We start from the raw sequence: 72089 nt of genomic DNA, 5'->3' as shown, positions 1-72089 counted from the left end.
CTCAATTAGATCCCTGTACTATTTTAAATTTTTAAATCTTATGAAATGATGTAAGTGCCTTCACTATTTTTTTTTTTTAAAAAAAAAAAAAATTGTCTCCAGAGCTCTCTATCAACATGTCACTGAAACTTTGATGAGTACTCTTTTCACGTATTAACTATTTTCTTTAGTTCTTGATTTCATTTGACTATTTTTGTTTAACCACTAACTACTTTAGCATTGCGATTAGCTATTTTCATTTTCAAAAACTTGGTGACAATTTTTGTTTAGCTATTGACTATTTTAGTTTCGCTATTTGCTACCTTTGTTTCAAAAATTCAAAAAATACATTAAGTGTTATTAGAGATCTAGTGAATATTTTTTGTTTAGTTATTTACTACTCTCGTGTTGTTAATAACTATACAAAAATAGTCATCAGAATTTTAAAAATTAAAGCAGTCAATACTTATCAGAAAGTAGTCACTCGAAGTTTAGAGAATGTTGAATTGTTGTCATTTTATACTATTTTAAAATTTTAAAATAGTATGAGGGATATGGTTTGAGATTTTGAAATTCAATCACCCTAATTTATTCTTTAGCATTTTTAAGAGTATTTGATATTTTTTTTTCTAATATTTTTCTAGTCAAAAGTTTACTCATAAATCTATGTGTGCGTGAGAGGGAGAAAATTAATCTATGTATTCTTATAAAATACGAAATTTCAGGGAGTCCTTTCTTTAAAAAAATATGGGTAATGTAGCATCCGATATCATAATGTTATTTGTAATACATCTAGCATCCTAATCTTATCTATAATGTATCCAACACCCTAAATCTTAAATAAGATTATGTTGTTATATGAAACTAAAAATATAACATCATGATGCTAAATGCACTAAAAAAATAATATTATGGTGATCAATGCACCATAAAGAAAATAAAAGTACTGAATGCACATAAAAATCAAGATAAGGACAATGGATAAGAAAAATCATAAAAAAAGACAGTTGAAATTAAAAAATTACACACAAGGACCGGTTCACAGAAGTTGTTGTCAAAACCCATATATACTGTTGTTGTCAAAACACATATTAATATTGTAACAGGTCCTTATTTGTAATTTTTTTATTTCAGTAGCTTTTTTTTAATGATTTTCCCTAACGGATACTATTTTATAACATAAGTAAGAGAATTTTTACATAATTTCTATGGTTATTATTATTGATGCGAGTAGTAATATGCGGGCCACCCGATTCAACCCATATGGGACAGGCCAAATCGCTTTCGGCCAATCCTAATCCTTTTTTTACAGTTTAAATTTGTAAGCCTAATCCATATTACCAATTTTAATTATTACTCCTCCAATCCTTAATATAAGACCTATTTAACTAATTTGATTAGATTAAGAAAGTTATGTAAATTAGTTAATTATAAGAAAAGTGACGCATTTTTCTTAAAACACTATAATCATCTTTCTTAATACCGTATTTTTCTTGAAAGAGTATCTATAAAGATAATTTAAAAAAATTAAAAATATAAAAAATAATCTTATATTTAAAATTAAACCAATTCAAAAATTAGATTCTTAGGTACAGGAGGAGTAGCATAGTATTTTAAAATCTTATCTAAAATGTTTCCCGTCAATCACTTACCTGGCGCGTAAGTTGAGCTTTTCCAAAAAGCTTGCGTGTCGCCTTGAAACGACATATACAGGGTGTGGTCCACGTGGACGTGACTCATGACTAATTTGTCGTTTGATTATATAAAAGTTCATTACAACTAATTTTGATAAAGCATCGTATTCCAAGTTCAACGTTCTCGTGTTCGTTGAGAAATTGATGCTTATTAGTTATGGGAAGAATTGATTTCCAATAAAATTTGATTTGTAAAATATTTTTTTAATTATGATTTATAACAATTAAGTGCCAAAGCTCCTTTAAATAATTTATGGTTAAATCAAAGCTTTAGCTTAAAAATGTATTTTAACATTAAATAGACACTCATTTCAAAATTAAAAATATAGTTTGGAATGATATGTTTGAAATTGTTCCCAAACCTAAGTATGGTTTAAATTGAACTTATATAACTTTGACTTTAAGGATTTACTCCCTTGTCATGACTAAGTTTCGTACATCTTATCATGGAATGGATAATGATAAAGTACATATATAAAAGAGAGAATTATAACCAAGTCCCATAGGAAAAAAATAATTATCGAAAAGTCCCAATAACAACCTTAACAGCCTATAATAATAAGTCTTATAGTGGGAATGACAACTTATGGGGCTTATTTTTTAATTTTTTTTTTACTTGGGATCTCATTGTGATTCTCCCTGTATAAAAAGTGAATCAGTATTTTTCATATTTTGTATCTTTATTTGATTTAAAGGTTAATATTATTTGTAGTCTTTGAAATTTAACCACATTTTGATTTTGATCTCTGAAATATGAAATTGGTGATTTTAGTCTCAAAATTTGAAACCAGTAGTTTTTTTCATGAAATTTGATTTCATTTTTATTTTTATTTTTATTTTAAGGACTAAAAATACTGTTTCAAAAAAAAAAAAAAAATTGAATGAACTAAAATGAAGTCAAAATTTAAGGACCAAAATCATTGGTTTTAAATCTTATGAACTAAAATTAAAATGAGATCAAATTTTGTAAACCAAAATCAAAATGTTGTCAAAATTCATGGACTATAAAAATGATACTAACCCTTTGTTTGATATACTTCTCCGGTTCTAAATATAAAACCTATTTTATAGTGTAAATTATATAACAAAATAGATTTATATTTGGAACCAAAGGGAGTAATAATTTAATAACAAGCCTGTTATAGATTTGGTATTTCCTAAAAGAGTCATTTACAATTAATATATATTTGGGGCCTGAATTTTAATATATATATATATATATATTTAAAAGAAAGATATTTTAACGATTCCGATGAAATCATTAACTCAGTCGATATGAACAAATCGAAGAGGTTGATAACTAATTGATCACTATTGACCGCGACTTCAAGATACCGACAAGGAGAAATCTAATGAATAACGGAAATCTAATTTAGCTCTCATTTTCTTTTTCTGGGTGATTTTTTTTTATAGAAAAATCCCTGACATATAAATTTTCCACCTTCCAGAAGAATGTCGTATGTTTTGTTTTTTAGAAAGGATAATTTTTCTGTGGATTTCAATTAAATTATTTTTCACTCTTAACATTATGTATTACATGCTAAATGCGTATAAAACAAACATTTCCATTATTATTGTTACTACTATTATTATTAGAAAGAAATATACATTTGATATTTTAACTTTATATAAAATTTCAGTTTATCATTTAATTTCATAATGTATTTTTCAGTTATTCAATTATAAAACATTTTTTAAAAGATGATTTTTCGTTGGAGTCATTGTTGTTTTAAAAAAAATTAATTTTAAAACTTAATATGTCAGTATTTATGAATATTTTATCAATATTTAAATTTTTAATGTCATTATTTTTTTTAGTATGGAACTTATGGTGCCAAGATCAGGAGACTAAGACAAATCTATAATTAAAGAACCATATTTGTATGAAGTTAAATGATTATAAATATACTTTTGACTTATTATTATTATTATTATTATTATTATTATTATTATTATTATTATTATTATTATTATTATTATTATTAAAATGGGTACATATACACAGTGTTATCAAACTCGTGAGTTGACTCTCCGAGTTTAAGATTTTTACGTTTTCAGCTAATAAAATCTTGTCGATTCAATCTTAAACTTGTGATAATTGTAAACTCGGTTAAACTTACGAGTTTATTTACTGATTTTATTGTTTTTATGTTTTTAGCTTATAAAATCGTGTTAACTCATTCTTAAACTCGTGCTAAATTTTTTAATTTGATTATTTTTAGTGATTTTATATATGAATTTTATAAAAAAAAATTTTGTTGAATGTGATAAATTATGAACATTGATGAATATAATTTTAATTATTTAAATTTAAAATATATTTAAATGAAATTGTTCTTATTTTTTTATATATTAATTATTTGATTATATACTTTTAATACTAGTTTATTAATAAAAATAAACTCTTACGAGTTTACGATTCGAGTTTATGATTCAAGTTTATATCATTATTATGAGTTTGTTTAAACTCGTGAATTTGACAATCTTGTATATACACAAATTCCATACCATTCATGAGTTTTTCCTTTCTACAGAAAAATTATATTGTATGTACTTATATTTTTTTTTCTCAATTTTTAATTTGGTATTTATATTTTTTTATTAAATCATTTAAATTTGCTGCGTTAACACTGTTATATTAATTCTTGTAACTTCACTCTATTAACATTGTTACCCATGTACAAGGACAATAAAACATCTCTACTAGTCTCTACCATATCAATATTGTTAAAGGACAATAACTGCACTTTTATCTTGTTATTCATAATATCATATTAAGTTAAAAGATGTAATTTAATTAAAAAAAATCAAAATACTCATTAAAGATTCTCTAATAAGAGTGAACTGAGAATTATACTATACCCACACTAAATTAGAATCCACTTTTTGTAGGTTGTGATGGTTTGGTAATATATTCTCATCCTAATGATAATGAGATGCTAATTAAATTATCCCCCACTATATATATTGCTCTTTATCTTTCTAAAATCTTCCTCTGTTAATTTTTCATGAACGCCTTCTTCCCACGGAATAAAAAATCAAATTGAGCGTTAAACCAATTGAAGTAGTGGTTTAAAGGTTAGTTGATCAGATTGAAATCAACTCGAGATCAAACCGGTAATATTAAAATAGTATAATTTAAGTAAAAATAACAAAGTACAATAACATTAATAGTCACTAAGAACAAAATACAAGGAAATATAACGATAATTTGATTGTAATAATAACAAATTGAAATACAACAACATTTAGAATTTTGACCTTTACAATTCATCAATAACTAAAATTAATAATCATTGATACCAAAATCATCATTAAAATTCATTTAAATCTATAGTGACTGAGATATTAGGAGTTAAATGAGAAAAAAATTAGGACCAACAGTAACATAATCATCCAAAATGATTTGTCATTGATTCACACTGATTTTTATCGATTCACACTAGGTTTGACCGGTTCAACATTCAAACCAAATCGGACAACCAGCTAATTTACCATTTTTTCGGTTGAACTAACCGGTTCAGTCTCTTTTTTTTTTTTTTCCTTGCTTCTTCCCAGTTATCCACATGCATCAAAAAGTTAAACCAATAAAAAAATAATTTTCCATCTTCTTCGTAACCCTTTTTATATAAAAGATTTTGGGATACGATCCTCTAACTTACAAGACACACACACACGTATATATTAAAAAAAAGTTAAGGGCAATAGAAGCACATGTAACACAATGATATAGAGAGAGAAAGAGACCCACCATGAATGAATGAAGACTTTTGGTGTGTTCTGTGTCTGTTTGCCGCGTTTCATCCATGTGGAAGCATAATGGATAAGAACCTTACCCATTTCTGTTTTGGATTTATATTATATTGTTCTTTCTGATAAGAAGGACAGTTGATTCAGAGAAAAATGCAGATGGTGATGAGGAGGAAGAGGAGGAAGAAGAAGAAAAGAACATTATCTGGTTGTTGATTAGAAAAAGAACAAGAAAGTGAAGATAAAAGCATATGGAGTTCCATCAAGACTTGTCCCTTTCATGGAGAGAGTGAGTCAATCAGATCAAGATGATTCAGTGATTCAGCTCCTACCATATACATTTCCAGCTTATCCTTTTAGCTCACTTTTACCTGCTTTGAAAAGTTTATATGGAACTTCTGGTTGGGTTAAACAGTAGTCGTAGGATGAGGGTCTAATAGATAATAATAAGCATGTGAGTCATCAACAAGAGTATGTCTAGTTAATAAGGAGTCGGCTCATAACCCACAAAATTATGAGTTTGAATTCTATTGCCAATATGAGGACCTTGTTGATGAGTAATCTATAAGTACATCTATAAATACTATTTGAGCTTGGAGTCATATCCTAACCTTGATAAGCCTTGGAACTCAACTCACTTAAACTTTTAGAATAGCAAAAAATAATAATAATAATAATAATAATAAGCGTGTGAGTTATGATTATGACCAAGAAAAAAATGAGTTTTGAATAAGTTACTACTTTTGATTATTAATATAAAAATTAGCAGGGAGTTGAATTTGATCTTAAATATAATATCCTAATTTATTTTTTTGTCTTTTAAATTTATAATTTTTTTTGTTAAGACCCTATGGATGGTAAAGGATTAGTACCAATATCAATGCAGATATAAGGGTAATTTAGCCAAAAAAAATATTAAAATGCTGAGAAAAAATAACGAAATGAGAATGTCTATATTCAAATTAGATGGTTCTAATTTAATTAACTCATCATGACTCGAGGTATGAGTTAAGTTAGGGTGGTGGTTGATAAAGAAAGTTAACCCTGACTCTTGTTTGGTTCTTGCTGAATTATTAGTGTTATTCAGCATTTATTCTAAAAGAAATTAGATGATTCTATATGTCTCCTTCATAATTCTAAAGACATAATAATGCAAGAAATTTATATTCTGCCGTACAAATAGGGAGGGATAGTGGGTGATTAGGGACTTATTTTGGATGCCATGTGGGCAACACCTTTTGCCATATGAGATGATTTATGTATGGAAATGATCGGTTTGTTAAATGAAAAAAAAATTAGGGACTGAATTTTAATTGAGTTAAAAGTTTAAAAATGGGGTCATATTGGGTCAGAATTAAAGGATTGAATTATGAATGAGTTAAAACTTGAAAAATCAAAAATTAATTTTCCCTTAAATAATATATTTAATGGTATAGGTATTAGGTAAAAAAATCACGACTAAAGTAGTAATTATTTTAATCAAACATGCATATGTCATCGATTTTCCAAGTTGCTTAATTTTAATAGTTCTTTATGTGATCAAATCGCATGATTTCACAAAGACCAAGTGTTATGGAAGTTTGGCGGATGAATATAATGTGGCAGACAATGAACATGAAAATTAGGCAAAGCATATATAGAGATGTTGGACTCCATTTCTATCTAAATATTATCTATATTCGTTAATATAATTCTACAATAATACTCCTCTGATACTTAATACAAAACTTAATTAACTAATTTGAGAAGCTTAATTATGTTAGTTAAATTAATTAGTATGATTTTTTTCTTAATTCCCTCTCTCCCCTCTTCTCTTACTTGATTAGGGAATACCAATAGGATTAATTTGAAAAAAAAATTGATAAATATATAAATAGGTCTTACATCTAGGACTAATATTAACTCCTTAATTAGATCCTACATTAAGAGTGAAGGAGTATCACCTTTGAACAAATTAATTAATATAATGCTTGTTTTACTTATTATTTTAAGAAAAAAAAGTGTTGACCCACCACTTAAAGCAACTAACAATAATTAGAAAAAGTATTGATTCCACTTAATTACATTCTCAAATTAAATAAATTTCAAAAAATAACTACTATATATTATGCCTTGAATTTTTTCACTTCTTTTGTTATGAGAAAACAAAAGTATACAAATACAAACGCCATAGCATTAATTAAATTAGTACGAGTTGGTCCTTTTTTTTTTTTTTGACTTTTAGGCATCTCTTAGGGCTAATTAATCTCTATTTACAAATATGCTTTGGGTATGTGCATGCGCTGCTTGTACTTATTGCGACTTTTGCCTAACTAAGGGGCCATAATTCATGAAAGAATCACATGTAATGACGCATATTAAAAAATTTCAGATCAAATAATTTTTCTTAATTTTATGAAAATATACAATTAACATGCTTCTCATAAAGTGTACATAATTTCAGAAATTAAACGAGTTCTATTGGTCAACACAGATTTGTTAAATTTTAATTTTAAATTACATATAAATATATAAATTATTTGAAATTACAATGTTTTGAATAGATATGTTTTAAATGCATTATAATGTTGAAACAAAATAAGTAATACAAATTGATAAAATAAAATTTTATGTTAATGTAAATTAATGTTTATGACTTTTAATATCAACATATATAATACATTTGTGGTTAGAAAAAAAACACCATCCAGGCGCTACTTATAGCCGTAAAGAACATAATTAATCTCAAATTTATGTGAAACATAATAACGCAATCGTAATTTTGATTATTTCTTTTGAATGGCCATGATTTTTTTTACATAAAATTAAATATCATTTTTTATACACAGTTAGATTTTTTTAATTAAAAGGTAGGTTCTAATCATCTAACTTTAGAAGCAAAAAATAGAACTAAATTACAAGGCATTTAATAAATATTTAAATATAAACTATTGATCTCAATTCCTGTCTCCCTTTTTTTATCACGTAGGTCTCTTTGTTCCTTGATTAATTTTAATTAATATTACTATAATACTATATCACATTTGTTTATTGAGAAAACCGGGAGGAAAACTAATTTTTCCTAAAACTATTTCGGGTATTAGTTGTTCTTTTTTTTTTGGGGGGGGGGCCAAATAGGGTATTAGTTGCTAATCAAAGTCATTTTTGCTAATAAATTAATTTGTGGTGGAAATTGAAACATGAACACACAGTTTCGTTCCTTCGCATCCAACTACACCGGCGACTTTTAGAGCTACATAGAGTCATTAATTAACTTAATTTCTTGTTTTTAGTGACGTTAATACGTCTGAATTAATTAATTAATTAATTAATTAATCAATAATCCTTTCCAAAGTCTCTCTAATGACTTTTGGTGTCTTTGTTAGGGCGTAATATGATTTCTAACTTTTGTCTTTTCTATTTCCTAATAAACAAAAAAATGTTAGTCATCAATCCCATACCTATACACGTATATATGATTAATTAAGACAATTGAATATTCGATTAGATTCTACTTGGAAGTAGTGGTTAATAACTGCACATGGAATCGATTAATTTAATTAATTAATCGTGCTTATGTTGCGTAATCAAAATAGGTTTTGGTATAAAATGATAAATGAAGCCAATAATATAAGACAAGGGATATGTTAGCTAACTGAGTACACACACAGACATTTGTTATTATTTTTAATTAAAAATTTAGAAATCAATGAGTTGTATAAATAACTCTATATGCAAATATGTTTCAATCAGATTTGCAAATAATTATGTGGTTTATTAATTATTAATTATTGAATAATTGCTTATAATATTTTACACTAGAAGATACATATACCTTCCCAAAAAAAGGGTTGATAATGGTATATGACATAATCTTTTCCCATCTCTAGAATTGTTGGCCAAACGTCCAACACTGCCACGGCACCACCACCACCACACTATCTTTTCCATATCTAATTTTTTTCTGAATTTTGTATAGCTTACATTAAACTCGATATGAATATTATATTTGTGAATAATAATATAATTTATATATTTTTTATTTACAAAATTAGTAAAATTTTATTTAATATATGTTAAATTGGTAGAAGTGCGCTGAGACTGTTGATTTTTTACACTAACCTCCCTGGCAAGGGATGTAGGAAAACACATTTTATATTAGCTAAGACAACCATTGGCTTAAAATAGTTGTTTGAATTTTAATTTTTATCATTTTCTATACTTATGTAAAAAGGTTTTTTTTTTCTTGTATTCATTGTTGTCAAACTCGCAAGTTGACTCTTCTAGTTTACGTTTTCAACTAACAAAATTATGTTGATTCGCTTTTAAACTTGTGATAACTATAAATTCGTTTAAACTTACATGTTTATTTACTGAGTTTACTAATTTTACGTCTTTAGCTTACAAAATCATGTCAATTCGCTCTTAAACTCATATTAAATTTTTGGACTTGATTATATTTAGTGACTTTATATATAAATTTTATAGAAATTTCTTTATTGAATGTGATAAATTATGAATATTGATGGATATCATTTCAATTATTTAAATTTAAAATATATTTAAATAAAATTATTCTCATTTTTATATATTAATTATTTGATTATATACTTTTAATGCTACTTTATTAATAAAAGTAAACTCTTATGAGTTTATGATCCTAGTTTATAATCCGAATTTATATTATTATTACTAGTTTGTTTAAACTCGCGAGTTTGATAACTTTGCTTATATTAATGAAAAAGCAACCGCATATTTTCCTTTTTCATTAATCTATGTACATGCCAAAGGAAATAATTGAAGTTATCAATGTTAAACGGAACTATCTTTAATTTAGTTTAACAATGTTTAAAGTTTAAACTTAATTTAATAATGTCATATATTTATCAGATTATTGTATTTAAAAAGAGAGATAGAAAAGACTCAGGTTCATCTATATAAAAAAAGTCAAAAGAGGATAAAATAAAAATAAAATTTTTAAAATTGATTATTGAAAATATTTTAAAAACTAAAAAAATCACATTTAAACCATTTGAATAATCACTACGGGGAAAAGGGCAATGACAGAGATCTATATATGACAAAACATCGAAAGAAGGAATAAGAATAAGAAGAGAATTATCGATTAGGTGGAACCAAGTGTGGGGCCATCAAAGGTGAACTTATCCAAAGAACCCGCGCGTCCAGATACTGTTATTGATGTTAAAGTTTGTGTCTTTCACAAACTCACGTATTTAAACTTATCTCTTCTTCAGCGCAAAAAAAAAAAAAAAACTTATCTCTTCTTCACTAAAATCTTATCATTGTGATCTGTGTATGCACTTTATTTTTTATTTTTTTTAATTTTGCCAGCGTGTTTGCACTTTATTATAGGGGGGAAAATTGAGTCTTTTCTCGGAAAAAAAATTATCAAGCTTATGGATGAGCAGTGAAAAAAAAACAGTAAAGCAAGAAATAAAGAAAGAAAAGGGTTATTTTATGATGTGCTCATGTGATCTTATTTATAAAACACTTTCAATATATTTCACACAGATCAAGAAAAACCTTAAATTTTATTAACTCTCATTTAAAATTTAATAACTTTCCAACTTTATCTCTATTTAATCTACATTATATCTCATGTAAATAAAGTCAACACAATAATAAATGAGGGGTAAGATTCTACATCCATATAAAAAAATTTCTCTCTCTATCCTATAAATATGACTAAAAAATATCTTCTCTCTCTGTTTTATAATATAACCAGAGAAGTATCGAGTAAGAACTTATTTGTATATGTTTTTATTAAGTATTTATAAATATTTTCATGTAAGTTGAAACAATGCCTCGTTTTGTAATACTTACCTTTTCTAATTTCTTGTTTATCATATGACTTGTTTATATATATTTATATATGCTTGAAAATTTGGCCATCTGACCTCATAATATTGTGGGAAATCCCTTAAAATAGCATTATTCCTGATATTTTTATGACCTATAAAACATTCCCATTTTCAAGTGATATCTCGGGGTTTTAAACGAGGAAAAACTTCTTCTTAAGTACTTTTTCATGTCCCGTATACAAGAAATTGTTCTTAGAAATGTCATCTTTTCATCTCTAGAGGCACCAATGGTATCTTTGAAATGCTTAGTATTATTTTTATTGTTGTTCCCATTAATTACTTGTTTGTTTCTTTCAGTGTCTTAATTATCCTATTTACTCTCCCTTACTCACTCTATCTGTAAATACCAGTGTTTTTTTTCCCCTGAAAAAATGATTATTTTTTTATATTTTTATTGGACTTAATAAATTTTAAAAAAGGCAGGAGGGGCTATGTTTTTTTTTATTTTCAATTTATTAGACTCAAGTTCAAATCCTCGCTTAAGAGTATTTCCACACGCCTATCATAATATTTCAATGTCATATCATTATATCAAATTCAAATATTGTGTATAGTAGAGAAGGGCTCTCTAAGTGTGATTTATAGTATTAATTTATAAAATTTTGAAGGGTTAATATAATCTTTGCTTTCTCAAATTTATCCTTATCCTGGTTTTAGTCCCTCAAATTTTAAACCATAGGTTTTGATCTCTTAAAAGGCAAAATGCTATAGGTTTTTATTAAGTTATAGAAATCAATGTTTTAAATAAAAAAATTTGAGAGACTACAATCTATGATATGAAACTTGAAAGACCAAAATCAAAATAAGGACCAATTTAAATGACCAAAAATTATATTAGCCCAATTTTAAATAATGCATCTTACTTAAGAGAAATTAACTTCTCTCACCCTCACTCAATTGTGCTCACTTTCATTCGTATTACATGTTATTACTCCAAGATCAAAATCGTGTGATAGACACACTAAAACACATTTACAGTAGAAAAAATTAATTTTAAAATCCTTATAGTTTTATTAAATTTTGAATTAAGTCCTTACAGTTTTTATTTATTTTATCACATCCTTGTTATTTCTTCAGTTATCAATCTTTGTCTCTGTTATAAATGCCGTTAGTGTAGGTTGATTAGGGGCTGACACGACGCTGAATAATGCCTGACTAATCACATCATCTTTCTCACAGTTGCCTCCTCCTCCATCAAATTCTCTCTCTCCCCCTCCTCCACATATTTTCTTTCAAAGTAACATCGTTGCCTCTCTCTTTCTCCACCTTTTTTAAAGTAATAATTAGATTTATTATTGATTTTTTTTGCCAGCAGATTTATTATTGATTTGTGTCTTATATATATAGCTATTTTTATTAAAAAAATTTAATTATTATAGTATTAGTACTATTGTTTGTTTTGATTGTAATTTGGTTTTAATCTTGTAGTTTCAAATTGTAGTTCTTGACCTCTAAAGTTTTACAAGAACTTGGTCTGATTTAACGCTACTAAATATATGAATCAAAAATAAAACTCGTACATTCTTCTGTGCTTTTGATGAATTCTGGTTTTTATTATTATACTTATCAACATCATCTAAAAGTTAACACCATTAAACTCACGTCAAGTTCTTATAAGAACATCTAAAACATTAACCACATTCAAAAGTTTTATCAAGAGTACAAATATGCAATAGACAAACGTTATCATCAATTTTTTGAAATTTCATCATCACTGTCATCATTATAAGTATGCTCTTCTTTGGTGGCCATAATATTAAGTTTTTGGGACATTTTCAATGAAGGACCACTGTAGCAAATTTATTTCAAACAGCCCCAAAAACAATCTGAAATTTCACTACAAGATTGAGGGATAAAAGTGAAATTAATCAGAAAAAAAAGACGCAAATGCCCCTATTAACTGTTGCTCCTGAAATTGAACAGAAGAGGACCGAAAAATAGGAGAAAGTTTTATCCTACTCTTTCTGTTCTCACTCTAAAATCTCTCTCGCATGCTCTTCCCTTTTGCATCTCAAAACTCACTATCTGTCTACTGGTTGTGACACTTTGAAAAGTCCCAAAAGTCATCCAAAAGAGATTCATTGTTGTCCATTATGCCGGTTCTCTCACTCTCAAAACTCACACATGGATCGGTTATTAGGCTTGAATAGATCTGTTATTTCTCAAATATGAAAAGTTTCTGTTCTGTGAGATACTTGATTGTTGCTTGCTATAGTAATAATGGGTATTTTGTTTGGCATATTTGTAAGTCTGAGAATCCTATTGCTTGAATGGATGATATGAAAGCTAAATATGTAAAGAAATGGTAATTTAATGTTGTCAAAATATATATTTGTACTGTAAATTTATAAATTCAAGTTGTTTAGGAAAATGGCTATTTGGTGTTTGAAAACTTGTGTTTCTGTCATCGGTTTGCAAATTCCTATTATAAACATATACAGTTAGGACATTAACAACAATTATTAGTGTATTTACAAGTAAAGTTAATAACTTTATAGTATGATGTTTTGGAATTTTGCCTGTCATAGGCAAGGATGGTGCAAGAACATAAAGTATGACAAGTGGAGAAATACTAGAACCAAGTTCTGGAATATAAAGTCAATTGCTATCGCAAAACCACTTCAATAGATAAAGACACAACAACAAAAAAAGTGATAACATAGCAAATTGTTATATTTTCTATTTGAGATGTAATGTAAGGTTCTTGGGACTATGTCAAAAGTTGTAAATAGAGAATTTGAACAATTTCCTTTTCAGGGAATATATATTATGATTATATTGCATGTTAACTAATTGTACGTAACCTTTAGTCTTTTCTTACCAATTTACAAGTATGTGATGTATTGTTCATAACTAGAATTAGACAATATGCAATAAGGATAAGTTGATTTGTTAAAGAATTATTGATTAGGTGGAACCAAGTGTCGATCCATCAAAGGTGAACTTATCCAAAGAACCCACGTGGCCAGGTATTGTTATTGTTGATAAAGTTTGTCTTCCACACACTCACATTTAAACTTGTCTCTTTTTCAATAAAATCTTCTCATTGGATCTGTGTCTGCATATTGTGGGGAAAAATTGAGTCTTCTCTCGGAAAAAAATTATTAAGCTTATGAATGGATCAGCAGTGACTAGGGGGGAAAAATAGGTAAAGCAAGAAATAAAGAAAGAAAAGGGCTTTTCATGATGTATCGAGTCAAAACTTGTTTGTATATATTCTTATTAAGTGTTTATAAATATTTTTATGTAAGTTGAAACAACATGCTACTCTTATGCCTCATTCTGTAATGCTTGTCTTTTCTAATTTCTTATCTATGACATGTTTATATATATTTATATATGCTTGAAAATTTGGCCAGTTGATCTCATAATATTGTGGGAAATCACTTAAAATAGCATTACAAAGATTCCTGATATTTTTATGACCTATAAAACATTCCCAATTTCAAGTGATATCTCGGGTTTTAAATGAGGAAAAACTTCTTCTTAAGTACTTTTTCATGTCCCGTATACAAGAAATTGTTCTTAGAAATGTCATCTTTTCATCTCTAGAGGCACCAATGGTATCTTTGAAATGTTTAGTATTATTTTTATTTTTGTTCCCATCAATTAATTATTTGTTTGTTTCAGTGTATTAATTATCCGATTTGCTCTTTCTCTTACTCACTCTATCTGTAAATATCATTGCTTTTTTCTTTTGGAAAAATGATTTCTTTTTTATATTTTTATTGTACTTAATAAATTTTAAAAAAGGCGGGAGCGGCTATGTTGTTTTTTTTTTTTCCAATTTATTAGACTCAAATTCAAATCCTTGCTTAAGAGTATTTCCATACGCCTATCATAATATTTCAATTTCATATCATTATGTCAAATTCAAATATTATGTATAATAGAGAAGGGCTCTCTAAGTGTGATTTATAGTTTTAATTTATAAAATTTTGAATAATCAATCTTACTTAAGAGAAATTAACTTCTCTCACCCTCACTCAGTTGTGCCCACCTTTATTCGTATTACATGTTATTACTCCAAGATCAAAACCGTGTGATAGGCACACTGATACACATTTATAGTAGGAAAAATTAATTTGTGGGTCCTTGTAGTTTTATTAAATCTTAAATTATGTCTTTATAGTTTTTTCCCCTATTTTATTCTATCCTTATCGTTTTCTCAGTTATCAGTCTTAGTCTTTCTGTTATAAATGATGTTAGTTTATGTTGATTAGGGGCTAACATGGCACTAAATAATGCCTCGCTAAGCACAACATATTCCTCACAGGCACCTCCTCCTCCATCGGATTCTCCCCAATATGTTGTGAGTAGTGTTGGGAATAAGGGCCAGCCCGGCTTTGTAGGCCTGGTCCTACAAGGACGTGGACTTAAACAGGCCAGCCCTACAAGGTCAAAATTTCATAAATATTCCATTTTGCTGTGCCCAACCTTTAAGTTAATGGGCTCATGACCGGGCTATGGGCTTTTGACACATTTAAAAAAAATACAATTTTTTATATACTTCCTATATGTTTTATTAAAAAAAATAAAGTAATGAAATTACTAATAGAAGGCATAGATATAAATAAAATTAAGTCACAAATAGAAAACGTCATCATATTTAAACATCTATCAACAAGACTATCACATTCAAAATTTTCATCAAGAATGCAAATATACAATAGAGAAACATTATCATCAATTTTTTGAAACTCACCATCATTGTCATCATTATGAGTATGCTCTTCTTTGGTGGCAAAAACATCAAATTATTTTTAATAGAAATTTCATTTTTGAATTTTGCATTCTAAGTATTAATTAAACAAATTATTGTCCAAAACCAAATAAATCAAACCATTTTATGAACTTTAATTTCAAAATGATAATAATAACTAAAATATTTGAAATATCATTAACAATTAAAAAAATTAATAATATTAGAATTATATAAAAAATTTAAAAAAATATACAAAAGGGCCCTTACGGGTGAGTCCTTTTAAGTCCATTACAATTTTCGGGCTTGACCTGTTTTCCTGACTCTAGTTGTAAGTGACTAGCCTTTTTGATCTAACCCTTATCCTTTTGCCTTAGGAAGTTGAAATTAACAACATTTATAGAGCCAAGAATTACAGTAAAGCAACCACCTAGATCGTCTTTAAGGAGTCAATTTATCAAACACCCTAGGTAATTAGATGCAACAAAAGGTTGAGTGAAGTTACCAAAAAAAAAATCATTTTTGGAGAATGAAATAAGACTTTGCAATGCAATGAGAGTATTTTTGGACTTCTAGGGAAAAGAAAAATAGTTTGGAATGCAATATGAGATGGATGCTCTTTTGAATTAGGGAATGTAGTGCCAAGCAATGGTCCATTCGATAGGGATTTAGGTATAATTAAACTTAGTTTTCATGACTATTACCTTAAGCTAACTCTATTTGATGGAAGATCTTCACATGAAGGAGTTAACAACTAACATATATAAATAATCAATCAAAACCCAACTACTTAAGAGAGCCATTTAGTGTGGTTTCTATAGACACTCAATATTGAGCCATTGAATCTTAACTAATCATAAATGTAACGTCCTAATTTTTTCCTATCCCTAAGACTAGAGTAAATTATAAGTAAATATTAATTAGTATCAATTTAATAGAAGTTATATAAAAATATATAAGTAATTAAAATAATTCTGATCATATATATATATATATATGTGTGTGTGTGCATATGTATAACTATATATATATGTATATGAATCGATGAATAAAATAACAAATTTAAGAAGTCCCACATCGACTAAATGATGAGAGGATGGAATTGTATAAGCCTATAAATAGGCAGTAGTAAGAAGAGTTAAGAACAAGTTAAATAATTTTTGCATATAATTAAGATAGTCTCAGTAAAGTGACATGTGCGAGTTTGTAAACTGTTAGATCAGGCTAAAATTTGGTCTATTAGTTTGAGACATCTAGCTCGTCTATTTCAACGGTTGCATCATCGATTAGATCTTGAAGGTAAGATTTATTATGTATGTATTGAACTCCTTTTTTCAAATTTTGTAGATAGAATCCCAATTAGTTATTATTTTCTTAGATCAAGTCAAAATTTAGAGAATAGACTCAAGACATCCAATATGTTAATTTCAATGGTTAGATTGATAATTAAACTTTTGTAGTGAGAATAATTTAACTCGGATTAAATATGTTTCTCTTGTTTCTTCGAAAATAGAACAAAGGCTATAAATTAGGGTTTTCTACTTAGGTTATGAATCAATTGTAATAGATGATTCTAGTGATATAATATATTAATTGAAAGATAATATAAGATAAAGAAACCTAAGAATAAAATCTAAATCATGGTATCCCTATTTTTACTCCAAACTTTAGAAAATTTGTACAAGCTAGAATTTTGAGTAACAATTTGGAAACCTTTAAGAGAGAGTTATTGGTTGAAATTTAATACATAACTTACCCATAAGATATTGTAATAATGTATATTTTTTTGTTTGTATATCTGAAATTTGATTTGACAACCCTAAGTTTAGGGTCTTAATTTTTAACTTGTAAGCACTTATTAGACACTAGGTAGCGTTAATTCTTACTTGTTTCTCCTATTGGTTCCTGTATGATGAGTTTTTAATTAAATTGAACCTGTTATGATAGATCTTAAATAATATGGAACAGGAAAACTGTTTTGAAATTATGAAAAAAACTTCTAGAATTTGGAACATGTCTGGTGGGATTGGTTCATGAAAAAGGAATCAATTACTACAACTTTAGAACTAGATAGAAGCTCAATTAATAATTTTTGGATGAAATTACAAAACTATAGCATATTGTGTAGTCCATCGCAGTGAATTATCCAAGCTACTGTTTTATTTGACTATGTTTTGTATATCAACATGAGTTTATGAAATAATATGTTTTTACCTTGATTACCTGAGAATACCATTGTATGGTATGAGATAAATTATCTAATGTGATTAAGGCATGTTTTGAATCTCATGTGATACCTGTTCTTGTGATACTTGATGAAGATTGAGAAATGTCATGACTATGATTAAGTGGTTTAATACTCACAGGAGGGATTGTGATGGAGACAGATATACATATATTACCACGTGCTTTGCTTCCATAGCGCACTATGGTTAGCCTCTTAAAGAGAGCAGTATCTCTTCATTTATGACACTCCAGGAGTATCCCCTAACGGCAGCATCCCTGCTAGGATACTGGGCAGTAAACCTATTAGGACAACATCCTCTTTTTCTAGAGGAACCCATGACTAGCGTGTGCTTTGCCGACTTTGACCAGTCCGCATCACACGTGTGGAAAGTCCATGAGACTCAGCAGTTATATGATTAGGACTCAACCATGGGTTCGAGTCAACAGGTATAAGGAGGATATAAAGCGGGAATTAAACGGTTAGTAATAGATAATGAGTGATGATTAAAGCATGCATATATGCCGATATTTCCTTTAGCTTATATGTTTGTAATATTTGTTTCCCGTTATGTGATAGTAATATGTTAATGATTATTTAAATTGTTAGTCCCACCTTGCGCCTCTGAGGGGTGTTGGTAGGTAAATGGGTAAGAGTTTTCGTTACTGAGACAGTAATCTCACTCCGTTACTTCTATCATTTTTAGGTGAGAGCAGTAAAAGAGTTGCAGTAAGGAAGGAATTGGAGGCATAAGATCACCTTCATTGGTGATCACACCTCAAACTCTGGTTATATTTAATTATTATTTATTTGCCACCTAGGATATCATTATACATATCTTTTTATATTCTCCTTGTTGAAACTATTTATATGTCCTTAATTATAAATTTTCTGTTAAGAACCCTGAGAATTGTGGATCCATGATTGAACATTTCTGAGGATTTCTTTAAAATAAGTTAAACTTAGTTTGGTTATATCACTTATCACGTACAAATTGTGTTAATTTGGTACATGGAAGGCTTTTTATAACCATGTTAGTAGTATAATTCTTTCATAACATGGCTATGTATAATGGGTGAGTATGATTTCTTTTATAACCATGATATATTGTATTACTGGCTGGTTGTTTTATTTTTTTCCTATCATGGTTAGTTGGCAAAGAGTAAAGAAATATAAAATAATTTTTACAGCCTGCTTTCATTATTACCATTGTAGTAATGTTGGCATTCTTATTTTGTTAAGTGTGACAAGTTTCTAGATAAGGTGTTACAATAAACATATATTACGGCATTTAATCATAGAACTTAACTCAATTATACTTGTGTGATTAGATTGGATTATGTATCTTTCCTTTAAGTGAGTCCAATTAAGAGGAATTCAATTAAGCGCCAGCCAATAAAAAAACCTCACAAAAATCTCAACCCACAAAGTCAATTAACACAATCTTAAAGCAGGTCTTGATTAGAATTAAACACGTCACAAGAGCTTAACTCAATAAAAAGACTTGGACTGAAATCATATTAATCAAAACCAAAGTACTTGATAGAAATACCAATCCAAAACACATAATATAAACTAAAGATTCATCAATTACATAATCTTAATCTCAATCACATCCATAAATTAAACATCTGAATCTAGATAATCAAAATACAAATGTAGAAGACTGAAATACATAATTGGAACTGAGAATAACTCTCCTATATGATGACCTATTGCTTTCTACACTTTCAACCCATCTCAAGAGAACTCAAGAACTCTAGCAGCGCATGGAGATGATGAACACCAGCTCTGGAGCCTCAATCACACAGGCCATGGCGGATGGCGGTGGAAAAGTGAGGGAGAATGATGGAGAGTGTAGAAAAATGAAAGTAGAGATGAGGAACGTGAGAGAAAAAATGAAGTATGGAAGCTATGGATGATAAATGAATGGTTTAGGGGTCAAACCCTAATGTTTCTGAAATGTGGGAGTTGAATTTGGGTCAAATAATCGTGAGTTGGCTCTAAATTCACGTTAGGATCTGAAACTGTGCGTGCTGAAAAATGGGTCTTTGCCATGACGCAAATTCTGAAAAGAACACATACATGTTTCAGCATTGGTGCCGCGACGCAGATTTTCTTCCCCGCGGTGTAAATTCCAAAATAGCCTAACATGAATCTTTTAACCTTAATGCTTTTTGTTTAGGTCTATGCGCTTTCTCTCTTCATGTTCCAAGATATCTATAAGATTAAAACAACATTGTGTAGTATTAAAAGGTCCAAAGAAATTGAACTAACTAAAAACAATTACAAAAATATGTAAAACATGCAAAATTAACTCTAAGACCATGCAATCACTTTAAGTTAACCAAAAGCTATAATGTGTGCAATAATGCTCAAGAATCTAGTTAAATTCACTAAAATACAAGAAAAAAATATTATACAAACTTGGCCCAGTTACTCTTCTACTAAATTCAATCCCGTTGACTGGATGTATTGCCTCCAGTCCTTTTTATAAGATGTTAAAATTTGAATTACCTTAATTCTTTTTATAAGATCCTAATTAGGATTGTATGAATATTAAATGTGTTTTCACCATTTTTGCCTTGAATTAATTTTATATATCACATTAATTAAAAGGTTGGCAGCTTGGCATATTACATTCACTTTCATACTTTCTCTCATTACTGATCTATTTCTCCCTCTAACTTGACCCTTATAAATAAGAGTATGCTTTAAAAAAAATCATTTCTTACATATTTATTATTTTGAACTAATTTTGACTGCCGTGTAATTTAGTTATCGGACTTCTATAAAAATTTTACAGAGTAGCTTTTAAAGCATTGGTTGGCAAAAAAGAGAAAGGTTTTTGAAGCACTGACTGAATTCCTATTAAATGGCATGTGGTGGTTTTTGAAGCAACCTCATTATCACTCTAAGATCAAAATCGTGTGGTACACATAACACATCCATGAGGTTACATCACTATGTTTAAATTAATTAACCTTGCTTCCATAAAAAAAAAAAAACTAACCTTGCAATTGGATCATTGATGTCACTCATTTCAATTAATAACATTTAATATGCGGGCAAAAACTTTGAATAATCTAATTTACAGTAGCGTAACCATTTATTCAAATTACTATTTATATCAACTTTTTCAAAAAGCATGATTAAAGTTTAGAATATATAAACAACTCAGACCACGCCTGATTTTTGGTAAAATTTTGTAGACCTATTTTTTATTTTCAGAGTCAGCATAAACCTTAGAAATTCGTTAAATTTAACTGATTTTTTCAACCTATAAAGAGCATATTAAATTCCTACAAAATAAAAAAAAATTATACATATTTTTATGATTAAAAAAAGGGGAGAAAACTTCTTTAATTTAAAAATATACAATTTTTTTTGCATCAAACAATACTTTTTTTATAAAAATAAAGTGCAAGCATCTATAATTTTAGTGAAATTCAGGGAAAAAGGGTAATTTACACTTTCTTGAGAGAAGCTTTTGATAGCCTCTAAAATGTCCATATAATTTATTTGTCATTTGAAATACAATTGGACAAATTACAAATTGTGAGGTTTATATAGCCTAAAGAGGGAAATTTACTTAGAAGTCCCTCTTTAAAAACTTAATTGGCCAAAAAGACCTAAACTTGAGTGAGTACAATTATAATTTTTGAGTGCGGTTTTTCTTTTGATATATGTAACGATGTGTGATAATCATCAATATGGAAGTCATTTGCACACAAAAAAGATATATTGCACACAACGGAAGACAAGTTACACTCACGGATCATAGATGCATGAACTTAAATTTATGTTCTTTTAGCTAATCAAGTTTTCAAACAAGAACTTTTAATTGAATTTCTCCCCTAAAAATTATGACTTAAGATAAAATCTTTAAGCGATTCAATCTAAAATATCCTTGTTATACCATGTACTTTCTTATGAAGCAAGCAATTATTAATTAGAGATTTTTTTTGTGTGAATATAGGTATATGAACAACTCAGTCTAATTATAGTGGAGAGGAATTAAAACGGAATATGAACAAGATGACCATGCTGGCCAAAAAATAATATTTAATTAGAGATTTTTTTTAAATATCGGTATATAAACAACTCAGTCTAATTATAGCGGAGAGGAATTAAAATGGAATATGAACAAGATGACCATGCTGGCCAAAAAATAATATTTAAAAAAAAAAGATTATCAACTTGTGAATATTCTCTTCTTCCACGTCCAAATCCACCAATAATGAACCCTTTTATATTTCTAGCTAGCATGCTTCATACATTAATTTATATTCCGTAATTTTTTCTCTACTGCATGCACGTCCACTCTTTTTTAATAAAAAAATAAAGAAAAAATTAGAAATAAATCTCTCATTATAAATTTAATTAGCAAATGGCCCCTAGAATGATTAATTGTACAAGTGAAGATTAGTTGCATACAAAGGAAGGTAAGTTGCACAAAGAGAAGATGATTTGCACAAAACTATTTGGATATAAGGGTTTTGTTGTACATAGAGAAGATAACTTGAGTATAAGAAAATTTCATTTATATAAAGGAAAATTGAGTTACATATCACACAAAGAAAGATTAATAGACATAAGAAAAGATAAATTACCCACAATAGAAGTTAAGTTACATAAAGTCCTTAGGTCTTATTTTCTAATTAAATTTTCAATGAGGGACTTATCCCTAATTTTCCCAAAAATCAATTATATAAAATAAAAAAGTATACAACTATAGATTTTGGGAATAGAAAGTTCAAAATTAAGAAAACAAATTATGCGTGCCTACTCAGCATTAATATAGACGTGAATGTGACTGATTTATAAATTATATATATATATATATATATATAATATAAAATATATGTATGTAAACAATGTCATGACGTCATCCTTTTCAAAATTTATTTTAAAATCCGAATTCATATGTGGCCTATAAACTGAAGTCAAATGCCTCCTACACATAAATTAAAACCCTAAAATTTATTGAAAATGAAGCCTTACATAACATTTTATTCATTTATTAAAATTGCATAAATTATTTTTAAGAAATTAAGTTGCAAATTCTTATAATTTCATGTGGTTTTCAGTCAGGTTTTGTATTTTTTTTTATCATGTCTTTATAATGTCATGGATTTTAATAAAGTTTTTATAGTTTTTTTTAATTAGGTTCTTATAGTCTCACTTAATGTTTAATTAGATCCTGTAGTTTTTTTTCCCTTAATAGTCACATGAAACTGCAGGTGCCTGATTTGAAACTATAAGAATTTGATAAAAGAAATTATAGGAATATGATTAAAAGTGGCAATAGTCCACGTCAATTTTTAATTTAAATAAGTATATTTTAATTTTTCAAAACCTCATAAAAAATATCAACTTCAGCTCAAAAATTTATTTTTCTTCATTTTTAATATGGTTTTTAGAATTTTGCTTAAAAAAATTGGTTTTTATAAGTATAAAAAATACAATCTTTCTTTTGGCCCCAAAAAAACAATACAATCTTTCCAGAACTCGAGCAGCAGTAGTCCACATAAATTTTTAATTTATATGATTATTTTTGAATTTTCAAAACCTCATAAAAAATATCAACTTAGTTTGTTTTTTTCAGTTTTAAAGTGGTCTTTATAATTTTGCTCAAAAAAATTCGTTCTCATAATTTTAAAAAATACAGTTTTTTCAAAAATCAAGATCAGCAGCAGTCCACATGAATTTTTTAAAAATAAAAAATCGTATAATTCCAATAACACTTTGGAATTATTGTAAAAAAATTATTGTGCATTTATATATGTGTGAGATTGCGTGCGGCGACACGATGAAGTTGCGTGGGACACATGACCGCGTAACATTTTCGCTGCCCTCTCTTTGGAAAATGACTTTTCACCACTAGTTATTTGTTTAAATTTATGACATTTTCAGACTGATTAAGATTAAGATTTAAATATTGTCACGCATTTAAATTAGCAGAAACAATCCTTTCAATGTTATTTGTTTTTTTTCAAAAAGTTAAAAAAGATTAACGTTATTGCTAGTTATTGATATTTAAATGCAATATATAAATATTTTTTTAATAGTAATAAGCATCAATAATTTCCACTTTCCAGTTGCTTTGAATTAGTTGACAATTTCATATTGGTACGACTGGGTCTTGTGGATAATGGGTTTTGAGTAGGATTTGATGGGGATGTGTTCAGACTTGAGAGTGATTAGATTAGATTAGATTGGATTAGTGAAATTAATTAAATTAAAGATACTGGTTTGATTGGGCAAAGATTACATGATTAAGTAAAGTGTAGTAGGTTAATTAATTGAATCAAAAGTCAAATCTCTCTTTGTTTTGCTTTTACATGCTCACCATGTCTTCCACATCCTTTGTGCCAATGACGAGTCATTCCAATTCCAAGCTTAGTAAGTAATGATTCAGCTTAATATTCGTTCACCCAACTGCTCCTTCTTATCCTTATTATAGAGTATTCTCAGCAAATTTTCACGTAAATCACTTCCAACATGTTTCACATAGAGTAAAAAAAAACCTTAAACTTCATTAACGCTCATTTAAAATTCAACAATTTTTTAATTTTATCCCTATTTAATATATATTATATTTCATGTAAACAAGTCAATATAATAATAGATGAAGGGTAAAATTGTGCATTCATGCAAAAAATTCTCTCCGTGCCTTATAAATAAGATCAAAAAATATCTTTCTTTCTGTTTTATAAATAAGATCAGAGGAGTAATTATAATTTATATATCCTCACCATGTTTTCCACATCCTTTGTGCCAATAACGAGTCATTCCAATCCAAGCTTAGTAAGTAATGATTCAGCTTCATATTCGTTCACCCAACTACTCCTTCTCGTCCTCACTATAGAGCATTTTAAACAAATTTTCATGTACTGAGAAATGATAGTTGAAACATTAAAGCTGTCCTAAATTGATAGTTTTTTTATAAGTTTACCCCAACATAAATGATGTAAATAGATTGACACTAAACTTTAATTATTAGAAAGAGTAAAATTGAAAAATAATAATTACTGAGTTGGCTAATGACTTGTATTTATTATCAAAAATTACTTCGAGATGATGCCATTAAGTACTTCCTCTTATTCCTTTTATATGCAAATGACTAAATTATACAGGTAAAAAATTTTGTTAAATTTTGCTAATAAATATGTAAAAAAGTTTCTAAAAATTATACTTATTTATTAAGAAAGTGAGTGAGCACATGAATAATTAATATAATGAAACTAATTAATAATTAATGAAGACTAAAATTTTCAGGCTATTAGTATCTCTTAGAATCATGACAGAGGGAGAGGGAGTACTATTCTGTTTCTTTCTATCAACTTTTTTTTAATTTTTAATTTTGAATCCACAATTCATTAGAGAATAAAAGGGATTAAAAACTTTTTGCTTTACCTTATTCACAAATTTTATGTTTTCGTAGTTCAGGGTCAGGCACATAGGATACAACCCAGGGTCAACTACTATTAATAAAGTTTTTTTTTTGTTGCCTAGAGTATCCTCCCACCCAAACAGTAAGCGACTAATCTCTTGGAGTACTATCAGGCGCTGTAGCGGGGACTTCTCCCAACAATATTTTTTTCATACATATCGTCCTAAGAATCGAACCTAAGATATGATATTTAAGGTGCTCAAATCCCTTCTACTTAGACCAATATTTGTTGGTTAATAAAGTTAAATTATACATATCTTTCTCCTTTTGATAAAGATAATCTTCTGTTTGGCCCAGACGAAAATGAGCCGAAGCCCAAAAATAGAGAGGGAAAGAAGGGTTTGAGGCCTGGGCTTAAAATAAGGCGCGAATCGAGGCTAAGCAACACTGGGCACACTTGGGTTAGGCTTATTTAGATTAATGCTGACAAAAATGACTTATTTTCTATGATTTTTGTACGTTGATGTTGGGGCAAAAATCAATAATTATAATATAATTTACATTTGGATAAAATGTTATTAAAAAAATTAGTTCTTGTTTGAATGATATATTGAAAATTCAGTCTCTACAAGGTTTAAATTTGGAAGAAAAGTGAAAAGCCAAAAGTTACAAAATATAAAAAAAAGTTGATTCAATTTTAAAGTGACTTTGAATAAAGAGTCACTTATTTCCAAAATCATGCCAAACATCTTTTTTCCCCCTCGTTCTACTAGCTTTTTTAGTTGCAACTAACTTTTAAGGTTTTCTAGCTACTCATATGTTAATATATGATATGATTGTTGAGTTGATCCTGTTTCTAAATACAAGACATATTTTTTATATTTATCAATTTTTTTTAAATTATGCTTATTGATATTTTCTCCCCCATAATCAAGTATGAGAGCGGAGGGAGGATACTAAGAGAAATTATTATGGTGTCTTAGAAAAAATATATCATATTTCTTATAATTAACTAACTTACATAATTTTCTTAATTTAATCAAATTAGTTAAATATGTCTTATATTAAGGACCGGAAGTGTATACAGTATATACCAAACATGCCCATACACAAATATCTTAAACAAATCAAATACTCTCAAATCTTACGTCTTGAAGCTTCACGATTTCTCTAGAGAAATAGATTGTGTGAGGTCATCTATGTCCTTGTCTCATGCAATGCTTTTCAAAAAAGGGTTGATTGCGTTGTTCTTAGATGGTTGATTGAGTGGACTTACTAGTTTTACGTATGGAATAATAATAGGCTGTGGCAACCCATGAAAAAGTCAGGCTTGTTTTATCCTTCAATGAAAGCGTCATATCTTATACTGTGCCCTCAAAGTTAATGAAATTTCCGTCTCCTACATATAATCAGGTGGTTAGTAACTTTACTATCTATCCACTCTCAACCACAAAAAATAGGGATAGTTTGGTCCAGTATCCATATTGTTTGAGGTGGTTATACAAAGCTTTCTAGGAGAATTGTCATGAAGTATTAAGCAAGAAATATAATTACTAAAATTTTTTAGTGACAACAAAGTTCTAGGATAATAAATGACAACTATTCACTTGTCATTCGAACATACTAGTAATTATTTATTTTTTTTACTCAGGATCAAGTTTTTTCATGCTCATCAACATCATTATCTACTAGCATACTTATGAGCTGCTATTTGGAAACTACCTTTGCAACCAAGAATCAAAATCCTTATTGGGAGGATTATTGCTAGAGGTATTTTGCCAATCACATCCTTCTTAAAAAAGTGTCACCTCTAAGATACTAAGGTTTGTTTTTCCCCTTATGCTTTTTTTTTATGAAAAGAGAATTGCGCATTATTTTAGAAAATAGTAACATACAAAATGACCTAAGAGCATACGTATATCATGACGTAGGGAGGACAATAACTAGGGAGCCATTGTAGGATGCATAATGAGTTTAACACAAGACAACTTTACGAGTTTACAGCAAAGAGGAAAAGTTTCAAGGTTGTGAATAACAGTTTGATGTAAAATGAAGATAAGACCACTTCGAAGGGCTTAGAGTTGAAGAGAAAGCACACTGCTTCTGATAGATGATGTGTGGGTCCAAGATCTAACGAAAGTGCCATAGAGGTGTAGTTGAGTATAGATGATGGGTTGATGTCTATTGTTGCTATAGAAATGGAATGAGAAGAATCAGCAGTCAAAACAAATGTGTTAGAAAGGGTAATAGTGTCATTAGCCAACTGAAATAGGCTCTATATAAAGGGATCTAATATGATGTTGTAGAGAATGTAGGATATGTTATCCTCACCAATAAAAGGGAGGTGATATGAGGGGAGAACGAACGGACTGGCTAGAATCAAGTATAGGAATGGAATGAGACCCCAAGAGAACCTGCCTCTTGTAACCCCAAACACAAGGAATCGGACGGATGATCGAGGTAGGACTTTAAGAGAATCTGTCTCTTACAACCCTAGCCATAAAGACACCACAAGGTTGATCACTCTCTTGATACTGTCGAGTATTCTCACGAGAATACGAGGATGCAAGCAAGGCTCACACAAAGAGAAATAAAATTCTCATTTTATTAATTATTCAAAATCATCCCCTTGAAAAGAATACATACTGAATTATTTATAGACTAGGACTCTTGAAAACCCTAATATGAAAATCCTAATTGATAACCTAAGCCCTAAAAGCCCAATATAAGTTTTTAGAGCCTAAGACACTAACTAAATAAAATGCATAAAAAATAGATGCGAAAATACAACAAAATTAGGAAAATCAAAAGACTTTCTAGAATACTCTAACTTGCTAGTTAAGATAGAATAATCTAGATCACACACCACCTAGCAGGATCCCTTCATTAATGAGAAGGATATTATTTGACTCTCTACTAATTAATGCAATACAAAATAAGTAAGTCTTTGCCTTCAAGAAGCAATCAATACAAAATAGGAAACTGTAAAGTAGGAAACTAATTAAAACAAATAGAATCCTATTTAATATCATATAAGATCACTCTTGATGCTTCTTCAATCTTCTTGGACCTTCCAAATAGATCTTCATAATTGCTATTCACGTCCATAAGCATGTATGGGCCTTTTAGACACCCATTTGGACTTGAATATGGTTGCATCACGTTCTGGAACTCCTATGGTCCATAACACAATGCATTTGGGCCACAATTTAAAAGATTATAGTTTTAATAGACTCCTCCAAGTACATATAATTGTGTTGGGCCTTTAATTACATAGGAATTGGCTTCAAATCTCCTTTTAGGCTCTTAGAACGCGCTCTTGTCTTTCTTAAGGTTCAAGTGTTTACACTCTAATGACTCACATGTCATGGTGGCTTTTGGGGTGGCCTTCCATATGTCACGTCAAGCTCCGCATGTGTCCATGTCATCGTCCAAGCAATAATCTATATCATCCTCTATGTAAGCATTCTGAAGCTATAAATCCTTTGAGCACTTTGGAGGGCTGGTTGGGCCTCTAATTGGATAAGCATTTCTTGAGCTTCAAGACCTCCATATTGAACACTTCTTGGTATGCTATCAGGAGGATAACTTGAGTCGCCATCCTTAATCCAATCCCAATGGTTGTGTTTAGTAAGAAGCATTAAAAATGAGAGATAGAGATTGAGATTGAGATCAAGAAAGTATATTAAAAGTGTTTAGTATAAGAGATTACTTGTTACATAGGATTGGCCAAACCAATGTATGGAGGATTGGAGAATACAATGGGGAAAGTGATATTCCCTAATCCCAGCTCTATGGGTGCCTATCCCATATAACAACCAATTACTCAAGCTAATACTATTTTAATGATTTTTTTCAATTGCAATCCCAATCCTATCCTCATTTCAATACTTCGTACCAAATAGGACTAATAATTCTAGGTTGTTGGTTAATCTCTCAAGTGAGAGATTTGATTAACCCTAAGAGGGTTCTTGTACTTTGTTTATTAACAATGACACTTCATATATTTCATTCATATTACTTAACAAGATGGACTCGTTGCTTGTGGTATAAAATTTGGAATCTCAACAGCAGAAGAGGTGGTAAGACGGTGTTCCCCACCTACTATTGGTGTCGAATCTTTAGAACATTTGTTCTTTTATTGTCCATTTTTCAAAGCTTGTTGATTTAGCAGTTCATTAGGAATTAGAAGTAGTGTTAATATTCATTCTCATTGGAATCTCACACAATTGCTCTGGTTTTGGATTAATGATTTCACGAATACTGCATCTTCTTTGCCATTTCAACTATTAGAATCTTTGCGGTTTGTACTAAGCTAGATATGTGATGCAAGTTACAAAATGCACACTTAGACTGGTGATTTCCATGGCTGCGATAAAAGCAATAGCTACCACTTCCCTCATTCATGAGGTTTTAAATAATGCAAGAAGGTAATGGGTAGGAATCACAAATATTATGCCTTTGAAGAACATAGGTCGAATAACATATAACCATAGGATGTGATGCTTTTCCATAAAAAAGCTTCTCTGTGCAAATTAGCGTATCCAAATTAAAAAGTATTACCTCCATTCTTTAATATAAGACTCAGTTAACTAATTTGAAAAAACTAAAAAAGTTACTAAATTATTTTTAAACTTTCTTCAAAGAGTGGCTAATTCCATTGTTAACAGCATTTCTTCCCTTCTTGAAGTACTTTGCATTCCGCATCTCACTTGAATAAGAGAATGTATTAAGCATAGGGTCAAAGAGAGTCTTCAGAGTCTACCTCGCTTAGCTCAACCTTTCTGCTCACCTATAGATCAATGTATAATTTAATAATATATATAAATATTTGAGAGATAATATAACATATGCTATGATAATTAACTAATTTAGTAACTTTCTCAATTTTTCCAAATTAGTCAATTGAGTCTTATATTAAGGACCAAAGATAATATTAGAATTGGATAAAACTTCATAAATCATGGCAATCACCATATGCCAATCTTGCCTATTACAATTACTGCGCCTCGACTTGCCTTTAACTTTTTATTATATCAACAAGAGTTGGGTCTAACAAAAGGCACTAGTTCCTCACAACATGATGAATCAAGATTCGAATCTAGTTAGAAGATATGCTCATATTTAATGCCTAAAAGTGGATCAAATATGATTACCTTGAATAAGAGAATACATGTATGGCTGTATCTAACAAAAAAGATTTATTATATGAACACCGCTAACCCGAGTTCCATTCTCATGTTTTGGGTGAACTTGTTCAGTATTCTCACATCAAGATACTTCATCTGGGTAGTGTGGTTCATTGGAAATTTAGTTTTCTCCTACATGATATCCAGTTGTTATACTTTTGTTTTTTCAATGTGAAATTTCTTTTTTATAAAAAAAATAAAAATTTTACATGAAATAAACATTTCATTTATTTTTCAATCCATATTGTTCCATTAGTACAAAAAATATTTTTATAGCTGCATTTTTATATTGGTTAAGGGGGGAATGGTGTAGAAAGTAGGGCTGTTCAAAAATCCATTGGTCCGATCCAGCCCAGTCCAACCCAAGTTGGCCCGATCCAGTCCAGTCCAGCAAAATTGCAGCCCAATGCGATGACCAGACCAACCAGACCAAACTGACTAGTCGAGCTGGACTAGACTCTAGACCAAGGCATCAGACCACTTGGTCTAGTCTGACTGAGGGTGATAATTATTTTTTTATATAATAAACAAAATTTTAACGGTCTCTCTCTCTCACTTATATGATGTCGTCTCCCTTTACTCTTTACTCTAGTATTTCATTCACGGCTCACCCTTAGTCTCTCGCCTCACCCATCAATTGCAAAGCCCTAGCAGCACTCTTTACTCTCTAGTAGCAGTAGCATCACCATCGGGTATCAGCCTCTCACTAGTATCATTCACCCTACTCCTTTGGTTCTCTCCTTGACTTGGATAGATTGCTCATCAAGTACTCAACACTCATTCCTCTCTCTTACTCTTCACATATTCCTTCTTTAACATTTACAATGAGTTGAATCTCTTAAATTTAGTTGGTTGTATTTTTTAATTGACAAATAATTTAGATATATGGAAGGAATCATATAGGTTCAAATAGATGAGTGATAGGATTTTGTACGCCATTGATAAATAATTTAGATATATGGCAGGATTTAGAGAAAGGGAAGTCAAAACAAACAAACAGAATCTAAAATTAAATTCTCAGCTTGTTTGTATTTCATTTTATTCATAGTGCCGTAGGATACCTATAAAGCAAGATCTAAGGATTTTCATAATCAAATAGAACCTAAAATTTAAATTCTATAAGATCAATTATGATTCTTATCTCCTAAATTACATACAATGTAATAAGAAAAATGTATAAATCATCAACTAATTAATCATATTAGTAATTAAATAACCCATCTTAAATAGGCTTGGGCCCGTGGCCACCTTCCAAAAATGTGGGGCAAGATTGAGAGAAAGGTGAAGAAAGAGTTACGTTTATAAGATATGAATTGAAAGCCCTTAATCAGAACAAAAATATAGGGTAGGACTGAGAGAAAGGGAGTCAGATTTTTCATCTTTTGAAAATTTCATTGAAGAAGATAGTTTCATTATTACCTGTTTATTAATTATTAATTAAATAATAATGAACATATACAATAGTCCTGAACCTGGACCCTTGCACCATATGCTAGCTTTTTCTTTGGTATCCATGTTTGAAAACGGTTTATTTGTTTTTACTTTTCCCTAAATTATATTATTTGCTAATCACTTAATTGTCAAAAGGAGTGTTTTTACTTCTCTCTAAATTATTTATCTTTGTTCTTTGATTTTTCTTTCACCAAATTTTTATTTTTTCTTTATTATTTTTATTCTTATTGATTATTTACTTATGTTTTATCTTGTACAAGATAGATATTGAGTAAACTCTAGTTAGAGGTATGCATGAGGCCTAAATGCTTGGTGAGCCTACCCAAGCCCGAGGAAAAATTGCCCAGCCCAGCCTGAAAAAGAAGAGCTCGAAAAAGAATAGGCATCTTTGGCTAAGAATTTCATGGGTAGGGCCGGGCATCAAGCAAGATATGCTGCCTTGCCCATTTAGCCCTTCTCGAATTATATATATGTTATAATTTATGAAATAATATTAATATATTATATTTCTTTAACCAAAAAAATTATCTTCCTCCTATTTGCAATTTTTCTTTTTCCATTTGCCCTACAACCCAATTTTTTCCTTTCCTTATTGCCAATTTTTTTCTCTAAAAACTCTGCTTGATTATGCAAGATTGGCTATAGGAGTTCTAAATCTTGCTATTATTTTTTTATAGGTAATTTAATTTATTATTGTCATATGTCTATTAGTTTTCCATTTCAGGGGACCTAAGTGTTCTAAAGTAGCAATAGTATCTTGCTTTTAACTTGTTCTTCCTTTACCAAAAAAAAATTGTTTTTTGTGAGCTTTATTAGGTATATCCTATCGTGTGTTTCTGTTGCAATGTTGGCTATTTATAAGTTAGTCTTTCCCCCTGTTCTATGCCATTGACAACTTTTTTTTTGTTAGAGAATGGAGCTCATATGTAACATCTTGTGTAAATTAACAATTTTGAATATTTATACAAGGTAGGAAATAAGATTGGGGTAGGAGCTAGGAAAGAAAATTGGAGTTTTATTATCTGAATTATATGTTTTATTTTTTATTTAATTTATATTTAGTTATTTTGTATTATTTTTTTATGAACAAGTCATATGATGGAAAGAAGTCTTTTAGTTGCATGGATTGCTAAATGCATCATATCACATGATAAGTGTTTGCATATTACAAGTGGTTAAAAATCTTTCTTGTTTAGTTTCTGATATATTAAGTTATAAGATTATAAGATTTTTTATTTTTCTTTTTACAATTATTTTCATCCTATTTTTACATGATCTATATTATTCCTGTTAACTCATTGCTTTAGTTTTAATATCCTCTTGCAATCCTTTATGTAACATTTAATTTTTGCATATTAAATGGATAATCAAGCTTGTATCACATCGCCATCCCCAACCCTTAATGGAATATCTCAAGGTGCTTCAACTCCTCTTTAATTTTTTCAAATGTTTCATCCTTTTTTAAACTTCGTGGAGATTGATGCAAACTGTTTGAATTTCAAGGCTTTAATTAAAATCTTGAGAGTTGTTTTGTTCTTAATGGATTATGGATGTTATTTATTTAGATATTCGTCAAGACTTGTTTTGAATTATTTCTGAATGATTTCAACGTGTGAAAATGTAAAATTATGGAATATAATTTTTAGGTATTGATGAAAGTTTTTTCACATATGATATAGGCAAACCATTACCATTTAGGCAGCAAAGCTTGCCCTGCCCAGCCCAAAATGGTTAGAGCTTCCACAGGCAGAGCCGAGCAGCGGGCTACAAAATATAGCTTGTTCATACTTTGGGCTGGGCATCAGGCAGGGGTCCTACTTAGAGGTGGGAATCAGGGCCGGACAGGGCTGACGGGCTTAACAGGGCCGGCCCTCCAAGGCTGAAATTTCAAAAATACCCTAATTTGCTAGGCCCGACCCTTAAGTTACAGGGCTCAGGGCCGGCCCGCGGGCTTTTGGCCCGTTTAAGAAAAAAATACTATTTTTTATATTTATCATATTTTTTATAAAAAATAAAAATAAACCAATGAAATTATTTAAAAAAAGGCATAAATATGAATAAAATTAAGTCACAAATATAAAATATCATCATATATAAATATCCATCAACATCCAAAAACATCTAAAACATTCATTAACAAGATAACAACATCCAAAAGTTTTATCTATAGTGCAATTGTGCAATAAATAAATACTATCATTAATCTTTTGAAACTTCATCATCACTATAATTAATTACTCTTTTTTATAAGTATGATTTTCTTTCGTAACAAAAATATCAAATTTTTCTTCTTTATAGGAATTTTACTTTTAAATTTTACAATCTAGCTATTATTTTACTTTAATGTGAGAAACATTGTTGTTGAAACTCATGAATTTCTAATTCAAATTATAGAATCACAAGTTATATAAGTATAAAAATACTCTATTATCAAATATATATATATAGTTTAAAAATATCAACGCATATAATATAAATCAAATCATTATTAAAGTCCAAATTAACCCATTTTTTAAAAATTTAATTGGATAAATTATTGTCTAACACTAAATTTAATTTTAAAATGATAATAATAACTAAATATTTGAAATATTATTAACAATGTAAAAAATTAGTAATATTAGAATTATATAAAAAAATTTAAAAAACAAAAAAAAATTATAAAAGGGCTTAAAAGGGCCGGCTTGTGGCCCTCCAAGGCTGGCCCTTTTAAGCCCTCGGCCCTCCAGGGCTAGCCCTTCAGGGCTTATTTCCTATTTGAAGGGAAAAATATCAAGCCCGGCCCTCATAATTTCAGGGCATAAACGAGCCCTTTTTCCCGGCTATAGTCCTACCCTACCTAGCCTTACCCATGTGTACCCTTAACTCCAGTGTTGACCAACCTCATTCTTCTCCTTATACTAGTGAGAATAAAATACTCCAACACATACTGGACCGTCTTCTATACCCACTACTAGTACTCCTATTCCTCCTCCAGTAGAATGTCCTACTTCTCCTACTTCAATTGAAAATGGAGCTATAGAAGGTCGTAAGAAGAGAAAAGAGCCTGAAAGGAAACCAGCACAAGTATGGTATCACTTTACTAAGTTACTGTTGGAGGAGACAAACGGAGATGCTTGCAACCATGGCAAGCATGGCACAACATCATTGAAGAGGCACTTACACCCAAATACCAAAACAATCTATGCTAAATTATATGGCAACAAGTGGGCAAGAGGGAAGCTTAATGCCTCATGTCTTCAATAAAAAATGATGCCTTAGGGCTTTAGATGAGTTTATTATATGTGATGAGATGCCATTCAGGATTGTTGAGAAGCAAGGCTTTAAAGTGTTTGTCAAAGAGTTAGAACCACGATTTCAAATCCCTTCAAGAATAATGGTTGCTAGAGATTGTTGGCAATTGTATCTTAGTAAAACTAGAATTTTGAAAAAATGTTGAAGAAGTGTACTAATCATGTCTGCCTCACAACAGATTGTTGGACATTAGTTCAAGACTTCAATTACTTGTTGTGTCTTACAGCTCATTTCATTGGTAATGATTGGAAGTTGTATGAAAGGATTCTCAACTTCCGTATGATTGAGAATCTTAGAGGTAATACCATTGGCAAGACAATTGAGAGGTGCTTAATAGAGTGGAGCAAACAAAATGTGTTTATTATAATTGTGGATAACGCATCATCTAATGTCTCGGCCTTGTCATATTTGAAAAGAGGATTAAAGAACTAGAATGATCTTGTATGTGGTGGTGATTTTCTTCAACAAAAATATTTTGCACATATCCTTAGCCTAGTTGTGAATGATGGCTTGAAGGAATTGAAAGATTCTTTTGATTCAATCCGAAATGCTATTAGGTATGTTTGTTCCTCCCCTACTCTTCTTCAAAAATTTAAAGATGTTTGTGAATTGGAAATATTGGATACAAAAAATATGTGTTGTTTAGATGTGAGTATTAGATGGAATTCTACTTATTTAATGTTGGATGTTACTTTGAAATTTCAAAAAGCATTTGAAAAATTGGAGGATGAAGATGAAGATTATATTGCATACTTCAACAATGGTTCAAAGCATGATAACAACATGAATAACACAAATATCTTTAGTGAATGTGCTTTTGTTAATGGTTACATGGATGCCTACATTAATAGGCAAAGTACTCCTCCCCTTAAGCATAATAGCCCTCCTAATAAAACAAGTTTGGGATAAGGAACGAGTCTTCCTTAAATTCTTAAAGGTATTTTATGATGTGACCATACTATTTTCTAGTTCACTCACAGTTACTACAAATATGTGTTTCCGTTAAATTGTATTGATTCAAGAGTTATTGCGAGAAAATATTGAGTCTAATAACCCTCTTCTTAGGATATATCCTTAAGCATGAAGATTAAGTATGACAAATATTGGGGGGCAGGAGATAATTTGAATTCTTTGTTGATTATTGCTTTGATTCTAGATCCTCGATACAAGCTTGCTTACATTAATCATGTATTTGAGCAACTTTTTTTCTTGAGCTTGAACTTTGTGTTTCAATGAAGAATAGGGCTAGAGACACTTTGTATCTCCTGTTTGAGGAGTAGGTCTAGTAGTGCCAGCAATTTGAACTCTTCTAGCAATGTTATCACTTCAATTATAATTGAAGGTAAAAAAGATCTTGGTCATAGATGGTTAGCAACCCAAAAAGAAAAGAACTCATCAATAGGTACTCAGTCAGAGCTAGATAGATACCTTTTATCTAACACATCTGAAGACATTCCCATTGATGATGATGATTTTGATATCTTGACATGGTGGAAAGTTGATTCTACCAAGTATAGAGTGCTTTCTATGATAACACATGACGTAATGGCTATACAAGTATTTATAGTGGCATCTGAATTAGCTTTTAGCACTAGAGGACATGTTGTTGATGATTATAGGATTTCTTTGTCTTCTAGGATGACTAAAGCACTTATTTATGCTCAAAATTGGCTACTTGCTGGGCATTCTCTCTCAGAATTGGCCTCAAAGCTAAATGAATTTGACAACTTTCAAGAGACTGACAATGTAGTTAATATTGCAGGTAATATTTCCCATTCAAACTTACATATTGTATTTATGCTTTTCAATCCAAATTTGCATCATGCATCATTAATAATTGCTTCGTTAAAATTTGTTTCAAGATGGAGCAAGTGCGATTGAAGGCAGAGGAGATCGAGGAATGAAGAATTGAAGATTAATTGACGCTGAACATTTTCTTAATTAAATTTGAATCCTTTGTTTTCCATTTTTCATCGGATGTTATGATAATTTAGACAAGTTTTCATAAGTTGTTTGTTGTTCAATGTTGTTATAACTTGGATTGGATGTCTTTGAATTTTTATTGTGCTTAATATTGCAATTGATTGTTGGGATTTTAATGCTTTGTTATGACTTTTATATTGTTGTAAGTATTTATTTGCTTTAAATGTGTTTATTAGGTGTGATTTTTGTCTCCTATAAAGGTGAAAACGTTAAAAAAAAAAAAAAGAAAGGAGAAAATTTAGGTTTTGGACTACCTGAACCTATCCATCAGTCTGGTGGATCAAGTCCAATCCAACCCGACTTTGGGTTATAATTACCCGTATATGTATCCTCTTTTTAGCAGTAATAATATTTGCAGTACTGTCAAACACTAAATATGAATACTTTTTTCTAGTAAAAATTTAAATATTAATTTATGATGTTATAAGATATTAATTCCTTCTACCAGGGAGTTTACAACTGGAACACATCAAACAATTGCAAGGGCAAAAAGTTACGGCCACTTGGGCTATGGTCTTATTGTGTTATTTTAAAACTTTTTTAGCTACGTCCAATTGGGCTAGAGTCCAGGTCAAAAAGATTGGGCTAGAGTCCAGGTCAAAAAGATTGGGCTAGAGTCTTGTTATTTTTTCCCCACCTCTTTTTCAGCCGAGAGGGCCAGAGTCTACGTTAAACCTAGGACAGCTTGCTAATGCCTGAGAATAATATAAACCGTCCAATTAGATATAGATGTCTTCTTAACCGTCCGATCATTCTGCCACTTATTCTATAAGTTAAAGGGCCTAAGGCGCCTGGCCACACTCGTCTCTTGGTCGCCGCTCTTCCACAGCTCTAATTAGGGTTTTGTTACCTTTCGCTCTCTCGCCGATCTGAATTCAATGGAGTCCGTGCAGATCTCCTTGGTAACCCTGTATTGAATCCTTTACTTAGCTTCATTATCTGGTCATTGCGGATTAATTCAATTCCCAATTGACTCGTTCCCTTGAAGCGAAAGCAAATTGTGTTGCTTTTGTCTAATCTCTCCCTCAACCCTCTTTTCCGACGTTGATTTGGGAGAACGCTTGAGCAGCAACATTTCTTTCAAGTTATTTACCCCCCCACCTTTTTAGGCTCTCGGAGAGTCCTTTGAATGATTCAATTGGGAGTGTATCGCATTTAACTGTGATGAGTCTACAGACCTGTAATGACTTGCGGTTATGATCGCAATCGTTATTGAACATCTAAGGGACTGAGTTATGTGCTTTTACTCCCACTATATTTATATTGGCTTACTCGGTTTGAGGAGAGAATTTTCTATGATATAAGTTAGTTTGCGTTTTCTTATCAACATAAGGCTTCATATCCCAAATTGATTTTGCTGGCACAATTGTGTTGATGTTTGTGTTTTGCAATGTTTTATAGAAGCCTAGATTTTGTTCCCCTCGCTATCCAGTGTTGTAATATAATGCTCCATTAGGACGTCGGGGAACAATATTCCTTGCCAAAACCCTTTCTTTTTGTTCGTTGGTTCATGTTTTGTAATTACTGATTCCTTGTTTACAATTTCAAGATAGGTTTTGTTTTTTTCTGATTACTTTTTGGTTTTTTGGGGGGTGAAAATTTTCTGATAAGCTATAAATGAAGACATTATATGATTATATGTGTGGTAGATGGGGATGAAGCAAAATCAATAATCCAACACTTGATCTGATACTATTAAGTGAAGTTAAACGATTATTTTTGCTCCTGAATCTACCATTACTGTTTATGTTAATATGTTTTTCATTTTTAGTATTCATTTCTGGTCATGGCAGTATGCCAAGTGCTGTGAAAGTATGTAATAATGCATCAAGTGATGAAATTGGAAAAATCTTAGGACACCTTCCTACACGGCAGCACTGTCGTGGATGAGAAAGAATATTCCATGCTGATGATGTGTTTCACAGTTTAGAGGGCCCCCGGAATTGTGAAAGGTGAAATTTGACTGGCAGAAGCAGATTTGAATATGATTTACATAGACGAGTTTCTTCTTTCTATCTCACTTGTATGTATGACAATGAGTCCAAGTCTATGTAGGGTTTTATCGCTTATGATGTCCCCAGTTTGGATGGTGCCATTGGCTAAACCGTTCTCAGGGGAAGTTATTCTCTCTCTAAAGAATGCCATGGATTCAAATTTGAAATACAAATGAAAAGTAATTTCAAATTTTAAATTGTATCGATAATAATCAAAAGACTGAATTACCATGGACAGAGATGGAGGGATTTATTCATTTTCTAGTTGTGACCATGGATGCGATGAATTGTAAGGCAACTGGCAATGTAAATATGAGAAGGCTTGGGAATGGGAATCTTCTAGAAAAATAATCTGATAAAATGAAAGCTTCATCAAAATGTAAGCATCCAAAATTACAAATCAAAACCCAAAATTGCAGGGTTTTAACTAGTCTCCACTTGACTGCTCCCTTCCCATGTATCTTTCCCCGTAATCTTCTCCGAGACTGAGGTTATGATGGCAGCCAAGAAAAGAACAACTGGAATATGGAACTAGTAACTCGTGAAAAGAAAAATCACGAGTTGAAGATAATTTTCATGGTTCTATTTCCTCTCTCTGAAACAATGGCTTGCCCCCTCAAAGCCTTGTCCGAGGATGACTTCATTAAGTGAACATCTTCTACTCTGTTTGCAAAACCAAGACAGACGGGTAGGGAGAGGCTGCCAATTTGAGAGTATTCTGTTTGTGTTCGTACGGAAAACGGGCCTGCGTAGTCCGGGCTGTGGGCCCGCATGTTAAAAACAATCAATTTATAAAGCCCGGCCCTTACAGTAGTCAGTGGTGGGCTCAGGCGGTCCTGTTTAAGAAAATATATACATATGTTTATACACACGCATTCTTTAAAATATTTTGATTTTGATATGGATAACAATAAAATAACAAGCTTTATAAAAACTCATAATTCGAACCATTAATAATAAAACAATATGAAATTGGTAGCTGAATTTTTAAAATTAAACCAAATTAAGTCATTGTTCTAAAAATTGATAAACTATTGCTCAAAATTACAAAGTAAAAACTTTTTGGGGTTCACCAATCGCTTCTGCCGACTTTTTCAAATTCACAGATTGCATATAATATCAGTAGATAGTTGAGGACGTAAAGGACGTAGAAATTTGGTGGGAGAGGTTTGTTTTACATATTCTACTCACGAAGTCCCGGTATTAAAGAATTTTTTAATGATTTTTTTCAATTATAATTATAGGCTCTACTTTTCATTTTTAATACTTCATACCAAATGATATTTCTAACTCACATGGCATCCACTAATATGTTGCTTCTGGGAAGATCTGATAAACCCAAGCTGTGACAAGCTACAATTGCCGACGATGGCAGTAACCAACAACATTCTGGTCAATCTGGTCAAAAAAAAAAAAAACCAACATTCTGGTCAACAATTAACAATTTAGCCCTTACAAACCATATAAGTGATTCAAAAAGAAAAAGAAAAACAAAAGTACTGCCTATTTTAATATAAGAAATAGCTGGGGATTGTATTTTGTCCTAAATATAAGATATTAATATACTTTGTCTCTTAATTTTATAATTTCTTTCTCAAAGGAATTCTTATCGAGTGGATAGTTCCAATACACATGAAAGAAGATCAGGACAGTTTAGAAAAACCAACACATATTTGTTATAAATAATCAAATTAACTAATTAACTAAATTTCTTAATATCTCAAAATTAATTATCTAACTGTTATATTGAAAACAGAAGGTAGTAATGCTACCTTCCATTTTTAATATAAGATCTAGATAACTAATTCGGGATTAACTAATTTTTTTTAATAAATATGTCACTTGGTTTCCACACGTTGGCAACTTTTTTATCATATTGCAATTCAGATCGGTTATTATTCAAATAAAGAAAATTCCCTTCAATATGAAAAAAAATCACAAATAAAGACTCTGAAAAATTAAAAATTGCAATTGAAATTCTTGAATTCAAAAAATTGTTGCCAGAGCTTAGTTTTAAATATGAGTTAGCAAATGATGTATAAAAGACCAAATTGCACTCCTATTGAAAATCAGGAGTTCAAAATAACAAATACAGTATTAAGAACTACAAGTTAGAATAAGTATTTCAAATAACAAGTATGTACTACAAAATAAAAAATATAATATTGAAAATTAGAAGCCAAGTGTTCCAAATAAAAAATCGGAAATAACAAGTTTAAACAACAGGATAATTTGGACTTTTACACTATTTGCTCATTCATAGTTAAGACGCAGTTCCTAACAGCAATTTTTAATTTTTTGAATTCAAGCACACAAATCGCAATATTTTTTTTTAGGGTTTTTATTTGCCATTTCCATTCAGTATTTCAGGTTTTTCGATAAATGGAACCGAAAACCAAATGTCCAGCCCCTACAAATGCGACAGATGCTTCCGCTGCAGTCTAAAACAATACTGGGCCATTTTAAATTAATTCTTGAAGCCCACAATGAATTTATCAAGCCCAATTACGGCCTTTTGTGAGTCCAAACAGATTTCTGCAAACTAAGGGACAAAAATCGCTGTGTAATATATGTTTTGACGTAAACTGATTTTTGGAATGTTGAAAATTCAATTTCAAAATACGTGAATTATGGAACAAAGGTTAAATCAAATTAGAAGTCAGAAAAAGTTACGTGTTAAAAAGGCATCCACTAAAAGATCCTTTTTTCAATTACTTCTAACAAGATGATTAACTTAAGATTCTTAACAAATAAACTATCACATACCCCAGATTAGCGCTTACCCAATCACACCGCTTTTGTCTCTACGAAGGTTGGGAACTAAAATGCAGGACCCCACCAAGAGGCGGGACCCTCCCAAATATAGGCGTATGCCACTTTGAGCAGCGGGCACACGGTATTCTTTAGTAAAAGGCGAAAGAATAGTTCGCTCTGTGCCCACTGCGCGGCTGCGTGCTTTAAAGCGAATGTGGGACTATACGACCTTTGTGGCTCCTCGATGTGGGACTTTGAATTGATGCGAACCACAGAATCACGTTCTATGCAATCCAAAATTGGACCTCCTCTCTTTAATCTCTGAATATTGAGTCCTCTTTTTTGTCAAAAAAAAAAAAAAAAAAAGAATATTTAGTCCTCTTTTGAACACGCACCTTCTAAATTCCTACCATTCCCTAAAAAACCTTAGCAAGTGAAAACTATTTGATTTCCTCATATGCTTCAATCGTTTGAACCTAAATTATGATGTCTGTGCAAGTTTTCCTGCCAAGGGTTCTGGTTCGCTCATATGGGAACTGTGTTATATCTCAGAAAACTATTCCTATACTCATATCCAAGAACCCAATATCGTTTCTTTCACAAATATTAAGATTTCCTGCAGCCCCATTGCAATTTAACTGCAAAAGGAGAATGAAGCATTAAAGAGAATCGTAAAGAAAATGTTATGAAAGCTCTCAGTGCAGCATCACTTTCTTCATCCCCAAACCAAGTGTTGATTGGTCAGAATTTCCTTCACAGCTAATGAAATTCCCTAGAATTTCCTTTCCTTTCCTTTCCATCCCTCTCTATTTTATATTATGAGTTGTGTAAGATCCCAAGGAATTACCCTTCCATTAACAGGAAATAGGAGTCTTTTCAATAGTTAAAGCCCACCTCCAAAGAATAAATAGTTCATACAACATATCAGAGTTCCATTTTCCTCGGTTATGCAGAACAAGCTTTGCCCACTAGCCTGACCCAAAATTCCACTATAAATTAACCACCAGGTCTTTTAACTCCAGGTTCTTTAACTTTGTACACTCCTTTCCAGAATCCCAACATCCAAAAGATCTTATTTTTATCAGCCCTTCCTGATCTATCTCAAAGCTTATATAATAGTGACATGTCACTGTTTTTCAAAATATCTGATAACATGAGACTTTAATATGTCTTTCGCACGGCATGCAGCTGACCAAACCAGTCTAACAAAATCTCTTCTCTCAGAATCTTCATCACCGCGTGCTTGGAGGCAAAGCACGATGCTTATCTTCACTGTCTTATCGTAGAATGATTTTTTCGATGAACTAGATGTTGCTGCCCTCCTATCTGAGATGAATCTTCATATGAGAGCGTGAACTTATTTGAATCTGACATGAACCTGTGTTTACTGAATTGTACAGAGATAATGGAGGGGAAATGGGCAGAGATCAGAAGGCAGTCGACAAGAATCTTATTAAATGAATACATATCCATCCATCCTATATACACACACATATAATGTGATAATTTTAAGAGAGATATTAAAACTAAAATTATAAAAAAAATAGTTAATGTATTATGGGAAGAAATGAAAATAATAAAATACTTAATTAGATATATTTAGTGTGATTGTGGTTTTTGTATATCGGCTATTGAATACTATTTTTTGCAAATTTTGTTAATTAATTTTTTTTGTTTGTATATTTTTGCAAATATCTAGTCGTTGGTTCTTTTTAAGGTAATTTTATTTATTAAAGTTGGGTGGGAAACTCTTTTTTCTTTTCTCCCCCTCGGTGTCTTCACAGTGACATCTAACTTCTTTTTTATTAAAACGTTTGATTTTTTTTCCAAAGAAGCAGCCTGATTTGGCTTACAAAATTAAGTAGTTTTTGCTTCAAAAGTCAAATGGGCCAAAAGCTTATCCAAACAAATGTTTTAGCGTGCGTTTGGAATGCCATTAGGGAGGTAAACGTGTATGGGAAAATGTGAAACCCAAGTTAGTGACTTAGTGGTGATGCATTGTTTGAATTCAAGTTAGAGAATGATGAAGCAAAAGTCAAAATTTATGGCTCTGTTTGCGAAAGGGTTTACATGCTTCCATCATGCAGTTGAATAACTAAACATGTAAAACTCCTTCTTTATTTAAGTAAATAAGACTCATCATTCAACCATTACTATGGTAAAATAGGGAAAACCGTTAAAACAACTACTATAGTAGAAAAAGAAAATAACGTGAACATTAAAATTGACGCTTAAACCTATGGGCCCAAACCTCACTAACAGCATGCAACCCAAAAATCATTCATTTCATTCTATTGGGTCTCCGAGCCTCCGGCTTAGGTAACAAAAGGTATCAAACATAAGCCCATCATATTTTCCAATAAACATAGACCAAAGTTTCATAAAACATCAAAATGGCCTTCAGCCAACTAGGTAAAGAATCAAAAGTATCTCCAGTTTACAAATACTACTATGTCAACAAAATATTCCCAAAAATGACCCTATAGGTGGCAATATACAATCAACCATACATAGCACACCGGCCAGAGACATTAAGCTAACATAGCTCAAACTTCTACGTCCCTCCCCAGCGGCGCATGCCTAGAGCCTTCACCTGAAAATATTTAAACCACGGTGAGACTAAAGTCCAGTAACCAGTGCTCCAATTCAAGGTACATAGTAGTAGGTGCTCGTGAGGCCTCCAGTGGCACAGTTGACATATAATACTATAAACGATAGTCACAAAAATTCATGCAGGTGTAATGATGGAACCCAAAAACCCTATCCCTTATTTTGGGGGATTTTTCAAGAGCCGAACCCGGCTTATCTCTCATTAGCACTGGGAAAACGGGTCGGCCCAGCCCTCCAGGGCCGGCCCGTTTAAGCCCGAGTTCAAAAAATGAAGCATTTTCCCAAGCCCAGCCCGTGAGATAACAGGCTCGGGCTGGCCTGCGGGCTTTTGATCCGTTTAACTAAAATGTATTTTTATTATTATTTTTTGCCTATTTTATCGAAATAATAAAAATGAAATAACAAAATTACTAATAAAAGATATAAATAAAAATAAAAATAAGTCACAAACATAAATATTATTATGTCAAAACATCTATCACAGTGTAATAGAGTCTATTGAATGAACAAACTAAATAGAGGACAGACATTAACAACTAAATAAACACTAAGTTCAGTAAATAATTACAATATGGATGATCTTGTTTAATTATAAATAATTAACAAAAAAGTTTAACTAACAAACATAGTATATATAAAAAATAATTGTTTGTCCTACTGACAAAAAAGAAAAGAGTTCATCATCCCTAGTTCTAAATTTGTTTCTAACTATAAAAATGATATAGATCTTTATTTTAATTCAAAAGATTCTTTAACCAATTCTATTTCAAGTATAAAAAATATGAAAGAATGATAAATAAAGATTGTAAAATAACACATACAGTATTTTAATAGGTTTTGACAACTTATAAATAATAACACATTTTTGTTAATATACTTAGAATTATGGTGATTTCTTTTTTTGTGAATGCCATTTGTGTAAACAGTGGGGGTAAGTAAAACTAAGAGTATATTATGTGTAAAATGTTAGGGTTTTCCTTTTTAAGTTAAGAAAAAAATATAAAAATTAAAAAAAAAATATTGGCGGGCTTAAACGGGCCGACCCGCGGCCCTACAGGGCTGGCCCGTTTATTTTTCGGCCCTACAGGGCTGGCCCTTTTAAGCCCGACTTTCCTTTCAAGACTCCAAAATACAAGCCCGACCCGCGACTTAAACGGGCTTAAACGGGCCGGCCCGACGGGCTCGACCCGTTTTCCCGGCTCTATCTCTCACTATAGGGGACGTAAAGAGCCAAACGGCCTATCTCTCACTATGGGGATGTAAGAAGCCAACCATCATGCATCAATAGAGGCCTTACCCACGTGATAGTATCAACCATGTCTCTCACCAAATCCCAGCACATGTATCATGCTTAAGCATTTACCAAAGAATAAGTCCATATTTCAAAGTAACTTCAATAGGTGGCATATCTTCCAAAATTCCAATACATTTAGTATCATACAAAAACCCCATAAGACAAATTTTCCTTTCTTAAATATAGGCAATACATTTAGATCACAAATTATTACTAGTAGTGAGAAAATAACAAATCTACTCACAATACCATAATAGCATGTACAAATAATTGGAAAGTAGTTACCTCTTACCTAAGCAAGGATTTACAAACCACCAACGATACCTCATGCACCAACAAGACTTACAACCAGTCTACACAAGCAAACAAACATACAACCACTATGTATTAGTCTTCAAACTAATAAAGTGGCCAAAACAACACTTGATGACTCAAAAATTCCTAACCTTAACCGAAACTCTACCTAACTCCAAAGGCCAAAACATCTTGGCAACACTCCAAAAGCCACAAGAGTCCACTGTAACTTTAATTCCCTTCCAAAACATCAATTGGAATTCAAAACCTCAAAGACTCACTCTAGGAATTCAACACCCAAACGCCCAAGGAGGACAATTCAAGTCCTATTAGCATTCTAAACTGATTAGACATTAATTTAGCCCACATTAACATAACTCAAATTATAAAACTCAAATTCAATCTCGGCATTATCTCAATCATAAACCTTCATTGGTAAGAAACCCAAACGCCAAAAACTTCAAAATCTCCAAATCCAACAAAACTACACTAATTCAACACTTAATCTAAACCACAACAATCATTAAACTCAAAACAATTAGTAAAAACCTTAATTCAACAGAACCTAGAAACTCTATGATTTTTTTATAGAATCCTCAAAAATTTCCAAGAGAAAGAGTAGATTAGAGAATAAAACCACTTACTTAAGGCAATGGATCCTTAGAAACACCTTCTCCAAGCCAAAAATACGAAACTAGCTAGCAGAGCCAACTCCCTCCTTTAGAAAATCTAATTTTCGCACATCAGACCCTTTCTTCAGATTAATAGATGCGGATCTTTTACCGCGGTGAACCCAAAAACTTTGCTGCAACGAACAGCCCTGAAAGGGATTTAGTCGCCTGGAAACCTGACTTCGTCGTGGCGAGATTCCCCCCCCCCCGAGATGGAACTCTCGCTGCCTGAACAACTTTTGCCGCAGTGAGACTTTTCTCTTGACAAGAAGCTCCCCTGTACTCCCTGGTTCGCCGCAGCGAACAAATCCTGAAAGGGATTATTTACCTGCTCCTTCACACTCACTTTAATTCCCAACCAAAAACCAAGATTTCAAGCTTAAACACTAAATTATCTCCAAAAATTCAAACTTAAAGGGCTACTAGAACTCAATATAAAACTCAAGACATTACAAAAACTGTGTGATAAAATATGTGATGTTTAGATTCATGATTTGGAAATTTAGGATGTGTTTGGATTAGCAGTGAGAGAAGTTACTTTTTTCCAATCTGGCTTTTGCAAAGGTTAAATTGGGTAAAGTCAGGTAGTGTAATGTGATTTATGTTTGGATTGACTTTGTAAAAAAAAATCAGTTTAAGAAGCTAAAACTTGTTTGAATGATTAATAAAAAAATAAGTTTCGATGTAAATGATTGAAAAGGACATAAACTTTATTGAATGGTACATATTTATATTATATATTTATAATGTGATAATTGTCAAAGAGTAATTAAAATATAATTATAAAAATAAAATAGTTATTTCTTAGAATAATTAAAACTAAAATAATAATTTAAATTTTAGGAAAAATTGAGAAAAAGTCCTCCTATTAAAAATATAATTAGTGAGAAGATCTAAAATAATACAAGCATTCTATATCTATATATTACTTCCTTCCAATTAAAATTTTAATAGAACATTTTTCTCAATTATCCATAGATTTTATAAATATGATAGTAGATAATGAAGAATAATAAATTATTTTTTTTTAAAAAAATAGTTTCATTATTATTAAAAAATGATTTCTTTAATAAAAAACCAACTCAAGTGGCTAGGTTAAAAAAAAAAAACTCACATCAAGAAGCTGAAAGCAATAAGTTGGAGCTTTTGAAAAAATGTTCGTTTAAGCATGAGTCTATTTATCTCCACAATCAATCCAAATACATGTTTTAAGCAAAAGTTACTTTTTTCAGTTTTTTCTAATGAAAAAGTCAGTTTGGGAGCCACCACTGTGATCCCAAACATACCCTTAACTTTTGTGTAAAAGCCACCTTAAGTTAAAAGTAAAAATTTGGGCTTATAGCTTTCGGCTTTTGCAAAGTAGAGAGAGAAAGTTAAAAAAGAGTTGGTTCACCTTTAAAAAATTTACTATTCTCTCTAATTCTTGCTATACAACTTTAAATAATTAATTTGTAAATAACAAAGAATCAGTTAAAATTAATTGAAAGGTTATAAATATATTCTCTCCGATCCATTTAATCCTCCAATGCTCTCCTCTCCTATCCACAGTGACATATGACTTTTTTTAGAAGCATTTTGATTTGGCTTATAAAATTATGCAGCTTTTACCCCAAAAGTCAAATGAGCCATAACTTGATCCAGACAAATGCCTTCGTAGCGCTGTGCAGTCTCACATTTTCAATGCACGTTTTCCTTTAAAAACGCTGATCCAAACGAAGTCTGAAAACATTACGTGACCGTTAGACCTAATTTGGTCTCTTTTCCATTTTACCACTACATACATCAGGGGTGATAAGAGGAAAACTTGCCTATTGCATCATATTCAAAATTGAGGGGTCCTTTTGCAGTTGACTTTGCAGTATTTAGCTTTTATCCCTTAGTTGCAGCATATGTATACATTTTATATCAGAAGATGAAAGTGTATTATCAAGCTCTATTGCCTGTCTCCCAAGTGCAAGATATTGAATTAGCAATAAGATTAAAGTCTAATAAAAAAACATAGAGCAGATACCGAAATATTGCAGTTTCAAGAAAGTCTTCGTTTGTGGTGATGTGACAGACAAAGATGTTCTCAGCAGGGAAGAGTTACCATAACCGAACTGATATGCAGATTGAAAACGTTTTCATTTTTAACCATGTCAGTCCAATTGAATTGAGATGATGACATTACAAACCAATGCAGAACCGCTAATTTATTTATTTATTTTGCAATGGAATGAGTATATAACCTGATAGTGACCAAACCTACTAGATTGAAATAGGGGGGAAAAGCAAACATAAAACTATTAGCTTTGATCTGTTGTATGTTCCATTTAAATACTCGCCCCTTACATGAGAATAATTAGATTAACCCTTTATAATGGACTTTGCAATATATAGCTCTGATCCCTTAGCTGCTGCAAATGCCTATATCTTTATATCAGAAGATGAAAGTGTGTTATCAAGCTCTATTGTCTGTCTGCCGAGTGCAAGGTATTGAAATAGCAATGCTTTTCAGCTTTCAAAAAGACAATTTGTATATGCAAAAGAGAACACTATTGCAGCTTCCAAAAAGAAAGAATGGTAGGACTAATAACTAATGATCTGAAAAGTAATGGCGTGATACCCAATAAAGTTGCAGTATCAAGTATTGTGATGATAAAAGATAAGGCATATAAATTATAAATCCAGTTATGCCTGCTGGAATTAGATGTTAAACCATTCTGTTTGAATTCTGATCTTCCACCCATAGCAATGTGCAGCAGCTCCCCAGATACAATCTCTGAATGGGGAGATTGAGAAGCATATGCAAACCATAAAGCAAAATGAAGATCCTACAATAATAAAGTAGACAGAAAAACATAATATAAATTTTAGCAACCCTGCATTCCTGGGGGATCACTTTGGCATATAGCCAGGAGTAATATCTGTGTAGCTGATTTCCTTACCATACACATAGCTTTGCTGTCATTTACTTTTTCACAACTAAGACAAGACCGTTGAAAAGAATCAGCTGCACAGATTTTAAAAGGGCAGACTCAATTTGTTTCCTTGAGCATGAAACTTGTACCTACTAATCAAACTCTGCAGGAACCAACAATACCAGTATATGCAATGTGAGTTCATCTGAAACAATGTTCATACATTGAACCAAACGAATGAAAGTAAATATCTAAATATAGGAAACTTTTTTTTTGGGGGGGGGGGGGGGGGAAGAAATATACTTCGGCAGACAGAATCCAAAAGATAAGTAGGTCAAGTTAGTTGCCAAAAAATAAAAAGCATATGAATGCGTTTGACACATTTTTAAGAAGGATCAACCTTTGACATATTCATTCATTTCCTCTTTATGCAAATCGAATCTTCTACAGTCACCAAAGTGATCACTTTCAGTACATTACAGGACCATAGAGGAGGGAACGGGTGTAAAGAGAAAGAGTTGATTCTATGCAACAGTGAACGCTGTTTTTATTTCTCCTTTCAAATATATAGCTATATGATTATGGAAGATTCAATTTGATTTTTCTGAAAACATTTTTCTAAACCAAGCCTACCTGAGATGCTCTTTATTTTTAGTTATTCATGTTGGTTTGGTCCAGCTATCCTTGAATGATTAGTTCTTCCTAAGAATCTTTTTTTGAGCTTGCTTAAATATTGAGCATAAAGCCCGCCTGAATGAAAGGACTCAAGATCAAAGGTGCAATTATGAGAATAGCAGCAGTTTCTGGTGTATTGGCATAGTTTAAACAGAGCAAAGAGAAACCATCTAAAACCTACATCTTCAGTCCTTTAGCAATTAGCACAAAGTCGCTGAAGCATTACCTGCATGAACTTTAACCATTTATCTTTTGCACATGATGCTAAATACATTTAAAAGGAAAATGAAAATAGCTAATGACGAAAGATTGAGGAAATAATTACGCTTTTGAATTAAACTGCCGTCCATGGGAGAACAAAGTATCCCTGCAAGCAAAGTGGCCAGCACTGGTAATGCCAAATCATATTGGATTCATGAGAACACATATTTTCCTTCACCTTAAAGAAAAGAAATAAAACTAACCAATTTGTTCGTTGCATTGGCAAAAATAACAGCCCAAAATGGTAATTTAGATAGATAGCATCACGATCCCCAATGAAGCTGAGAAGGAAGACACACAGGAAAAACGAAGCGACAGTGAAAATCCAATAGCCTAGATGGCTTATGAAGGAGGCAGATAGACGTAAAGAGGAACAGAGGGAGAGGTTAGGCTGCCTAGCAAAAGGCCTAACAACGAACACACGTGAAACTCTAGTGAACAGAGAATTGTTAGATGGATTATGAAGCCTGATTATGAATTTCTTTCTATTACGACTAAAAGGTAATTCCTTGAAAATCAGACAATCAGTATTTCTAACAGAAACAAACTAGCGTCAATCATACCCAAAGATAAAAGTAAGTTTAAGATTGAAATGTAGGACCCCACCAAGAGGTAGGACCCTCCCAAAAATAGGCGTATGCCACTTTAAGCAGCGAGCACACGGTATTCTTTAGTAAAAGGCGAAAGAATAGTTCGCTCTGCGCTCACTGCGTGGCTGCGTGCCTTTTAACGTTCTCTTGCTTCAGTTTTTATAATGCATTTCGCTGAACGTACTTGTCTGACTTCTCAATGTGGGACTTTGATTCACTCATAGGTCCAACCCCAAGGAAATGACACTTCCTCTCATCTCTAAATTCCTGGATATATGTGTGTGTGTGTGTGTATTCTCCTTCGAAACGGCACATCCCAAATTACCATGCACTGAAAACAAGTTGAGCAGTTGCAGAAGATTTGAGTTCCTCACCGGCTTCAGCTATTTTGAATCTAAATTATGATCATCTTACATGGAGTCTTGCTAAGATTAGTTTGCTAATCTGGTTGCTAAGATCTATAAATACACCTCAGTTCACCATTACTTTCCTCGTACATAAAAGCCACATACTGTTTCTGTCGACACGATAATTCTTGTTAAATTGAACTCATAGAATCATAGATTTTTCGTATACGGCATTGCGAATCATAGACGAAAAATGAAATTATAAAGGAGAAGAAGGAAAGGACGAAAAGAGGGATAGGACGTTGCCAAGTTCAGACAATTAATATTGTTTCTTTCACAAATATTTAGACTTCGTGCAGCCGCATTGCAATTTATCCAACAAAAAGAAAAGGGAAGGAAGCATAAAAAAGAATAATGAAGGGTCGTAAAGAGAATGTCATGAACACTCTGTACAAGCATGAAAATGTAGGGAGTTTTATATTTTATGCCGTATAAACCAGTGTGTTATAACAATTCCTTGATTTTGTGAAATTTGTCGCATGATATTGATTCAGGAAATGATGTTATTTGAAGATTCTTTTTGGGACATCTCAGTTCTGCATCACTTTCTGCATCCTCAAACCAAGCTGCTCAGGAGCTGTAAAAGCTGATCCACTTGCAAGTGCTGCTTAATTGGTCAGAGTTTCCCTCACGGCTAATGAAGTTCCCCAGAATTTCCTTTTATTTCCATTTCCTATTATGGGTTATGGGGGTGTTTGGTTTCCTCCGGGAGCACTTTTTATTTTTTTAACTACACAGCTTTCAAAAGGGCAGACTCAATTTTTTTCCTTGAATATGAAACTTGTAATAGGGGTACCCACTAATCAAACTCTGCAGGAACCAACAATACCAGTATATTCAATGTGAGTTCACTTAAAATAATGTTCATACGTTAAACCAGACGAATGAAAGTAAATATCTGAATATGTGGGACTTTTTTTTTTGAAGAAATATTCTTCGGTAGACAGAATCCAAAAGATAAATAGGTCAAGTCAGTTGCAAAAGAGGGGGGAAAAAAAAGCATATGAAAACGTTTGACGCATTTTTAAGAAGGATCTTGTACATTCATTTCCTCTTTATGTAAATCGAATCTTGTACAGTTACAAAAGTGATCACTTTCAGTGCATATAGAGAACATAGAGGAGTGGGGGAATGGATGTAAAGAGAGAGTTGATTCTATACGACAGTGAACGTTGTTTTTTTTCCTCTCTCTTTTCAAATATATAGCTATATCATTACGGAAGATCCAATTTGCTTTTTCTGCAAACATTTTTGTAAACCAAGTCTACCTAAGAAGCTCTTGATTTTTAGTCATTCATGTTGGCCTGGTTTAGCTATCTTTGAATGATCTATTCTTCCCAAGAATCTATTTTTGAACTTGCTTGAATATTGAGCATAAAGCCCGCCTCACTGAAAGAACTCAAAGCTTAAAGCTGCAGTTATGAGAATAGCAGCAGTTGCTGGTGTATTGTCATAGTTCAAGCAGAGAAAGGACAAACCATCTAAAACCTACATTTTCAGTCCTTCCGCATGAAGTTGCTGAAGAATTTACCGGCATGAACTTTCGGACAAATGTTAGAGGTTACCCTTTCTTGATTAAGGAATCTGATATTGCACCAGCTATACACGCTGGAATCGCCACCGTTGCCCAAGGAACTGCAATAAACCAGGCTGCCTGCTTTAAGTTTACGTTAGATATCTATATGTAGAAACTGATTGACTCTGTATCTTTCTTTGGCAGATGATGCTAAATACATTTAGAAAGAAAAAGAAATAGCTAATGACAAAAGACTGAGGAGATAATTGCGCTTTTGAATCAAACTGGCATCCATGAAAGAACAAAGTGTCCCCGCAAGCAAAGTGGCCAACATTAGTAATGCCAAATCATAGTGGATTCATGAGAACACGCATACACAAATATTTTCGTTCACCGTAAAGAAAAGAAATAGAACTAACCAAGTTGTTCGTTGCATTGGCAAAAATGACAGCCCAAGATGGTACTTTGGATAACTAACCAAGTAGTTCGTTGCATTGGCAAAAATGACAGCCCAAGATGGTACTTTAGATAGCAAAAAGCGCAAGGAACTTGGATTAGTCTTAGCACTGACGCAGAAAGCATGTACAGCGTACCAAAAAGCATCACGATCCCAAATGAAGTTGAGAAGGAAGACATACAGAAAAAATGAAGCGACAGTGGAAGTCCAATTGCCTAGATAGATTATGAGGGAGGCAGATAGACACGAAGAGAAAGAGGGAGAGATTAGATTGCCTAGCGAAAGTCTTAACGGTGAATACACGTGAAACTCTTGTGAACAGAGAATTGTGGGAGAAGCTTGATCAATGACTATGAACCTCTATATTACGGCGAGGAGGAAATTCCTTCAGAATCAGTATTTCTGATTGAAGCCATCTAGTGTGTCACTCATTCGAATAGAAAGGGAATCTAATAGAAAGGAAAGTTTAAAATTGAACTGTAGGACCCCACCAAGAGGCAGGACCCTCCCAAAAATAGGCGTATGCCACTTTAAGCAGCGAGCACACGGTATTCTTTAGTAAAAGGCGAAAGAATAGTTCGCTCTGTGCCCACTGCGTGGCTGCGTGCTCGAAAACGTTAGCTTGCTTCAGCTTTTATGATGCGTTTCGCTACGCGAACTTCATTGACTCCTCGATGTGGGGCTTTGATTCACTCCTAAGTCCAAGGTTCAGCTCTGTGCCTAACCAATTTAAGCAGTTGCTGAAGATTTGAGTTCCTCAAAGGCACAAATTATTTGAAATCTAAATCATGATTATCTTACACGGAGTCTTGCTAAGATTTGGTTGCTAAGATCCATATATATACACACTTCAGTTCACAATCACTTTCCTCGCCCATAAAAGCGACATACTCTTCCTTTCGACACTATAATTCTTGTTAAATTGAACTCATATAATCATAGATTTTTGGTATACGGCATTGCAAATCATCGAGGAAAATGAAATTATGAAAGAGAAGAAGGAAAGGACGAAAAGAGGGATGGGATGTTACCAAGTTCAGACAATTGATATCTTTGTTTCACAAATATTTAGATTTCGTGCAGCCACATTGCAATTTATCCACCAAAAATAAAAAGGAATGAAGCATGAAGGAGAATAATGAAGGGGCATAAAGAGAATGTCTGAAAACATGGGAGAGTTTTATACTGTATTCTTTTCTTTTTTTTCCCAGTGCCACCCATATAGACGGGGTTGTCCCCTCTCTAACGAGAGCGCTTCCTGAGACTCGAACACGTATTCTCATCCTTATGAAGGACAAACCCCCTTACCAATTTGACCAATTGCTTGTTAGTTACACTATATTCTGTACAAACCAATATGTGTTTTAACAATTCCTTGATTTTGTGAAATTTATAGCATGATATTGATTCAGGAAATGATGTTATTTGAAGATTTTTTTTTTTTAAGATCTCAGTTCTGCTTCCCTTTTTACATCCTCAAACTAAGCTGCTCTAGAGCTACAAAAGCTGATCCACTTACAAGTGCTAATTGGTCAGAATTTCCTCTACAGCTAATGAAATTCTCTAGAATTTCCTTTTATTTCCATTTCCCTCTATTTCGTGTTGTAGAACATCCCAAAGAATCACCCTTCCAAACTGAGATATCAAAAACACCTGTACTAGAAATAGGAATCTTTTCAGAAGATCCAAAAGAGTACAAGTAAACATATTAGAATTCCATTTTCCATGGTCATGCAGAGCAGGCTTTTGCCCACCCAAAATTCCATTCTGAATTGTTGACCACCAGGGTCTTTTAAACCAAAGAACAAATAATCATATCAAACACTAAACCGATTGAAGTAGTGGTTCAAAGGTCAATGGGTCAGATCAAGATCAAACCGATAACATTAAAATAATAAGAATTAAATATAAATAACAAAATATAACAACATTAATCATCACTAATAAAAAAAAATATAAAGAAATACAACAATAATTTGATTGTAATTATAACAAAATATAATAACATTTAGGATATTGATCTTTATGATTCATCAACAACTAAAATTAATAATTATTAATACCAAAATCATTATTAAAATTCATTCAAATATATAGTGACTAAAATATTAGGAGTTGAATGACAAAAATAGGACAAATAGCAAAATAATAATTCAAACCGGTTTTTGCGGGTTTGCACCGGTTTACCCTCTGGTTTGACTGGGTTAATATTGGTTCATTTTTTAAACCAGACTGAACCCTGTTAAACTAGCCGGTTCGATCTATTTTTTTCACTGTTTTTAACTTGGTACACTCCTTTTTCTGAATCCCAACATCGACAAGATCTTTAATTTGATCAACCCTCCCTGATCTATCTCGAAGGTTATAAATGATGAGATGTCGCTACTTCTTCAAAATATCCGATAATGCGAGACACTGAGACTTGCTAAACCAATCATAGAAGCATTGACGAGTGAAATGCAGAAACCCACCAAGGGTGGGTCCCTTTCAAAAATAGGCGTATGCCACTATAGCCAGCGTGCACACGGTATTCTTTAGTAAAAGGCGAAAGAATAGTTCGCTCTGTGCTCACTGCATGGCTGCGTGATTTTCAACATTTGCTCACTTCATTATTTACGCTGCGTCTTGCAACCGAACCGTCCCGAACTTCGCGATGTGGGACTTGGACAATAAAGGTCCAGAGTCCTGCCATTTTTCAACTTTTCATTCTTAAATAATTAATTTATAAAAATTTTAAAAAAATTAATTAATTTAGTTATTTATAATAAAATGATTTTTTTTCTAAAATACCCTTGATAATAATATATCTTGGAATTATCTTTGATGGGTTAACATACGCAATCATCATAATAATTATTTGAAGACAAAATAGATAAATATGAGAAAGAAAATGAACTAATATCTTATATTTAAAATCAAATTAAATTTATAAATGACTCTTATATTTAAGACCAATAGTAGTATTATTGTACCCATGTTTTCCAGAAAAAGATATTTTTTTTCAGTTATTCATTAAATTTTTATGATGAGAAAATAAAATAATTAATTGAAGTTTGTGTTAATTTGTCTCGGTTGTGTTTTATAACATGAAATTATTTTTCCCTGTTGGCCACTAGAAAGGTTAGAATAGAGCTGTATGTAAAATCCAACATTTGCGTTAAGAAAAAGGCATGGAAACGATGTTTTGCTCGTTAATCGTTATATTAAGAAAGACCCTATTTCCTTTGCAATATAATAATATACTATCATATTTTGGCCAAAAAAAATATAATATATCATATATTTAGGAGAAAATGTGATATGAAAATTTTTTTAAATAAATTATAAAACAGATTATTTTCTTTTAGGATTTTAAATGTTTGTAGTATGATTAAAAATGTATCTATAGTATATTTAAGTCCAAAATGTAAAACCTTAAAGACAATATTTGCATCAAGTTCATTATATCTATTTTGTCATAATGGATATAAATAAACTCACTTAAGTTATTTTAAAATTTAAATATTGTATTATTATCATACGGAGAATAAGAAAAGTTGTGTTATCTTTTAAAAATTTATTAAAAAAAAACATGAGCACATGCTTCAAATGTTTTAAAAGAAAAGTTTAATCTCCATGTCCCTATAGTTTTATCAAATTTTTAATGGTCTTTGTAGTTTTTTTTTAATAATTCACAGTATCATCAAGGTCATTTTGGGTTTGAGAATAATCTCTGTCAGGTCAGAAACATTTAAGGTTAAAATCCTCTCAACAAGTATGTCTCTTAAAATTTGAACTTGTATTCTACTTTTTATAATGGTGAGACTGCTTACCATCTCAACCAACAATTTGTTAGCGATAGTTCTTGTAGTTTTTTGGGTTAAAGTTTAAAAATACCTGTCAACTTTTTTCAAAAATACGCCGAATACCATATATTTTTCCTAGGTACAAATCTACCTATGAATGTTCAAAAGTAGAGCAAAAATGATGATTCCATTACCCAAGCCTAACGCTCGTCACTTCAGGCCTTGCCAGTATCCAAGTCAACATAATTCTCTACTTTCTTAGAAATGCCCTTATTTTTATCGATCACCCATCCCAAGATCATCATGTTCAAACCCCAACAGAACTATCTTCAAACCAGCGGCACATTGTATGAATAGAGATCAAGCCATATCAACAATCAATAAAACAAATAAAAAATCATCCCATATCAACAAAGTCAGATCAAGCTGTAATTAAACTGAAATAGAAAAATAAAATTTAAAATAAAAAATTGAAGAATAAAAAAAGTTGGCAGTCAACCGTCCTGAAGCGTAACTAAGATTGAAGAATTAAAGATGGAAGAAGTGAAAAACAGAAGTAAAGCTCATCCAGCATTATCGATAGCTTCTTCTACTCAAAATACCTAGAAAAATTTTCCCAATACCTTACCAAATTTTAACTCAAATAAAAAACATAAAGAACTAGGTTTTCACTTTAAAAAAATAGAAAATCAACTGCGTTATTTGTTCAAAATACCCAGATCTTGTTACCTTCTTCTCCAGCGAGCACTCCTAGCCTCATCATCTGGACTTCAACTAGTGTCTTCTAACTTTTGATTTTTGCTTATGACTTAATCGTCATTGTTTACACCTTCACTGCTATCACCCCCTTTAATGGAGGATGTCACCATAGGCACCAATATGTAAAGAAAATGGGTGGACAGGTTGAAAAATCGAGTAAGATCTAGGTATTTCTGGACGCGTCACCGTCGTTGAGACTTCATTGTCATCATGTGGCTCTGTTTGGGAGAGCGTTTGGTGGGCCAAAAGTTGGGTTAAAATGAAAATAAGCCCGACTGTATTTGGATGGTAGTTTGGATCAGCGTTTGGGCCATTCCACTTATCCACCAAAAGCCAGATTGGAACGCCCGATATGTTAAGGGGATGTTTGGATAAAAACTAAACCATGATTTCAGAAGTGCTTTTACGGATTACGAAGTAAATATGTGGACGAAGTTACCTCGTTTTGCGGAAAAGTGATTCTAAAACCGTGGTTTTGGTTTTACCAAACACCCCTAAGCTACCTGGAGGAGCTTTTGAAATTGAAACCGTGCTTATTGGACCGTTATTTTTTGTCAGATGCTCATTTCCCATTAAAGTATTTTCTCTCCCCATTTTTTTATTCCTTTCTATCCTCTGCCTTTTGTCATTTCATTCCCTTCTTTCTTCGCGCCTCCACTCGAAAAACTGAGAGCTGCGCCACTGGAAAGAGGAGCTGCGCCGTAGAGCTCTGCCATTTTTCGTCCGTTGGCTGGCGTGAGGTGAGTGTTGTGTTGGGTCTGGTGGGGAAGCATCTCGGCATGCTTCATCGGTCGTCCAAAGGCATTTGCACTTCAAATCTGAAGACTTCCTCGGAAGCTGTGGTGGCCGGCATCTGAGCAGTGGGAGTGAGTTGCCGGTGTATATCTTGGCCGAAGAGTGCAAAACACAGTCCAATCTACCTTTCTGACGCTCCATTATTGCAGATTTGGTACATACCACAGATTCTCTGTTCTCATCGTTCTCTTTTCGTCTAGCTTGCTCCGGTTGCATGTAATGGCCGACCTGTAGATTTGTAGTGGAGTTGAGCTGATGTACAAATTAATCCCAGCTTGGTTTTGTCTGGTTAATCTATCTGGTACTGCAAAGTCGCCGTTTCTGGTTCCTTCTTTGTAGAGTTTTTTTTTTTATCGGGTTCCTTGTCTGTAGAGTTAAACGTGATGGATTGCGTGTAATCTGTTCAAGTATGGATTTTGCTCTTAGAAACTGAACTTGTTGAGATTTTTGCTCTTATGTTAATACAATGGTCTATAAATAGCCATGTGTCCCCTGTGTTTTCTCTTCCATCACCTATTTCGGCCATAATCGATGAGGAGAGGAGGTTTATTTTGAAAAAAAAAACAGAGGCTAGAGCTGGGCTGAACATGCGTTTTTTTGTTAATGGCAGTCTCACCCAAGAGGGAGGTGAATTGGGTGGGTTATAAAAATCTTGCGAATTAAAAGCAGTAAGCTAAACAGAAACAGAGAGCGTAAGTTAGAGTGATTTCACTGTAGAGAGTAGATACAGAATTTATACTGGTTCGATCTCAACCACTTGACCTATGTCCAATCCTCAGAACACCTTTGAGTATTTTACTAAGTTCCAAGATTAATCGAGCTCTTGATGCCGCAGTACAGCAATTGATTCCCTCAATCACTCCCCCTTACTACCCGTAAAGTTACAGACCCAGTCAAGAGTCCACACTCTTGAGTTTCACTTAGAAAGTAATTAAAGATGATATGTAGAGCTCTCTCACAGAGTAAATAGATGAGAAACACTGAAGCTCAGTACAAACAAGAACAGAGTATTGAATGCAACTGTAAGTTATTTGCAGAAGGTAGCTTGCATATTCAATCTTTGCATTCAATGCTTCCTCGCGTCTTTTATAGTTGAGGAAGTTTAATAACCGTTAGACGAAAGAGCTTCTCGCCGTTGAGAGATCGGTTGTGTGTTTTCCCAGTTGCAACGGTTTTTCGTTATTAATGCTTCTGACATGATAGGTTACAGGCTACTAAACAACCGTTGGATAACCGTTGAGTTCTTCTTCGTAATCTGTAATAATACTTCAATCTAATAAGTTTTTCTTGTAGAGTAAAGCTTAGGAGCACAACTGAACAAATGATAAAAATGAACATTCATAATTTGGAAGTGGAATCAATCAGTTGCTAAATGTATTGAACAAGAACTGGACATCCTTGATTAAAGTAATGATCGATGACTGGTTGATCGATCAGATTATCGATTAATCAAATAGAAGGAATTTGAAACAGGCGATTTTATTTATCGATCAAGTAATGGATTAATGATTTATCAATCAAGTAATCAATAAATGAAAATAGTGATTTCAGAAAAACATGCAGAGAAAAGGCTCAAGGTCACTTTTGATTTTGAATCCCTTGAAATAGAGAATTAAGATAAACAAGAAGGCTGAAAAAAGCTCGAAGAGAAATAATAAATATATTTTGAGAATCATGGTAACTTGTTGATGTTTAACTGCAAAGAGTCAATGATTGATCAAGTGATCAAAAACTGCTTGATCGATCGAGCTATCAATAAAGCAAGGTGAGATAAAAATAATTTTCAAGGAACAATGATCGAGTACTTTATTGACAAATGAATGATGGAAGACTTGATCGATAAAAGAGATTTAACAAAGAGTTTTTCAAAGGGCACAAAACAAATGATGATCGATTAAGTGATCGATTAATATTTGATCAAGTAAGTGATCGATAAAATATAATTAGAGAGACTTAGTTCTGAAATGCCAGGAAATGTTTGATTGATCACGTTATGTGAAAACAAAGCATTCAAATAAATGGGTGATCGATCATTTCATCAATAATTAGATTATCGATAAGGTGATCAAAAAAACATAACTTAAAAAAATAGAGCAAGATAGCAATGATCGATCATTTGATAGATAAATCACTGATCAATCAAGTGATCGATAAATCAACCAGATAACAACCTTGAACAGGGATATATTAAGTGGGTTATTAAGCAATGTTCGATCATGTTATCAAAAAATCTCTAATCGATAAAGTGATCAATAAATTATGAAAGAGACAGAATATAACCAAATTTAAAGAGTTGTACCATTTATCTGTCTTCTTATCGATGACCTATTTATCGATCCAGTGATCAATAAATACTTACCAAAATTGTGTCTATTATCTGACAGTTGTTCAATCATTAGGTTATCGATAAAATGATCGATAATTTTCTACAGACTTCTATTCAAAACAGTGTTAACAATGATCAATCAATTGATCTATCAACACATATAAACTAATTTATCTATCAAGTTATCGATTAATATTTTTGCTAAGTTATTCGTTTACACAGGGAATTTATCTGACAAGTGATCGATAAACCCTTAATTGATCAACTTACCAAAACACAGATTACCTAATTTGTTATCATCAAAACCTTAAATCTAGCATTTTTTTTCATTGCATGAGCATCTGAAAGGAAAAAAAATTGTATGAGCAATGGTTGGTATGAGCATCTAACAGGAAAAAAACAAAGAAGAATGATAGTAGCATGAGCAATGTTGGTCATTAAAAAATTGGAATCACCCGTGAGAGGTGCAAACTGAAGCTAGTAAGGAAGAATATTGAACTATTAGAGTGAGGAAGCCAAAGATAGAAATAGTGTGTTATCCCCATTTATTTTTTGTTCCATCACCTATTTTAGCCATTTTCCATGAGGAGAAAAAGATTTTTGAAAAAAAAACAGAACGAATATATATTTTGGTAATTTAAATGTGCTTTCATTGAATTTATATATTTGGATCACATTTCCTTTTAATTAGTTGGAACATCATTTGTGCTTTGATGTGTGAAATTCTTTTGAATCGCATTCGTGATGCAATCAGAAACCAAATTATCTATAGCTTATCAATTTAATTAAGCATGTAATATTATTATTTCGTTTCATTTTGTCGCTATACTACAAATTGGAGTTCAAAACATTTTTATCCATTCAAATTATGTTTCGCTTTTATTTGCTTCATTTTTTTTCCATTTCTCTGATGTTTTCAAATTTAATTCACTTAATCAATTTCACTTGATTCATATTAAATTAATTTAAATTCATTGTCTTATGTCAATTTATTTTTTATCATGTTTCACTTTATATTTAAAATATTTTTTATGATTTCTCTAAAGTTTTCAATTTTAATTCACTCATTAAATTTCACTTTTTCATTATATTATCTCAATTCTTTTTTTTCATGTTTCACTTTATATTTAAAATATTTTTTATGATTTCTTTAAAATTTTAAAATTTAATTCACTCTTTTTTTTTTTTGACCAAGAAATTTAATTCACTCATTAAATTTGATTTCTTCATATTAAATTATTTAATTTCATTGTATAATGTGAAATCAATTTTTTTATCATGTTTCATTATTTATTAAAACTCATACCTATTTTGATAATTTTTCAGCCAAACTTACTTTTACTCAACTATAATCCAAACAAGCTTTTATTAATCTCACTTTTACAAACTAATTTTTCTGAACTCCAATCTAAATACAATTTAGCTTATCCAATTTAACTTTTACCAACCTCACTTTTTCATAAACTACTTTTCCTATAAGTTACTTTTCCAATCGTTGATCCAAACGGGCACTTGTCTGCACCTTCACCGCCACCAATATTGGTGTAGGATGCCACCATGGTCTCTAGGATTTGAAAGTTATGGGGAGATGGGGGTAAGGGTGAGGAATCAGGAGAGATGGAAGAATGGTAGGGAAAGTGGGAAGGGCATTAAGGAAAATTCATAAATTTTTTTAATTTTTGAAATTAATAAATTATACAATAATATTAGCTAGCATTGTTTTTTATTTTTAATTTTTTTCTACTAACAAATACTCCTCCGGTCCTTATTATAAGACCCAATTTGACTTTTTATTTGGTCCTAATTATAAGACCCAATCCATTTTCTCTCTTATATTTATGTATTTTTTTCCAAGATAATCCTTCTAATAATGATAGTTTTAGCCAATATACTTAATTAGCAAGGATATTTTAGGAATAGCAACACTTATTTATTATAAATAACCAACTTAACTTACTTCCTTAATCTCCTCAAATAAGTCAATTGGGTCTTATAATTAGGACCGGAGGAGTAGGATATTATTATGGCCACATGTGCATCCATATCAGCATTTTCAGTCAAAATCTCTTTCTCTAATGGCTAATGTAACTAGGACTAATAGTAGTGGTTTTTTTTTTTTCCTTTACTTTTGAACATTGATAGGAAAATTTGCACATGAGGAAAGTATATGATGTTTGGGGTATTTTTAAAAGTTGGTGGGTTTTTTTGCACCCTAATTCTAGTTTTTTTTAATCAGGTTCTTATGGTTTCAATTAAGTTTAATCATTATTTTTTTATCATATCCTTATAATTTTTTTATTTTTAATTAGGTTTTTATAGTTTCAGGCGACTAATAAAAAAAACATAAAAACCTAGTTTAAAATTAAGTAAAAATATAATGACTTGATAAAGATACTGCAACAATCTCATAAAAATTAAGGGGAAAAAATTAAAAACTTGATAAGAAGAAAAATAATTACAAAAAATTTTCAGTGTTTGAAAAAAGAAAACAATTACAAAAACATAGTGGAATAAAACTATAAGAACATTAATATTGATATTTTCACTTTAAAAAAGTGTCATAAATTTTGAAACTAGTTATGCATGCTAATGCCGTGCCATTTAAGTTAAAGCGTTTCATGATCATAAGTTTTGTCATAAAGATGCCAAACAGGAAAAAATCCATGAAAAGATAATTGGCATTAAAATTGAAAATATGAAAGAATAAAACCGATTCAAAGAAAATGACATTTTTATTTGGTAGTAAAAAGGAAACATGGGACGGCGAAGGTGCCTCCAAGAGAGCAAGTTACTTGCCTGCTCCGTCTTAGGACTTTAAGAGCGAGGAGGTGGTCAAAAGTCAAAGTAAGAGAATGTTCCTATGAGAAAAAAAATATAATTAGAATAATCTGAATCATCTCATTGGAGAATAATTTTACAAGAACCTATATAAATTATGAGGCTTGTTTTAATTTCACCGATTTATCAAAGAAAAAAAACTTAGGTCAAATTCTTTTTATCTATTATGTCAAGTTCTTCAACTACCCATTTCATACGAATTTATAATTAAATGCTATTAAATATTAATATTTTAAAAAATAAGACACATAATCATGTATGATTAGAAAACTTAATATAATAAATAATTTCGTAAAAATTTAATTACAAAAAAAGAATAATATGATGTCATGAAAACGTGGGGGAAGTTTTACATTGTATTCTGTATAAACCAATATGTGCTTTAACAATTCCTTGATTTTGTGAAATTTTTAGCATGATATTGATTCAGGAAATGATGTTATTTGAAGATTCTTTTTTTAACATCTCAGTTCTGCATCACTTTCTGCATCCTCAAACCAAGCTGTTCTAGAGCTACAAAAGCTGATCCATTCGCAGGTGCTGATTAGTCAGAATTTCCTCTGCAACGAATAAAATTCCCTAGAATTTCCTTTTATTTCCATTTCCCTCTATTTCCTGTTGCAGAACATCCCAAAGAATCACCCTTCCAAACTGACATCTCAGAAACACCTGTACTAGAAATAGGAATCTTTTCAGAAGATCCAAAAGAGTACAAGCACACATATTAGAGTTCCATTTTCCATGGTCATGCAGGGCAGGCTTTTGCCATTCTGAATTGTTGACCACCAGAGTCTTTTTAACCAAAGAACAAATAATCAAATCAAACACTAAACCGGTTGAAGTAGGGGTTCAAAGATCAATGGGTCAGATCAGGATCAAACCGGTAACATTAAAATAATAAAAATTAAATATAAATAACAAAATACAACAACATTAATAATCACTAATAAGAAAATATAAGGAAATACAATAATTTGATTGTAATTATAACAAAATACAATAACATTTAGGATATTGATTTTTATGATTCATCAACAACTAAAATCAATAATTATTAATATCAAAATCATTATGAAAATTCATTCAAATATATAGTAACTAAAATATTAGGAGTTGAATGAGAAAAGTAGGATGAATAGCAAAATAATAATTCAAATCAGTTTTTGCGGGTTTGCATCGGTTTATCCTCTGGTTTGATTGGGTTGATACTGGTTCATTTTTTAAACCAGACTGAACCACCGGTTGATTTTCCTGTTAAACCGGCCGGTTCGGTCTATTTTTTTCACCGTTTTTAACTTGGTACACTCCTTTTTCTGAATCCCAACATCGAAAAGATCTTTACTTTGATCAAACCTCCCTGATCTATCTTGAAGGTTATAAATAATCAGATGTCGCTACTTCTTCAAAATATTCGATAATGCGAGACACTGAGACTTGCTAAACCAATCATAGAAACATTGACGAGTGAAATGCAGAAACCCACCAAGGGTGGGTCCCTTTCAAAAATAGGCGTATGCCACTATAAGCAGCGTGCACACGGTATTCTTTAGTAAAAGGCGAAAGAATAGTTCGCTCTGTGCTCACTGCATGGCTGCGTGATTTTCAACATTTGCTCACTTCATTATTTACGCTGCGTCTTGCGACCGAACCGTCCGGAACTCCGCGATGTGGGACTTGGACAATAAAGGCCCAATTTCAATCAATAGAAGGCCCAGAGTCCTGCCATTTTTCAACTTTTCATTATTAAATAATTAATTATAAAAATTTTAAAAAATTAATTAATTTAGTTATTTATAATAAAATGATGTTATTTTTTTTGAAATACTTGTGATAATAATATATATTGGAACTACCTTTGATGGGTTAACATACGCAGTCATCATAATAATTATTTGAAGACAAAATAGATAAATATGAGAAATAAAATAAATTGATGTCTTATATTTAAAATCAAATTAAATTTATAAATGACTCTTATATTAAAGGCCAAAGGTAATATTATTGTATCCATGTTTTCCAGAAAAAGATATAATATTTTTTCAGTATATTCATTAAATTTTGATGATGGGAAAATAAAATAATTAATTAAGTTTGTGTTGATTTGTCTCGGTTGTGTTTTATAACATGAAATTATTTTTCCTTGGTGGCCACTAGAAAGTTTAGAATAAAGCTGCATTTAAAATCCAACATTTGCGTTCAGAAAAATGCATGGAAACGATTTTTTGCTCGTTAATTGTTATATTAAGAAAGACCCTAATTCCTTTGCAATATAACAATATACTATCATATTTTGGCCCCAAAAAAATATAATATATCATATATTAGGAGAAAATGTGATATGAAAATTTTTTAAAATAAATTATAAAACAGATTATTTTCTTTTAGGCTTTTAAATGTTTGTAGTATGATTAAAAAGGTATCTATAGTATATTTAAGTCCAAAATGTAAAAACTTAAGAATAATATTTACATCAAGTTTATTATATCCATTTTGTCAAATTCTCTAATCACACATTATCTTATGTTTTATTAGGCCATGTGTGGTTAGATGATATAACATAATGGATATAAATAACCTCACTTAAGTTATTTTTAAAATTTAAATATTGTATTATTATCATACCTAGAATAAGAAAAGATGTGTTATCTTTTTAAAATTTATTAAAAAAAACATGAGCACATGTTTCAAATGTTTTAGAAGAAAAGTTTAATCTCCATGTCCCTATAGTTTTACCAAATTTTTAATGGTCCTTGTAGTTTTTTCTTTTTTATAATTCACAGTATCATCATGTCATTTTGGGTTTGAGACTAATTTCTGTCAGGCTAGAAGCGTTTAAGGTTAAAGTCTTCTCAACAAGAACGCTTCTTAAAATTTGAATTTGTGTTCTACTTTTTACGATAGTGAGACTGTTTATCATTTCAACCAACAATTTGTTAGTGATGGTCCTTGTAGTTTTTTGAGTTGAAGTATAAAAATACCTACCAACTTTTTTCAAAAATACACTAAATACTGTATATTTTTCTTAGGTGCAAATCTATCTATGAATGATCAAAAGCAGAGCAAAAATGACAATTCCATTACCCAAGCCTAACGTCCCTCACTTCAGGCCTTGCCAGTATCCAAGTCAACATAATTCTCTACTTTCTCAAAAACGCCCTTATTTTTATCGATCACCCATCCCAACATAATCATGTTTCTTCAAACCAGCAGCATATTGTATGAATAGAGATCAAGGCATATCAACAATCAATAAATCAAATAAAAAATCATCCCATATCAACAAAGTCAAATCAAGTTGTAATTAAAAACTGAAATAGAAAAATAAAAAATTGAAGAATAAAAAAAGTTGGCAATCAACGGTCCTGAAGCGTAACTAAGATTGAAGAATTAAAGATGGAAGAAGTGAAAAACAGAAGTAAAGCTCATCCAGCATTACCGATAGCTTCTTCCACCCAAAATACCTAGAAAAATTTTCCCAATACCTAACCAAATTTTAACTCAAATAAAAAACATAAAGAACTAGATTTTCACTAAAAATAAATAAATAAAGAATCAAGTGCGTTATTTGTGCAAAATACCCAGATCTTGCTACCTTCTTCTCCAGCGAGCACTCCTAGCCTCATCATCTGGACTTCAACTAGTGTTTTCTAACTTTTGATTTTTGCTTATAACTGACAGAGAGCATCGAAACATCAAGCATGGCCACGTGTGCATCCACATCAGCATTTTCAGTCAAAATCTCTTTCTCTAATGGCTAATGTAACTGGGATTAATGGCAGTGGTTTTTTTTTTTTTTTTTTGCTCTGCTTTTGAACATTAATAGGTAAATTTGCACATGAGAAAAGTATACGGTATTTGGGGTAGTTTTGAAAGTTGGTGGCCTTTTTTGGCACCTTAACTCTAGTTTTTTTTAAATCAGGTTCTTATGGTTTCAGCTGAGTTTAATCATTATTTTTTTATCATATCTTTATAATTTTTTCTGATTTTTAATTAGGTCTTTATAGTTTCGGGCAACTAATAAAATATATAAAAATATAGTTAAAAATATAGTGAAACTATAATGACCTGGTAAAGATACTACAACAATCTCATAAAAATTAAGCAGAAAAAATTTAAAACTTGATAAGAAGAAAAATAAATACAAAAACTTTTCAGTGTATGGAGAAAAAAGAAAGAAAACAATTACAAAAACATAGTGAAATAAAACCATAAGAACATTAACATTGATATTTTCACTTTAAAAAAGTGTCCTAAATTTTGAAACTAGTTATGGATGCCAATGCCGTGCCATTTAAGTTAAAGCGTTTCATGATCATAAGTTTTGTCATAAAGATGTGAAACAGGAAAAAATCCGTGAAAAGATATTTGGCATTAAAATTGAAAATATGAAAGAATAAAACCGATTCAAAGAAAATGACATTTTTATTTGGTAGTAAAAAGGAAACATGGGACGGCGAAGGTGCCTCCAAGAGCGCAAGTTACTTGGCCTGCTCCGTCTCAAGACTTCAAGAGCGAGGAGGTGGTCAAAAGTCAAAGGAAGAAAATGGTCCTATGAGGAAAAAAAAAATAATTAGAATAATCTGAATCATATCATTGGAGAATAATTTTACAAGAACCTATATAAATTATGAGGCTTGTTTTAATTTCACTGATTTATCAAAAGAAAAAAACTTTGGTGGAATTCTTTTTATCTATTATGTTAAGTTTTTCAACTATATATTTCAGGTGAATTTATAATTAAATATAAATACTAATATTTTGAAAAATAAGACGCATAGTCATATATGATTAGAAAACTTAATATAATAAATAATTTCGTAAAAATTTAATTACAAATAATATGTGGATTAAAATTTAAGACCGAAGAAAACAAAAATGGGAAGTCATCGCCGTCCAAAATTGCCTCAGCCAATTGCTAGGGAGGGTCATGCTGGTAAGGATATGGACATTTATAGACTTATGGTAATAGTCAAAGTGGGAGATTGAGAAGATAATTGAAGAAATTATTGCTTTTGATCCTAATATTATTTTTTAGAGAATATGTTATAGATGAAGGAAATTATACTTTTGTTGATAAATATAATTAAATTGTTGTTTTTAAAGAATTTTTTAACACTAAGCAATCCTGATCTTGTGCTAATTTGCCAGTGATACAATAATGATTTTAAAAAAAATGCCACTCTGCTCCGTCGTATAAATCACTTATAACATATTCTTACATGTTAGGAAATGCATTAAATTGAAACATTTTTTTTTTAATTTTACTCTTGTTAAAGTTTTTTCTCTCTCTACATTCACCAAGCATCCCATAAAATTTTTTTTAGGGAAAATGGCAATTAGGTCTCACTCAAGAAAATTAAATACAAAAAGGTCCCTTGAAATCATGAAATTATTTTAAAGTCCTAAAAAAATTTTTGCATTAAATTTTATTTATTCACTTACCAAATTACCCTTCTTTTTTTTTTTTTAAGTTTGCATTGACAACTGAAAGAGCAGTGGTTGACAACTCAAGATGCAAGGATTGGCAACTATCGCGGCTGGTTTGCCAACTTATGGTGTAATATGCTGAGAAAATGTGTTGTCAAACCAACCGCGATAGTTGCCAATCCTTGCATCCTGAGTCGTCAACCACTGCTCTTTCAGTTGTCAATACAAATTTAAAAAAAAAAGGTAATTTGGTAATTAAACAAATAAAATTTATTGCAAAAAGGTCCCTTGGGACTTCAGAATAATTTTATGATTTAAGGGATCTTTTTGTATTTAATTCCCTTGAGTGGGACCTAATTGCAATTCTCCTATTTTTTAATCTCTTCATTCTTTTTCTCTTTCCAATAAAAATAGATAAGGATAAAATTTAAAAAAAAGCATTAAATATATTATAATTAACTTATACTTTTCTTATAAATTAATTTACATTTAGAGCCAGTGGTACGGGAATTGAAGGGGGGGAAAGGGTTGGCAAGCTTGTAATAAAGGCAATGGAATAAAGGCGTCAATGGTAAATTGCGAGAAAGGGCAGCAACGGTAACGGAGCCAATTAATTGAGGGAGGGCGTGTTGATGGGAACAGCGAGGGCATTTGTGGTAATTCAAAGAGAGGGCCACGTAACGGTCATGGAGCTAACAAGGAAAGCGGGAGTGTGTCTGTGGATGTTATCGCCCTGTGCTCCAACGGTAACTTCAGCCCTTCTTCAGTCAGAACTCAGAAGTCGCCCTCTCCTAATCAATTCCTAATCCGCTCTCACAGGGGACCCGCTTTGTCTCTTCTGCGTTTTCTGGTGTGAACTCACAATTTTTATTATTTGTTTAATTTTTGGCCATGGTGTGATGTGTGAACACATATATTTAAAATGCAAATGCCCAAAAAAAAAATCAATCTTTTCATCCCCTAACCACAAGAGTTTAGTTAGTTAAATTTCAATGATTCATGATGAAGACAGGCTTTAGGTTGAAAGAATATTTGCATAGAGTTCAGACTATGCGGTTTATCTCTTAAATCTAGAATCGGGAGTTTTTAAAAAAATAATTTCAATTATAATTTACAGAATACGAGGCAATGTCTATTTGGAATAGCAATATGATTCTTTAAAATGAGTTTTTTAAAAATAATTTATAAAATACGAGATAAATATGTAATGGGAGTAATATCTCCACTAATATGAAAATGTTTCTCGAAACAAAATATTATCTCTAGTGTCATTTAATTCTCTTAAATTATAAAAATATATTTTTAGTTTCTTAATCTTAATACCGTTAATCTGATTCGACAAAAAGTACCGATTTAACAAATTTAAATAGTGATTATACAATTTACTGGCAGCCTTCAAGATTTATGAAATGTTGAAAAACCTTTTGTGAGGCCTAACATTGATTTTTTTTTTTAAACGCAAAACCACATAAAAACAGAAATATAAGACACCACCATTTTCTATTTTTTTTAAAACCCTTTAGCGTGTTTATCTTCCTCCGCAGGTCCTTTCCCTTGAAGTGAACTTGAAGAAGAATGAGGGCCAGCGGCGAAAGGGAAGAAGCTTTCTGTGGTGGTGGCCAGTGCGGAAGTCAAACCAGTGGATCCAAAGTCAACACAATTTCATTAACTTCTCCCCCTCAAATTCCTCCCCGTAACGTGTTGCGTTTCCGTCCCATCCCTCCCCTCCATTCATTTATTATTTTAATTAAATTTTTTTAAAAAAAATAATAATATTTCTCTGTTCATGGCAACTTCCAGCTTCTTTCATTTTTCTCAGCTTACAGCTATTTCCACTCTTACATGTCCCACTTTACTAATGTCTCCTCCTCACTTCCACATTATCCGTGTATTTCTAGGTTTCCCTTCAAACATAATTTAGTATTTTTGTTCCCTAATTAAATTAAATTCCTTCTATTATTATTCATCCTTTAGTATTTTAAAAGGACATTAAAAGTAAAAAGAAAATATCTATAAAGTCTACTTTCTTTTTCTTATTCCTTCATTTTTTTTCCTTTTATTTCTTTCCAAATACTTATTGTATTTTTATAAGTTGAATCGAGGGACCGTAAATCAATTTTTAAATTTTTTTCTGCATTCTTCTTCAATATTTGAATGATGCCTATTTATTTATTTCCCAAAAAAAATTGAATCAAAATTCATACCCCAATCA

The 72089-nt window shown here is 31.3% G+C and overlaps 9 non-coding genes across 9 annotated transcripts; 4 read left to right on the top strand and 5 right to left on the bottom strand.

The window, feature by feature from the left end:
* The first annotated feature begins 38678 nt into the window (after window positions 1-38678).
* LOC114712722 (small nucleolar RNA SNORD25) lies at window positions 38679-38762 on the top strand. Its single transcript, XR_003737270.1, has one exon. It is a non-coding gene; the product is annotated as a small nucleolar RNA SNORD25 (small nucleolar RNA).
* A 92-nt stretch (window positions 38763-38854) lies between these two features.
* LOC114712742 (small nucleolar RNA snoR136) lies at window positions 38855-39000 on the top strand. The gene has a single exon (XR_003737273.1). It is a non-coding gene; the product is annotated as a small nucleolar RNA snoR136 (small nucleolar RNA).
* Window positions 39001-39170: 170 nt separating this feature from the next.
* LOC114712737 (small nucleolar RNA snoR31) lies at window positions 39171-39259 on the top strand. Its single transcript, XR_003737272.1, has one exon. It is a non-coding gene; the product is annotated as a small nucleolar RNA snoR31 (small nucleolar RNA).
* An 88-nt stretch (window positions 39260-39347) lies between these two features.
* On the top strand, window positions 39348-39441 carry LOC114712729 (small nucleolar RNA snoR31/Z110/Z27). Its single transcript, XR_003737271.1, has one exon. It is a non-coding gene; the product is annotated as a small nucleolar RNA snoR31/Z110/Z27 (small nucleolar RNA).
* Window positions 39442-42350: 2909 nt separating this feature from the next.
* Window positions 42351-42468, bottom strand: LOC114712761 (U5 spliceosomal RNA). The gene has a single exon (XR_003737276.1). It is a non-coding gene; the product is annotated as a U5 spliceosomal RNA (small nuclear RNA).
* Window positions 42469-51576: 9108 nt separating this feature from the next.
* On the bottom strand, window positions 51577-51694 carry LOC114712717 (U5 spliceosomal RNA). The gene has a single exon (XR_003737268.1). It is a non-coding gene; the product is annotated as a U5 spliceosomal RNA (small nuclear RNA).
* Window positions 51695-54431: 2737 nt separating this feature from the next.
* On the bottom strand, window positions 54432-54549 carry LOC114712749 (U5 spliceosomal RNA). Its single transcript, XR_003737274.1, has one exon. It is a non-coding gene; the product is annotated as a U5 spliceosomal RNA (small nuclear RNA).
* A 1861-nt stretch (window positions 54550-56410) lies between these two features.
* LOC114712767 (U5 spliceosomal RNA) lies at window positions 56411-56528 on the bottom strand. The gene has a single exon (XR_003737277.1). It is a non-coding gene; the product is annotated as a U5 spliceosomal RNA (small nuclear RNA).
* Window positions 56529-65925: 9397 nt separating this feature from the next.
* Window positions 65926-66043, bottom strand: LOC114712754 (U5 spliceosomal RNA). The gene has a single exon (XR_003737275.1). It is a non-coding gene; the product is annotated as a U5 spliceosomal RNA (small nuclear RNA).
* Window positions 66044-72089: the final 6046 nt, after the last annotated feature.

This window comes from Neltuma alba, unplaced genomic scaffold (assembly GCF_004799145.2).
Source record: "Neltuma alba isolate B1F8T4 unplaced genomic scaffold, ASM479914v2 tig00001841_pilon, whole genome shotgun sequence".
In the NCBI taxonomy this organism is placed as follows: Eukaryota; Viridiplantae; Streptophyta; class Magnoliopsida; order Fabales; family Fabaceae; genus Neltuma; species Neltuma alba.
The sequence above is the reverse complement of the archived record's forward strand: the minus strand, read 5'-3'. Positions and strand labels throughout refer to the sequence as shown.